This window comes from Pseudorasbora parva, chromosome 2 (assembly GCF_024679245.1).
Source record: "Pseudorasbora parva isolate DD20220531a chromosome 2, ASM2467924v1, whole genome shotgun sequence".
Lineage (NCBI taxonomy): Eukaryota > Metazoa > Chordata > Actinopteri > Cypriniformes > Gobionidae > Pseudorasbora > Pseudorasbora parva.
In genome coordinates, this window is record NC_090173.1 from 53,213,614 (window position 1) to 53,274,254 (window position 60,641).

A 60,641-nucleotide genomic window follows, 5' to 3' on the forward strand; every position below is an offset into this window, starting at 1 on the left:
GTGGTGGTGTGGGTAAGTTTAAGGGTAATGTTAGGGTCAGGTGTGGTGGTGTGGGTCAGTTTAAGGGTAAAGTTAGGGTCAGGTGTGGTGGTGTGGGTCAGTTTAAGGGTAAAGTTAGGGTCAGGTGTGGTGGTGTGTGTCAGTTTAAGGGTAAAGTTAGGGTCAGGTGTGGTGGTGTGGGTCAGTTTAAGGGTAAAGTTAGGGACAGGTGTGGTGGTGTGGGTCAGTTTAAGGGTAAAGTTAGAGTCAGGTGTGGTGGTGTGGGTCAGTTTAAGGGTAAAGTTAGGGACAGGTGTGGTGGTGTGGGTCAGTTTAAGGGTAAAGTTAGAGTCAGGTGTGGTGGTGTGGGTCAGTCTAAGGGTAAAGTTAGGGTCAGGTGTGGTGGTGTGGGTCAGTTTAAGGGTAAAGTTAGGGTCAGGTGTGGTGGTGTGGGTCAGTTTAAGGGTAAAGTTAGAGGCAGGTGTGGTGGTGTGGGTCAGTTTAAGGGTAAAGTTAGGGTAAGGTGTGGTGGTGTGGGTCAGTCTAAGGGTAAAGTTAGGGTCAGGTGTGGTGGTGTGGGTCAGTTTAAGGGTAAAGTTAGGGTCAGGTGTGGTGGTATGGGTCAGTTTAAGGGTAAAGTTAGGGTCAGGTGTGGTGGTGTGGGTCAGTTTAAGGGTAAAGTTAGAGACAGGTGTGGTGGTGGTGTGGGTCAGTCTAAGGGTAAAGTTAGGGACAGGTGTCGTGGTGTGGGTCAGTTTAAGGGTAAAGTTAGGGTCAGGTGAGGTGGTGTGGGTCAGTTTAAGGGTAAAGTTAGGGTCAGGTGTGGTGGTGTGGGTCAGTTTAAGGGTAGAGTTAGGGACAGGTGTGGTGGTGTGGGTCAGTTTAAGGGTAAAGTTAGAGACAGGTGTGGTGGTGTGGGTCAGTTTAAGGGTAAAGTTAGAGTCAGGTGTGGTGGTGTGGGTCAGTTTAAGGGTAGAGTTAGGGTCAGGTGAGGTGGTGTGGGTCAGTTTAAGGGTAAAGTTAGGGTCAGGTGTGGTGGTGTGGGTCAGTTTAAGGGTAGAGTTAGGGACAGGTGTGTTGGTGTGGGTCAGTTTAAGGGTAAAGTTAGAGACAGGTGTGGTGGTGTGGGTCAGTTTAAGGGTAAAGTTAGAGTCAGGTGTGGTGGTGTGGGTCAGTTTAAGGGTAAAGTTAGGGTCAGGTGTGGTAGTGTGGGTCAGTTTAAGGGTAAAGTTAGGGTCAGGTGTGGTAGTGTGGGTCAGTTTAAGGGTAAAGTTAGGGACAGGTGTTGTGGTGTGGGTCAGTTTAAGGGTTAAGTTAGGGACAGGTGTGGTGGTGTGGGTCAGTTTAAGGGTAAAGTTAGGGTCAGGTGTGGTGGTGTGGGTCAGTTTAAGGGTAAAGTTAGGGTCAGGTGTGGTGGTGTGGGTCAGTGTAAGGGTAAAGTTAGAGTCAGGTGTGGTGGTTTGGGTCAGTTTAAGGGTAAAGTTAGGGTCAGGTGTGGTGGTGTGGGTCAGTTTAAGGGTAAAGTTAGGGTCAGGTGTGGTGGTGTGGGTCAGTTTAAGGGTAATGTTAGGGTCAGGTGTGGTGGTGTGGGTCAGTTTAAGGGTAAAGTTAGGGTCAGGTGTGGTGTTGGTCAGTTTAAGGGTAAAGTTAGGGTCAGGTGTGGTGGTGTGTGTCAGTTTAAGGGTAAAGTTAGGGTCAGGTGTGGTGGTGTGGGTCAGTTTAAGGGTAAAGTTAGGGTCAGGTGTGGTGGTATGGGTCAGTTTAAGGGTAAAGTTAGGGTCAGGTGTGGTGGTGTGGGTCAGTTTAAGGGTAAAGTTAGAGACAGGTGTGGTGGTGTGGGTCAGTCTAAGGGTAAAGTTAGGGTCAGGTGTGGTGGTGTGGGTCAGTCTAAGGGTAAAGTTAGGGTCAGGTGTGGTGGTGTGGGTCAGTTTAAGGGTAAAGTTAGGGTCAGGTGTGGTGGTGTGGGTCAGTTTAAGGGTAAAGTTAGGGTCAGGTGTGGTGGTATGGGTCAGTTTAAGGGTAAAGTTAGGGTCAGGTGTGGTGGTGTGGGTCAGTTTAAGGGTAAAGTTAGAGACAGGTGTGGTGGTGTGGGTCAGTCTAAGGGTAAAGTTAGGGTCAGGTGTGGTGGTGTGGGTCAGTCTAAGGGTAAAGTTAGGGTCAGGTGTGGTGGTGTGGGTCAGTTTAAGGGTTTGGTGTAAGGGAAGTGCCAACTGTGTAAGTACAAATGTAACTACAGAAATTAATTACAGACATGAAGGCAATTTTAAAAATGTAAGTACAAAGTAAAAACATGTATGTACACGATAAGTGCATTGTATCAAATGATTAATTACAATGTTAGTACATAGTAGTTAAGGCCACCTAATATAAAGTGGGTCCCTTTGTTTTAGTGTCCTTGTTACGTTACATGTACTTACTATAGTAATAACAGTAAATGATTTATAATTACATGCAACTAACCCTCATCCTAATCCTATATTACTCTGTACTTAATTATATAATCACACTGTAACTATGACACCTTATCAAAGTGTAAGCCTTTATTTTACGTGTGTTGATGTTTATGTTAAGGAGTGCAATACCTGTTGGTACAACACAGCAATAATTGTAATTTTAACTTTTTTTTCATGTAGACACCCTTAAAGGGATAATTCACCCAAAAAATGAAAATTAGCCCATGATTTTCTCCCCCTCAAGCCATCCCAGGTGTGTATGACATTCTTCTTTCAGGCGAATACAATCAGAGTTATATTAAAAAATGTCCTGGCTCTTCCAGGCTTTATAATAAAGCTTCCCAGCCCAAAAGTACATCCATCCATTATAAAAGTGCTCCACATGACTCCAGGGGTTAATAAAGGCCTTCAGAAGCGAATCGATGGGTTTGTGTAAGAGAAATATCCACGTTATAAAGTGAAATATGTAGCTTCTGCCGTCCGTATTTAACCTGCTGTTGAGTTGGGTGAAACCATCCCTTAATGGCATAATTGTGCAGTTAGTCAAGTTTGAGAGTCGAGTTTGTTCTTGTGTTCTAATGGAAGTTCTTTTGTGTGTCGTTTTACCAAAGCAGTTCCATGGTAACCATATTTACTGTTGCTGCTGTAAAACCATAATATTAATGATAATAAATTAAAAATTTAATAAATTATAAAAGATTGCCATCGTGAAAAGTGAAGCCACCGCACCGCCATGTTGGTATTTCCTCACATTCTACTGAATCAACAGGAAATCATTTAAACGGTTCACTGTAAAAAATGATTTTATGGCAAAGTAAATAAAACTGAAAAAGTATGCATATTGAACAAAATGTTTTGATAGAGATTAAGATGCTATCTTAAACATTTAAACGTGAGTGAAGCATTAGCTACATGTTTCTGTGTGTGCTTATTTTTAATTTCTTGTCAATAAATGACCCTTAACTGCACATTGTCACAGTATTATTTGGTCACATTATAAAAACAACATTTAATTTAATTTAAAATAACCAGCACTCAATTAAACAAGTAAACTGTATTAAAAGGATCAGTGATTTAAATTAATATAAAATATGGTCATAACAGCACTGTATAAACAAGTAAAATACATTAAATAGAGTCAATAGATTTACCTAAGTATATTAACTACATCCAATTTGTAAGTAAAAATTACTCAACAAAATTTAACAGGCCAAGTTATATGTACTTGTGCACTTTGTACATTTTACTCAGCTTAGTTAAGTAAATTTACTTAATTTCCTTAGGTGTTAAATTTACTTGAAAAAATTTTGTGCAAAAACTTGCGGGAAAAAAATCGAGTAAATTCTACTTATTGTTTTTTTCTTCTAAGAGTGCATCATCAGCCCTTCCCAGGTCCGTATCAAAGCGTGCGTCTCAATCCGCTCTAGTTCAGTAGTCAGGGCACTGATCAGGACATAAATCAATGGGCTGACTCCCTGATCAGTGCCCTGACTACTGAACTAGAGCGGATTGAGACGCACCCATTATAATAGTTTTCTTAAACTGTACAGGGCTGCGTTTCCAGATACCGAACGAACTTCGCTCTTTACAGCGTTTTCTAAGAGCGATATTACGAACGTTCGTGTTGCTTTCACATGCGTTTCAGAAACACGCACGAGCGCACGCAGCTCTACTGAAGAGTCGCTGTCCGTTTGTCAAGAGCTGAAAAGTTGTAGCACACGCTTGTATTTCTAAATCTTTAGCCTAATTATCATTTGCTACGAGGTCAAAACATCTATATAAGCACATCATTTCCATTAAACAAGCAATAAAAATAAAAATAAAAACAAGAAAAAATATTCTAAAGAGGAAACTGATGTTATTTTGCAGGTAGAGCTAAACAAACATCATTTTGTAACAAGTTGTACTCTTTAGGATAAACCCAATGAGATGAATAATCTCGTTTTCAAGGGGGTCCTAAGATTTTCTGTAGGTTTAATGGCAGTCATACAAATAAAGAAAAACAAAACAAATCTGGGAGGATATTGCTGTAAAATGAACTATAAGCAGGGACATTAAAATCACTTTGCGAGCCTCAGGGGAACCACAGAGGTCAACAATGAATAAAACAGGTGCATGATGGGCCAAAGGACTCCCCTTCTTTCACTGGAAGAAGAAAAGCCACTGTCAATACCTCAGATGGGATTTGTGGTGGTATTGACCTCCACGGAGGAATAGGAATGCCTGAACCTAAACCAGGTCCATCATGCTCACAGGAGCAATCAGGTTCACCTCCCATTGGCAGACACCTACCATTACGTTATAGGCCTTTCTGGAGTAAAGGCTAGAGATCTGGAAAATGCTGAAGAAATAGGGAAGTATTTTAGGCATACATTTTATGCTGTTTTGTCCTGAGATGCCTTTAGCGTAAGCTACCTAAAAAATATCCTTATTTTATAGGACATTCAAAATGCGAGTATCCACAGCACCAACATTTTGAACTTGGACCACTTTATGTGTGTGTGGGAAGCTTTTCAATTTGGGTCGGCCAAATCCAGGCGGAAATAGTAAATGGAGTAATTTAGTGTAAATACATTACTTTGTCTAAAACAAAGTTTCCTACAAAGTGCCAAAGTGATGCATATCTCCAGAAAGTTGGAAATGGTAGCACTTCCAGCTTTCAAATGGTCCCACATATGAGGTCATCGCTCCTCCACAGACATTTCAAACTGAAAGTATATACATGACGATGTGATTCTGGACCCTGTACGGGGTCCGTGGAGTTGAAGTGGTCATATGAGCTGATCTGCTGTGTCCAGAGATGTTCGTTTTTCTTCCAGATCCACTCTTGAGCCCCTTCTGAACACAAAGGTTTTAGATATCAAAATAGCAACATGGGGTGACAGAAACAATAACAATGTCATCCGGATTTACACGACCATTTTCTCACAAAGATCCTCATGTTTTTTTCCCATGTTGAGTTCAAACTTTTTGCATTGAATGTATAAACCATATACATATTTCACATGTCATGTAAAGATTAAGAATGTATTATGCCTAACTACCTAACTTGACCTGACTTACTCCATGTAAAAAAAAGGAAAAAATATGTTTTCTTAATGAAAAGGGGAAAATACATTTAATGAGATGTTATCCTCCTCAACACGTGTACCTCCACCCAAAGTGTCGTCCGTATCGCACAAAGGGAGGCATTGTTTCTTACTGCTCGCTATTGAACTCCAAGACCCAATAAGGACTCAGGAACCAGTACTGCACATTCAGAATGTAAAGTTATTTCACACTCTTATATAATGTGTGTGTATTAGTATATTATCCATGCATTGGATTTGGTTTCATATTGTGCTTCAATAAAGTAATGTAGTAGCCTGTACCATGTGAATTTTATTCAGAATAGCATCTTTATTTAAAACAAGTGCAAAATGCTATTTTATTCACTGTCACACATTTCAGTTTAATCTTTTGGTATAGTTCTGTGACAACCAGCATCAAAATGTTATTTTAATAAAACTCTTAAAACCCAGGACCATTTTTGGGACATTTGGCCTACCCAAATTAAAACGCGTCACACACACACACACACACACACACGCACACGCACACGCACACACACAGTGGTCTAAAGTTGGAAACCCTTTGAAGTTTCAGAAAACACTGCTAAAAGTCATAAACATCTGAGCTCTAAACCCCCCCTACCCCCCCCCCCCCCCAAAAAAAAATTAGGCGCTTTCAAAATGCATTTGACGGGTTGATTTACAGCGATACGGACAGTGTCCTCTTCATATCTAAAAATGGCGATTGGGAACCACCACTAGGCCCCTTTCTTGGCGACCTCACTAATGAACTTGATTCTGAGACTATATAGTTGATTTATGTTCAGCCGCTCCAAAAGCGTATGGTTATCGAACGGCTAATGCTAAGACATGTATGAAAGCCAAAGGCATCATGCTAAATTCTGATAACTATGAAGCTATCAAAATAGACTCATTGATTGAACTTGTGGATCACCATGTGATGGGGGACGGTACCGGTCGCCACATTCTGGCACACACCGACAACACAGTGAGAAATAAAAGACATTTCACACTTCACAACAAGACCGTTGTTCAAAAGTTCCAGATAGTGTTTACTAAAAGAGTGCTTCTCCCTGATTATAGCACAACGTTTTTGGTCGGGGGTACGAGACACAAATGGGTTTGATTTCAGACGCCATCATCCTTTCAGCTGTCTGATATCCGGGCCAACGAACTCTGGAAAATGTTTTTTTATTTAATTTGTTGAATGTTGATTTCTAAAAATATTGCTAATATTGTATTGATTTATTCCTCATGGCAGCCATTGTATGATGAATTGTTGTATAATGATATTAAATTTGTTGAAGGTATACCCCAGACACTGGAGGATTGTAATTTGTTCCCTCCTGATAAGTTTACTAGTGATTGATGATTTCACGCAGGAAGCATCCAACAGCAAGATCATCGAGAAACTTCTCACTGTTTATGTGCATCATAAAAATGTAAGAGTATTTTACATAATCCAAAATCAGTTTTCTCAGGGTAACTCCAGCAGGACCATAAGCTTAAATGCACACTATTTGATATAGTTTAAAAACCCCAGAGACAGAACACAGATTAAAGTGTTAGGGAGGCAGATGTCTCCTGGAAACGCAGCTTTTTTTACTGAATGTTCCACTGATGCGACGAGTACAGCTTTCGGATATCTTATGGCTGATTTTAAAGCAAGAACCCCCGAGCAGTATCGTCTCAGAACAGATTTATTATCTCAACACCCTGTTGTGGACCTCCAGAAAAGAAAACACTGAGAAAATAAAATGTCTGCAAGACTTCTCTCTCTTTTAAAGCTGCTATTAAAAGCAACACCCAAACAAAGACGTGTTAGGCAGCTCCAGATGAGTTGGTTTTAACCCTGTGTGAAGTATAGCGCTAAACACACTCCATGGGAATATCCCGCTCACACAACAACAATATCAGAAACTGAAGAGAAGAAAAACTGCGGATAAAAAGATTGGTGCCAGGAAAAAGAGACAGTTGATAAATCAACAGGGTGGTTTTCTACTCCCGCTTTTAAGTGTTGCAATTCCTTTTCTAACCGGATTGATTCCAGCGAAATAATCTGGGTTATGGAGCATGCAGAGAGGATGATCCTCGTCCCCCAACATCAGCTAGAGAAGATAAAAGCTGATACACCACGGGAAACTATTCAACAACATGTGGGAAATAATCTAGATATGACATTAAGAAATATTTGACCTCCATCCGCATGAAAAGGCCAAGATGTACACCGCTGTTCTGCGAAGGTTTTTAACAATTTGTAGAAAACGGGACGGCGAGACCAACACGTTAACATTAACACTCCCTCCGCATGTTCAACCTGATAAAGAAGAAGAAGCATCAGTCTCCAGGAAGAGTGCCAAAGATCAAATAGATGTTGTTGCGGACGACATTTTGAAGAATATTCCACAAGATGTCTAAAATGAAAGATGTTACCTCATGGTCTGAGACGGGGGAGTTTGTTTTTAAAGGCCGTTTTATCCCTGGTTCACACATGATGGATTTCATTAAAAGTGTTACGACACCACAAAAGATGGTTGATGAACGGAGACCTACAGGATGGGCCGAGTTTCTGCAGGCATTGGCCACTTTAAACCTTATTACCTTATATTGCGACTTACACCGCATTCAACAGTTCCGAATCACTATGTTAGACACGCGATAAACTCTTTCAAAGACAAAGCATCGCCATCATTCGGCTCATCGGAAAAAAGTCAAAAACAGAGAGTGCAGCTAAACAGACCGACATCAGCCTCTAGTTATTCAAAAGACACGCTTTTCAAATCACCCTCACTTGACCGTAGTCAGCGGCGGAGTTTTTAATCACATGTGTGTGTATGCGCTGTGTTTTCATGTTCCACATTGTTATTAACTGTGTTTCTCCACTGTTTGTGTACCAATAAATAAACGAGTCAAAAGAATAATCATCTGTTTCTTGATTTGTTTATTGAAATATCAATCATACAACATCAACATTTTGCCTGTTGAACTCATTTGAATGCATTTTCATTACAAGGTGATTGTTTGAGTTTTTCCACAAATACCGACACATTTTGATCATTTTTTCTAAAATCGTCACAATACTGGTTCATCACATATTTATAATCACGAGCCTTTGTCATGTGGTCGAGGAAGAACAGGCGATGCTGGCCGCATGTGTCTGACGATAAATCTTGCTCTTGCTTTACTGACGTCTTTCTGCGTTTGAAACTCTGATTGGGCGATTCCATGTGACATGATCCAGATTTCGCTCGGTTGTCCTCTATCTTTTAACACACGTTAGATGTTCATTCGTGTTTATTTCGCTGTAACTGGCGGAAGAGAAGATCAGTTCACGGCCGCTTCTCTTCAGCTGAGCCAGAGCGATCTCACGCCACAGCCACAAAACGGCAATTATGTTTTTGACTTTCGTCATAAAATGGACGTCATTTGAAATCGGAGACTTTTTTATATCAATAGTAGGCCTAACAAAGCACAAAGCGATTTAATGGATGTGAGGCGCGCTGCAATGATCCATTTATTCATCAACTGAAAACAGGAGGACTAGTCTTTTCATTTAAGAATAGATATCGCTTGTACAAATATTTTTCCCCAGCTCTAAATTATAGTGTCATTTATAGTGACGCTGACGAGTGTCAACAATGCTCAATGACTGAACAAAACTTTGCTAAGCACTTGACGTCACGTGATAATCCGCTACTTGCACTGAGCGTTGTGACGTACTTCCGACTTGAAGTCTTACGGCTCACTCGTTTCCGGTTTGGTCGCCATTCTTTGTGTTTCTTTAAAAATGTTCAAAAAAGAGGGTACTTTTCGATTTCAGAAACAGCAAAAGAAATACCACGAACACTGCTGTGTTCCGCTATGTACAGCTTCATCAAAATTCAACGGAACTATACGTTTTCATAGCTTTCCTGCCGATATCGAGCTTAGAAAGCGATGGCTAGTGACCATACGCCGAGACGATTTTTCTGCTTCCAGTCGCTCTAAGGTTTGTAGCAAACATTTTACTAAAGATCAGATCATTGAAGTAGGAACTCGGAAAAGGTTAGTAACCGGTGCAGTGCCAGTGCTCTTTGCTTGGAATGAATACACAATTCAGGCACCGCGGCCGAGTGTGTGGGAGAGGAGAGAGAGACCTGTGGAGGTGCTATCCGCTGAGCCCATTCCTGTTGATGTAACTATGGATCACGATTACTGTAACATTCCCGAGGCATCGTCATTAGACATGGCGTGTGCTAAAATAGAAGAACTGTCCCAAAAAGTGGAGGAGCTGAATAAACAGCTACATGAGGAACGTCTTCAGCGTGATTTCGGATTGGAACGATTTGCCAGCTCAGATGAGGACATTCGATTTTACACAAGGTAAGCCTGAGGTTTGGTAAAACGCCATATATGGTTATAAAATTAGCTCAATATACGTTGTTTGTATATACTCACGCATGTTGTTGCCTAACATGTTAGTGTACGTAAAAGAAATGTGTCAACAGTGATGTTTATGATTTTAAACACCACTTCTGGTGGTTAACAGGTTCCCCAGCTACCGTCACCTGATGTCCTTTTGGTGGCTAATCGAGCCATCCATCCACAAAATCATTCTTGTTTCCAGGTCCAAAGCTGCTGCTAGGAAACTTGAAGAGATTACACATGCACGACCATCAGTGGTAGATGACTCACTTAAACACATACACACACACAACAAGAGTAACTGGACATTTACAGTTAGGTGAAACGCCTACAATGCAGTATGAATTTTACTGTGCTGGCTGGGTGAATACAAAACGTACCTTTCACGCATGTTTCCCTTTCCAGAGACAGCTGCTGCAGCCAATTGAGGAGTTTTTTCTTTTCCTCATCTACCTGTCAGTTGGTTTGAAGGAGAGAGACCTAGCACACCGTTTCCATGTGCACCCGTCCACAGTGAGCAGAATCATTTCAACATGGACAAACTACCTCTATTCACTGTTGGGATCAGTGTGTGTGTGGATTTCAGCAGCTGAAGTCCACACACACACATTACAAATGTCACTGCACAATGAAAGGCCTCATTGGTATAGCTCCCCATGGTGCAGTGACATTCGTCTCTCAGCTTTATGCCAGGTCAATAAGTGACAAGGAGTGTCGAGTTATCTGGGAATTTTACATCAGTATTTGCTTCTAACTCGACAAAAGCATCAGCCAATCACAGGGGACACAGGGAACAACTCCAAATCACTTTTCAGCTCTTGTATTTGGTCATTTTGTCAGGTCAGACAGTAATTTTACAATTTGGCTCAATGATTCGATAAGGTTGATAACCTTAAAGAAAAAAAAACAAAGAAAGAAAAGAAAAGAATACATAATTACTTAAGATTATATTCTTAAATGTGAACAAATGCAATGCAAATACAGACTTTTCCACATACAACTGTCTCTAAATGTGTTAATTTACATGTTTGAGCTTACTTTCATATTTATTAAAGCATACCATTATCATTCTGCATGAACTATTTAAGTAAACCAGTGGTAGGTCACTATTTCAGATTTTCTGAATACACAAGGTTGCATTTTTTATAAACACATAATAAACTGTGCATCACACACTTAAATAATAACCACAGCATCAAATAACTAACTAATCTTCTCTATATTGTGCATTATAATAGTCAAATAGCACAGATTTAAGTGACAATCAGTCCTTCATATAATCAAAGATAGATATTTTCATAGCATCAGTGTCCCTGAGATGACCGATCTCTGATGCGTTTCCCGTCTTGTATTACTCACGGCAGTCTTTTAAATGTTCTGCATTCATCAATGCATGTGCAGAAGTTGCATGTGCCTTTAATCCGCGTCGTTAGCTCACTGCGGCGATCGCATTTTCTGCTTTCTCTGCACTCTAATTCTGCGTGCGCGCGCGCGTGCATCTGCCATGTGAGTTCCACTTTCTTCCGCCTTCACTCGTCATTATCCGCCGCTCGTCGTCACTTTCCGCTACTCCGTCAGTAGATTTGAATTTAGCTCCTCCGTTTTGCTGATTTTCTTTGACAGTGCAGACATCTCAGACACAAATTTGCTTTTTAGCTTCACAAGGAGATCTTTAAACAGTGCGGAATAGCCAAAATGGCAATTATGGTAGACAAGGGCTTCCTGATTAGTGAGTGTGTCAAGTGCAAAGTGTACTGTCCACCATTCATGTCTAAGGTAAAGCAGATGCCAGCACATCAGGTGAAAGAAACACAAGCCATAGCGCGACTGCGAGTGCATGTGGAACGTGTCATCAGGAGAATCAAGCAAAACAAGCTGTCTGATAGTGTCATCACACTTTCACACACTGGTAACATAAGTCAACTTTTTACAGTTGCATGCCTTTTGTCCAATAATCAAAACAAGGCATTAGTTAAGACATGGGTCAAATAAGGCAATCTTTCTATCATCTTAGGTAGCTCTTTTCATTTTCTATCCTAGGTGTTGTTCCAAATTCTTATTGCTTTCTTTAATTGTTTTTTGTTTTTTGACAATTTTCAGTAAAATTACAACTATAAATGTATATCTAAAAAAAAAAAAATAGGCATAATCAAACACGATTTATAATACCTTTGTACATTTATGTTTCCAGAAACATTGTGTAATTGTCCATATGAGGAAAGAACACATTAGATATGTTCATCAATATTTTTCTGTCAGTGCTGTTTTACTGATTTTTTCTTTTCACATTCAATTTATAACTGTTTCATTGACAAGTATTTGTGCATATATGTATAAAAGTAAAAATAATCAACCTTCTCTCTAATAACTTTGTGCATGGGGGTGTCACTGTGTATACGCTGGACAAAATAATCCTCCTGGGCCACAGCATGAAGTCACACCACTGCATTCCTGAGACCAGTAGATGTCCCTGCACCTGCCAATAGTATGCGTGGCTTTTTTTTAGAGCGAGCAACCCGTGGTCCATTTGCAGATATTTGCAGTCAACAATGTTTTTGACATTAGGGCATTTCATTTCAACAAGCCCAAATTGAGGATATTCAGTGGGATCAAACACTACACCATCAGGGGACGCACCAAGCCAGGGAGCATCAGGATGGATGATTAGACCACAGGGTGAGTAGTTAACATTTGTCAACTTGCTGTATTCCACTGTCACCTCTGACTCCATTTCAGCACCTCTTCTCATTTCTGCTGTCTGCCGCCGGCTTCCCCTGATGATGCGCTCTGTGAGGGACTCAGCAGAGCTCAGGCCTCTGACATGGCACACCTCCCCAAACCTGGAGGCTGTTACTCTTGGTTTCCGAAGCTGATGCCAGTCAGGGCAAGAGCTTTGGTCACGTGTTGCCTCTTCAATTTTCTGAGCCATATCTAATGGTGTTTTTAAACTTTGAAGGTGTAAAAGCTCCTCCTCAGTGCAAACAAACATACATTTAGATGGGGAAAGACAATATCCTTCCAGAGGCAAAGGTGGACTGGGTGGAGCGTCATGTAGTTTAATGTACCGTGATGTTACGACAGGCTGCTGGAACGACAATATACTTCCTTCCTGAACCATTCCAAATGCACTTTCTACAAGTGGCTTTCCAGGTGACATGTTCATAGTTGTAACAAGTGGCTTGTCCTCAAGTGTGAACTCTGCATATGCCTCCACAACTCTGAACACGCACGGATCTGGAAAACTCCCACCATCCCTCTGTAGAGTCCACTTCTGTAAAAAGATGTTTAGCATGAAAATGATCGTTGCTAATGTTTCTCTGTTTTGTAATTCCCCTAAATAGCATTTCTATATTTTGGTAAAACTTTTAAGTAAGGTTTCATTAGTTCATGTATTTACTAACATTACCTAACCGTGACTCTGGTTGATTTTAAATGCTTATGAATGCTTTAGAAGCATATTAGTCTTTGCAAAAAATGTCCAACATATTTCTATAAATGTTGTTAACATCCTTGTCCACATTCAGTTTAACTTACCTTACTCCAGCTTGTGCTGTACGGTTTGGTACAGGTTTTGTGATGACCATGGCATTGATGGGTCCTGGCTTCACTCCCTGACAGACAAATTCATCTTAGAAGGAATAAAGCTGAAACTAACCATACTGTCCACTTTAACAATTCAGAGCAGTGCTGTTCTCTCTCCCTTAAAGGGCAAGTACAACACTATAATGTGTTTTATATATATTATATACACACACTATATATATATATATGGCCAAAGGAAATGTAATGTTGACTTACCATTGTTCTTGGTTTATGCCAGGACTGCTCAGTTTCAGTGCAGCTAAGCACAGCGGGTACAACAGACATATTGAGCTGGGAATAATGAGCTGTCTGATAAAGTCAGGCAACAGTACGGTTGCTCAAAGCAGTGCCTGCCACACATGTGCACTTGCTTTGTGTTAGCACCACAGGTGACGCATCCCTAAGTCCAACCTAAAAAATACAAATACAATCATTAACCAACACAGATTAGTCTTCCTGACAAAAGAGTCAAAGTTAGCACCATGTTAATGTTAGTAGAACAATAAACAAGATGGCTTTGCAGGTGCAGATCACACTGTAACACTCGGGTTTATGGAATAAAATAACGTTTAAACTCATCCAGATGGACTATATTCAGATTCCTCTGCAAAACCTCCTTGCTATATTTAATAGTTTAACAACAGGGAACGCGTTTGAACACGTTTGAACGCATATGAACAGATCTGAACAGCTGAACTTGGTTAACCCTAAGTCTCTAGCATACTATTAAACTGTGTGGGGCCTCGTTCTTCTTCATTGACCTGTAACACAAGGCTCTAACGCTGACTTCCCCTGACAGCCTGTCTTTATTTGATACTGGATAACAAAAACACAACGCTAGCTGAAAAATTAGCGCATTTCTGTTCGTTAACAGTTAGCTAACAGTAATAGCATTGCCAGTTGTGTAATATAAGATATATTCTTACCTTCGTAGCTGTGTATATATGAGGCTGCATACAATTTCAAACCTTTCTCCAGCTTACTTGATGGGGCTGTGGTTGATTTCTTGCAAATACGACGCACATCATTAACACTGATCTTCGGGAGATCCTGGAGACAGCGAGTGTAGAACGTCGCCAGAGCTAAACCAGAAATGACTGAGCCGTCATGAGAAGAATGCGGAAGTTGTTATGCAAGTAGCGTATTGGGTTACATTCAAAAGCAGACTTTATCGATACGCGCATCGCCAGGAGTTTATGACGATGTATCGGTGTATCGATATTCTGAGCACAGCCCTAGTGTGTGTGTGTGTGTGTGTGTGTCCTCATCCAAGCTCAAACCCTGAGTCTTCCACTGATGAACTCCAGTGTGTGGCACACTCAGACACACACCAGTGTTGGGGGACACCGCGGTTAGAAAAGAGCGTCCGTACTGAATACAGGACATTTACACCACAGCTGAAGATGTTTATTAAAACACTGACAATCGTGTTCCATTGAACATCACAGTACTTCTAACCATTGTCAATATGAAAACACAGGTCGATTCAGACTCACCTCACAAGCAGAGACGTTTGGAGCGGCTCTGGAGGATTGACACGCTGATCTCCATTCGGTCTCTGCTAAAGGGAACACAGGGAGATTCAGTGCTTGGCTTTCCTCAAGTCATAAAACCACATATAGGCATAACATACTCAACTCACATCCCTGACTGACAAAATGATACTCAAAATATCCATCAAGACACAAAATCATCATCTAAAATCATCCTGGTGCGGGACACCAACTTCTCCAATCCTCTCTTTCTCAGAAGAGCTGCCACATTGACCTCTGACACAGAGCACCTAAAAAAAGAAGAGCGATATGCAAAGATGAACAGACATCAACTGCTACAGTGTCCATTGACCTCAGAGACACCCTCACTCAAACCTTTAAGTTTATGACACTCAGAATGATGTAGACAGGGGAACACAATGTTAAATGATGACTATCCGTACCGACAAAGATTTTCACACTGCACCTGCAGTAGAATTCCAACTAGAATGTACAATTCCTGAAGAAATGCTGAGTGGTGCTTGCCATGGCAAAACTCGGGGCCCGGTTGCTATGTTGTGTTAACTGGTTTCTCACCCCAAACAAAAGAGCCCCCCCTCATGTCTGTACGATGTTCTGCTGCTGAGAAATGGCTTATTCATGTGTTTGTGTGGTTGCTAGGATACTCTAAATGGTTGGTAAGTAGATGCTTAAGTATTCTCAGTCATTGCTAGGCAGTTGCTAAGGTATTCTGGGTGGTTGCTAGGTGGTTGCTAGAGTATTTTGGGCGGTTGCTAGAGTATTTTGGGTGGCTGCTAGGTGGTTGCTAGAGTGTTTTAAGTGGTTGCTAGGGATTGCTCGGTGGTTCCTAGGGTATCTTGGGTGTTTGCTAGCATGTTGCTAGGAGGTTGCTAGGGTATCCTGGGTGGTTGCTAGGGCATTGCTAGATGGTTGCTAAGGTATTCTGGGTGGTTTCTAGGCAGTTGCTAGGTTTTTTTGGGTGGTTGCTATGTGGTTGCTAAGGTATTCTGGATGGTTGCCAGTGTGTTTCTAGGCAGTTGCTAAGGTATTCTGGGTGGTTGCTAGGCGGTTGCTAGAGTATTTGGGGCGGTTGCTAGGGTATCCTGGTTGTTTGCTAGGCGTTTGCTAGAGTATTTTGGGTGGTTGCTAGAGTGTTTTAAGTGGTTGCTAGCGGGTTGCTAGGTGGTTACTAGGGTATCCTGGGTGGTTGCTAGGGTGTTGTAAGGTGGTTGCTAGGGTATCCTGGGTGGTTGTTAGGGCGTTGCTGGGCAGTTGCTAGGGTGTTCTAGGTGGTTGCTAAGGTATTCTGGGTAGTTGCTAGGGTGTTGCTAGGCGGTTGCTATGGTATTATGGGTGGTTGCTAGGTGGTTGCTAAGGTATTCTGGGTGGTTGCTAGAGTGTTTTAATTGGTTGTTAGGGTGTTGCTAGGGTATCCTAGGTGATTGCTAGGGTATTCTGGGTGGTTGCTAGGGTGTTGCTAGGGTATCCTGGGTGGTTGCTAGGGCGTTGCTAGGCAGTTGCTAGGGTGTTCTACTTACTTAAAATGTTGGGTTAAAAATAACCCAACACGTAACCCAACTGTGGGTTGGTATAGCACCTTCCCAACGTTGGGTTATTTTAACCCAATGGATTGGGTTAAAAAGCAGTTGGGTTAAAAGTAACCCAACAGTTAAATTAATAATTAAAATACACTTTGTTTTTGAATACATACTGGAGAATAAAGTACTAAATAGTGAGTTAAGAGAGTCAAGTATTTTTTAGTGCACACAATGTGCATAAATACAATAAAATACAAATATTAAGTGTATTAAGTGTAAAAATACAAATATTAAATTGAACATACTCAGAACACAGTACATCAATTCAAACCTTACAAATAAGAGCACAGAGTACACAAATTACAATACACCAATTCAAAAACACAAATTCAGAATCATAAATGTGCATACAATACACCAATTCAAAAACACAGGTGTGCACATGCAATACACAACTGTAATCGATTCAGAAATAAATATCCTTATTAAAAAGGCTCCATTGAACGCAATGTGTTATAAACACCTTAATGTCTGTCGGCTACTGGACCTACTGATGATCGGGAAGGCTGAACACAAAGTTTTTAAGGAGGTGCAGGCAATGTATTGAAGGAACTCCTCCAGGAACATTATAGACGGCATGCTGCAAAAACTCCCAAATGGGAGCAGAGGGCTTTGGGTAGTTCATGTCATAGATGTAAAACATTTTGAAGCATACGTCTAGTGCTTTGCAAAGGTTTCTGATACTATTCAATGTAAATTTGATACTTTCCAAGCTTCATGTGTTATTTTTTCAGGAGATTTTAATGAATGCTTGGATAATTTGAATGATAGATATCCTCCTCGTTCTTCTCAACGTGACGCACAATCTAATCTGACATCTCTGTGTGCCAGTTTATCGCTTAGCGATACTTGGCGATTCTACAACCCCGGGAGTTTAGAATACACATGGTCTAACAAGAACAAATCTTTACAATCTAGAATTGACTTGTTTCTAATTTCTTCTTCTGCTTTACAATATGTTAAGGAAATTGTTCATTCTTATGCACCTTTAACTGACCATAAGCTTATTTCTTTAACGCTTACAGGCACACAAGGGAACGCTAGTCTCAGAGGGGACTGGAAATGTAATAATAATCTTCTTAATGATGAGTATTTTAATAACTGTGTTAAAAAAATTGCCATTGATATTTTGGGAGGTTTAAATGAAGGATTTAAAAATAAGTGGGAATTTTTCAAATATAACATTAGAAAGATCGCTGTTAAACGTAGCAAAGAAATTAAAAAAAAAAATAGCAGACGAAAAGAGTTAGAATTACTGGATAAATTGGGGAAATTAGAACAGAAGCAAATCCTCTCAAAGGAGGAAGAAGCTGAATTGGTTATAATTCAATCCCATCTTGACCAAATCTATTTAGACTTAGCTAAAGCTGCTTTTATCCGCTCCAGGGCAAAATGGCTTGACGAGGGTGAAAAAAATACAAGTTATTTTTTTGCTCTCGAGAAAAGAAATTTGAAAAGAAATGCTTTAACAGCATTAAATATCAATGATAATCTTTGTTCAGATCCCAAAACAATCTCTGACTTTGTTTTTTCATTTTATAAAGAACTATATCATTCTAAATTTGATCTATATAATTGTGAAGAGTTCATTCAAACAGTTATTCAAAATATCCCTACTATTGATAAAGAATTTCACGAGTTCTGTGATTCCGATATAACAACTTCCGAGATTAAAGAGGCCCTTCTTGGAATGAAAAAAGGAAAAGCACCAGGTACAGATGGGTTGACAGTAGAATTTGATTTACATTTCTGGGAACTGATTGAAGCTCCTCTTTATAATGTGTATAATGAATGTATTAGTAGTGGTCAAATGTCTACTACTATGAAACAAGGTATCATCTGGTTAATCGCTAAACCTGATAAAGACCCACATTTCATAGAAAATTGGAGACCGATCTCTCTAATAACTATTGATTATAAATTCATTACTTTAGTATTTGCTAATAGATTACGGAAAGGTTTAAATCAAATTATTAGTGAATATCAATCAGGCTTTCTAAAAGGTCGACATATAACTAATAATATTAGACTTGTGCTTGACCTGCTAGATTATGCTGAGCATGTTGATGAAGGTGCAGTCATTTTCTTTCTGGACTTTTATAAAGCGTTCCATACAACTGAACACACATTTTTGTTTAAAACTATGACGCTTTTTGGTTTTGGAAATCATTTTTTAGTTAAAATGTTTTACAATGATACGAATAGCTCTGTAATACTTAATACTTCCACCTCTAAAAGATTCAACATTAATCGAGGAGTTCGTCAAGGTTGCCCTATTTCCCCCTTTTTATTTTTATTGGTTGTCGAATTATTATCCATTGCTATCGTTAATAATGAACTAATTCAAGGTCTCAACATTTTTGGTAAAGAAATGAAGATATCCCAACTGGCTGATGACACAACCTTATTTTTAAAAAATGTATCTTTTGTTCCTAATGCTGTCTCCTTCATCAATAATTTCTCTAAGGCTTCTGGTTTAACTTTAAATTGATCCAAATGTGAAATCCTTCCTTTACACAGCTTAAATGATAAATGTATCAATGAAATTCCAGTGAAACCCTCAGTTAAATACCTAGGAATTCATGTAAGAAAGGATGTTATAGAAAGACAAAGCTTAAACTTCTCCTCTAGATTAAAAAAGACCAAAGCGTTGTTAAACTGTTGGTTACAACGTGATCTCTCTGTTTATGGTCGTGTCCTGTTATCTAAAGCAGAAGGATTATCTCCATTTGTCTATCCCTCTCTATCTTTATATGTTAAAGATTCTTATTGTAAAGATATCAATCATTTGTTTTACTCTTTTATTTGGAAAAACAAATCCCAAAAACTTAAGAAAAGGGTTCTTACTAATAAAAAAGCTGAAGGGGGGCTGGAGATACTTTACTTTGAAGATGTTAATAGAACTTTTAAAGTCAATTGGCTTAAAAGATGCTTGATTCATTAACTCCCTTTGGAACCTCATTCCACAGAGTATCTTTAACCAAATTGGTGGTCTAGAATTTGTGCTAACTTGTGACTATAATATCCCTAAACTCCCTTTCAAATTGTCCAAATATCACCAGCAAGTACTTTTAGCCTGGAAAATGTGCTACTCACACAAATTTTCCCCTCACACTTCCTTTATTTGGAATAATGCCAATATACTAGTTGCCAATAAATCCTTATTTTTAAGGAACTGGTTTAACAGGGATGTTAATCTTCTTATAAATATGTTTGATCGTTGTGGAAATATTTTAACTTATGAACAATTCACTCAAACCCATAGTTTCCCTGTGCATTTTAAGGAATTTAATTTGGTTGTCTGTGCTATTCCCCCTACTCTGGTTCAGCGTGTTACAAGTCATATTCAATATAATTCAACAATAATGACAAACCCTAAATTAATATTAAACGGAGTTGAATTGGTTGATAAAAAATGCAACAACAAACATATTGGCACTATTTTTCAAAAACAAAATAAAATAGTACCTAGAGGAACATTTTTTTGGTACTCCATTATTGATAATATTAATTGGAAGACAGCTTGGTTAATACCCTTTAAATATTGTATTAATAATAAAACTAAAGAAACACATTTTAAAATTTTGCATCCCATCTACCCTGTTAAATCTTTAATTTCAAGATATGTTGATATTGATGATTTATGCTCTTTTTGTAAAAGTGAGAGAGAGCTGTTGACACACTTGTTTTTCGATTGTAAAATTATCCAAAGTTTCTGGAGGAAATTGGCAGATTCTATCTTTAATTTAGTGAAGATGAACTATTATTTTACATTGAAGGATATTATTGTATATTATGAAAACAATGTTAACAAAGATCTTGAATACATTGTTAATTTATTTATACTGCTGGCAAAGTTACATATTCATAAACAAAAATATTTAAATTCATCCGCAAACTTTAAGGTGTTTATAGTGGAATTAGACTCATTTATATCATCTTTGAAATTGTTAAAAAATAATAAGTCATTAACATGTTTAAAATATTATGAGGAAATTATTGGATCCCCTGCTACGAATTAATGCTTCACACTTTTGTGATATACTGTATGTCTATGCTATGTTTGTTATGTGTTCCTTACTCAAATTAAAAAAATAAATAATTAAAAACCTCTAGTGCTTGAAGGAAGGTCTCTTCTTCAACTGCCTCCCCGTTGAAAATGAGGAAAACTTGCGCGGAGTTCTCTTTGTCCCCGAGCACCAAGATGTGTGGATCCTGGCGGCTCTCACTATTCAAGTATTGCACCAGATTAGTTCCAACCTTAAAAGAATAAATCAACTTTAGTTGGCGTACATTGTAACAAACTTTCCATGGATTATACCTTGACAATCGTTGCATCTATTCATTTTTTTTATTAATAATAATATAAATGATTATTATGCCTATTATTAGACTATTAACAGCGATAGATTTACTAGCAGATCTTCATCTGCAAATAAAAATAACATTTAAATTGTTCAAGCCAAAAAAAATTGTCATACATTTTTATTTTAATAACTTATAAACGTTAAATATACATTGAAATGATATGTTAAAACTAGTGTAGAAATAGAAAATGTCAGTTATATTATTACATTTGTATTGCCATTTTGCTCCAGATATTGCACAGTTGGTTTAGAAAATGTCAATTTAAATGCAGAATTTAGTTGTCAAACTGAAGATAGGTACCCATAACCTTCCAGAGGAGAAGGTGATGTCATGGGAAAAGCAAATAAAAACGCATCAATAAACACATCTCAAAGTGAAGTCAAAGATTTCATAATGTTTCATCTGTAAAGTCATGTTTTTTTGTGTGTTTTTAATGTGTCCAATAGTGTTGATGTGTGTGTATATGCGATGTTGTTAGCCAATTATAACAGTGGGTGTTTACCTTTAAAAGAGCCAACATTATAAATTAACCTAAAAAAAGAAAGAATTAAAACCAAAAGCTGATGTTGCAGTGTTGCTTTTACTTCCAGGTTTAATGTCAGTGAAGCTGCGCTTCATTTCAGCAGAAGTTGGACGGACCATTTTCCCATCTGTGCAGTACGGTGATGAAGGCAAGACAGCCGGAAGGGTTTTAATGGCAACTTCAGCACACACATCTTCAACCACAAGTGGACAGACAATGCAAGTCAGAAAAAAAGATAAGCCCACAGTTTTCACACACACACAAAAGTGGATCAAATCAAGTATCAGTCTATGTTTGTGATATGGAACTATAATCTGGTCAACAGACCTGAAACTACCTGTGCAGTTACTGAAAATTCAGAACATCAGTTAACCAATACTGATAAACATGTGGTATATTACATGTCATTTTAATAGGATGCCCTACCATTTGGCAGTGTTTCCAGCCATTCTAGAAGGACATCAGCAGCCTTGGCTTCTCTTTTAGCAAAAAGTAAAATCCGGTCAGTGAACACAGGAGCCCAAAACTCATAAAGGCGCTCTGCATTGTCAGGAAATAAAACTCCAAAGTCCTGGGATATCTAAACAAAAACATTAAATGTATATATTGTTTCAAGATTGCAAATAACAATAGAATGAATAGGCATTTTACTTTTCAAAATGTATGTCGTTCCCTTGCGATATTACTGCGAACCAAACAACATGCAGTTTACACGGCGTGATTGAACAAAGGCTTCAGAGTCTGAGAAAAAGGAATCTTCCCCGTAACATCTTGTCTTATTACGCTTAAGATGAACAATGCAGTTCTGTATCGATGCGAACCAAAGTTACATTAGTAACTGAGTACGGTTCTACTATACGCCAAGACAACCTTCAGTAAATTCCCTATAATGCACATCATTATACTCACCATGCCAGGAAAGTCATGAAGTCTGGGATATTCTCTGTTTATTTCCTCAACAGTTTTTGTACCAGAGGCTCGAATCCATGCAGCTCGATGAGGCGCTGTACGTTTGATGAACTCCTCAACTTGGCTATGAGGGCTTCTGTTATTCTTTAGCCACTCAATCATTGTGTGAACTTCAGTCAAAGATGACTCAGACTCTTCTGCAGATAAAACAAAACATCGAGGGGAAAAATCTTAAAAACCTGTGTGACAAACTCTCTCAGCATTTCCCAAAGCTGGTTCTCGCAGAGCCCTAGCATTGCACTTTTCTCTAGCATTTGATCTCTCTCTCTAATCAAAAACAACTGATTTAAATGATCAGCTTTTAAGTAGCGACTCCAATACTGAAAGCGGATGTCAGATGAGGAAGGCTTTAAATGTGCACTGGTGAAAATATTCCAGGACCAGAGTTAAGAACCACCGCTGTAGTTTCATAGGCACACATCAATAAAAATGAATAGTTCAAAAAAATGTTTGAATGGCCATCGGGCAGTCCATTTTGTTGAGCTCTGTACTGACTACGTGTAAAAATCTCTTTCACTTGACCCTTCAATAATGCAGTTCTGTAAAATCATGACCCATCCCTAGCTCTAACCTGGCAGTGGAAAACTTGGTCGGGATGTGGAATTCAGGAATATCTGCGTATGGCTGTGCCGTCTCTGACTGTGTGGGGCTCGAACACGTTTCCTCACATTGCGGAGTCTTTCTTCCAGGTAACCTGTTGCAGGATGACGATAACGGCCAGGTGTATACCATGACTCCTGCAGCAAAGAAATATAAAGAAATGAGTGGGGTCCGATACTCTTTATCAGCTCTTGATATCTTCATATCAGTATTAGCACAACTTACATATCCATGTCCCTCATTGTTCTTCAGGCAGGGAAACTGGGCAGTTAGTGCCAAAGCCATCTCCTTTTGGGTCTCAGCCGATGGGCTTTACGAATAAACAATTTAAATCATTCAAATAGACTAGTTTATTTATTAAAATGCTTTTGTCAAGTGATTTTACTTGTACTCACTTTTCCCCAAATCTTTCCATCAAATAAGAAACTAAGAACCGCACCATCTGACGTCGCTCCTTGAGGCTCAGGTGTTTGTCTCGGTCTAAAGATGATATTACTGAAGATCCTCCAGATTTTCGGAGTATTTCTCGTATATCCTGTGAAAAGCAGACTGCATAAACTAAAACAATCCATTCAATTCATTCTTAAAAAACATTAAAAACAATAATTGGCTAAAATTGAAGTTAAATTGCATCAAAAGACATGCTATTCCAAAGGTTGTGTTGCTTGTTGTCCTCATCTGGCAGCTTTCCACTATTGTCTGAGTTGGGGTTGGTGGATTGTTCCTTATAGGTGACTGACTGTGACATGACTGCTGGTTAACAGGGCTATGGCCCAGAGACTGTTTTAAAAAACAAATAGAGGTAAATATCAGACTGGATCAGCAATCACCCTCAATGAAAACTACCTGTACCTGTATTGAAGATTCTTTGGAGATTCTCTCAGATATGCAGAATTGGTCTCTTTCTAAACCCTTTCTAATTCTCATGTGTATTTTTTTCTACCCTACCCATTGTGTCTAAGGTGTGAGAACTATGTACTAAGGAGTATATTCACAAGCACATTCTGTGCTACTTCAATCTGTATGAAAGGAAACCTAAAGAGGAACTCAATATATAAGTTTTGTAAAAATAAAATAAATAAATAAAAAATACTAATCCCATCATCTATAGTGCATGGAACACTTAAAAAAGGCGATACCGTAGTGGAATATAGTAATGGTCATTATCACAGTCAAATGACTCGACTGCATGTAATGGGTGAAAATCATACAGTTCACTGACACTGACTGCTTCCAAAACTTGGTCAGGAACAACAACATACGCAAAGTAGTGACGACTGAAACAAACTGTTGTCCATCTCTGAACTATTAGTTTCACTTTGTCATCAAGAGTGACAATTTTCTTGATACAACCAAACTGAGGATCTCCATCTGTAGTGCAGGACATGAAAACAGTCATCCCTGGCCTATATACTGTGCCATTAACCTTGATCCATAAGGGGATATAAACCTCACTGGAAAGGGGAAAATCTTCCAAGCTACCAGTAATATCCTGAACACCCTCGACTGACTGAAGGACAGACTTTTGACCTGAACCAATCTCAGTTTCGTTCTTGAACAACCTGCCTGTCAACAGCTGAAAACACAGCATCATTTGATGCCTGTATGCCATGGTCTTTGTAACATTCCTCAAATGGTCCTTATTTCCTGTTTACTAATCAGGGCATTGGGGTCTGTGTGACCCCAAAATTGAAAGCATAATTGTAGAAAATATATACATTTTCAATAATATAAATAATATATCTTTTTTTGTTTTGTTTACTCCTCATCTATGAATTAATGCTGTGTTTTGGGAGATTTGAATGACTTTTGTACCTATTTACCTCAATAATCCATAACTACATCATTACCTGGCATGTGTAATATCATTTTTTTTAATGAAAAAATCACTTAAATTATTATCCAAATTTAATTTAAATTGTTTAAGGATATTGATCTAGGTATTAGGTGTAGAATTCTGCCATCTGGTGGTTGGATTTCAAACTATGTATATTCATTTTAAAGCAATAACTGGTTTTGACCAGCAGAGGGCCATTGAAAGCCATTCATTTCACTGGATGTGGCCAACTGCTCCTAAATGCCTAATAAATCACACAAAACTCGGAGTCAGTTTGTAATAATAATTAACTTTAGAATGTAGACAAAATTAAATAATTATTGTGAATAAATATTAATAAAAATATAATAATATCCAGAAATGCACAGAAGTTGATTGGGATTGCAGTCCTCAGACTCTGAGTCTCTCTAGACTCAAAGTCTTCTAGGTTTTCATCAGAATCCAGCACATAGTCCAGGGTCTTAAGAAGAGTGTACCTCTTTGCCATTTTGCCAGAACAGAATGATCCATGTTCAGGACACCAAACACACTCTGTTATATCTTTTGCATGGAAACAACTTCTTTGTTTTCAAAACACAAATGCAGCTCTTACGTCTCAACATAAACTTTCTCAAAGTGGAAAAGGTTGGTCGTCTATCATCTCTGTTTGATCTCTCTCCTGCTCTCTCTAAGTGTGTGTGTGTGTGTGTGTGTGTGTGTATGTGCACAAGAGAGAGTGTGTACGTGCATGTGTCTGTATGTGTGTGTGTGTGTGTGTGTGTGTGTGTGTGTGTGTGTGTGTGTGTGTGTGTGTGTACATGTGTCTGTGTGTGTGTGTGTGTGTGTGTCTGTGTGTGTGTGTGTGTGTGTGTGTGTGTGTGTGTGTGTGTGTGTGTGTGTGTGTGTGTGTGTGTGTGTGTGTGAGTGAGTGAGTGTGTGTGTGTATGTGTGTGCGCACATTAGGTCTTACCCCGTTTTATCTTTTTTTCAGCATTTGTGGCTGATTTCATTTACCAAATTATATACAAATTCTCGCTGTGGAAGTCCTACAAGTGTGTTTTGTGTGTGTGTGTTTTTTCAAATTGTCAAATTGTGTGTGGCCGATTTGTAGATTGTACACACAAATATACAGAAAATTTTTGTATTTTTGTCGATTTCCCATTCATTTCCTATGGTCGGCCATGGTTCTGTGTGTTTACATATCTAATGCTAAAAAAGTCACAAAGTTTCATATCATTCCGATGAAGCTGGGATTTTTAAAAATTTAAAACTTTTATTTCTGATTTTGGTCAGAAATGACCGAAGAGCACCAGAGAGTTAAAGACATTTCAAAAAAGTTTTGAATCTCTCTGTCATTCAGCCACACAGACATCAATAATCAGTGTATGAATCTCAGCAATGGTGGCCATCAAAAAGCTTTTGCAGTGCATTCTGGGTGCACCAATCAAAACTCACCCATGGCTCCCAGCATGCATTGCAGCATGAATAAATTATAAGATGAACTGAATTAGTGATTTCTTTCTATTCCCACCATTTTATTTTATTTTTGCTGTTTTATGCAGTAGTATATTCCTGCACAACCGGAGGCTGCAGTTTCAGGACCGAAATTCTAGGACCCTCGTTTTTTGTGACAGCGCCACCTACAGAACTGGATGATACAGCGGTGTGCTGCAGTTTCAGGACCTCAGTTCTATGACCCAGGTGGTTTAGTTAGTAGCCTACATAGATATTTCATCTCAGGAGTATATTTTATGTGATTTTTTAAATTCAAAATGCATCAGAGGTTAACTACAAAGTGTGTCATACCTGCTTTGATGCACAATTTAAAATTTAAACAAATTAATTTACACAAAATATAAATGAAAAATGTATATCAATCTTTAAAAAAAAATTGAGTACCTTAAATCTTAATTTCTTGAATTATCCTCTATATTGATTAACCTCCTTAAGTTTAACTAATTCGTTCATTATCAGGTAAAATAAAGATGAAATCAGTATATGCAGTCACTAAATTACAGTCAGATATTTTAAAGGTTGTAGAGAGGCAAGACAAGACTCAAGAATGATTGAAGAATATATATTTATGTCATTTTTGCAATAACAACAGCACCAAAAAGACATCTTTTTTCATCATTGCTGCACAGACGGAATGGATATATAACATGGAAGTTATTATCAGGGCCTCAAGATGGGTGGTGGGGGGTGAGCGAACTAAGAACGGGATCCGTCTTCCACCCATCCGAGCATACATGGATGACATGACCATTCTGACCACTACTGCAGCATGCACCAGGCGGCTACTTGGAAAACTGCAGGAGAACATCAAGTGGGCCCGGATGAAAATCAAACCGAAAAAAGTCACGAAGCATCTCAATAGTTAAGGGACAGCTTAAAAACGTGAAGTTCTGCATTGGTGACGACCCAATACCAACAGTGTCTGAACAACCTGTCAAAAGCCTGGGCAGGTGGTACAATGCAAGCCTAAGGGACAAAGATCAAGTGAAGCAACTAAGGCAGGACATTACCAACAGTCTGGAAAAAATCAACAGCACTTTACTGCCAGGGAAGCTTAAGCTCTGGTGCCTGCAATTTGGACTTCTCCCTCGGGCAATGTGGCCACTCACTATTTACGAGCTCCCAATACTGTGGAGAAGATGGAGCGAACAATGACTTCATACGTAAAGAAATGGATTGGCGTCACACGCTGTCTGACTAACATCAGCCTCTATGGCAGAGGGGTCCTTGAATTGCCTATCACAAGCCTTACCGAAGAGTACAAGTGCGCTAAAGTAAGACTTCAGATGACTTTGAAGGACTCCAAAGACCAGACCATCAGTAATGCTGTTCCATCCCTGGTAACTGGACGGAAATGGACGCCATCCAACGCGGTGCAGCAAGCTACATCAGCCCTGAGGCACAGTGACATTGTAGGGCACGTCCAGTTGGGAAGATGAGGCTTTGGCCTTACAGCAAGTAAGCCAACTTGGCATAAGGCCTCAACATCAGAGAGGAGGAAAATGGTGGTCGAGGAGGTGCGCCGTCAAGAGGAGGTGCAAAGAAGTGCAAAGATCGTCTCTCTTGCTAAACAGGGACAATGTATAAGGTGGGAAGGCCTGGAGAGGAGAAAGCTCAGCTGGAGGGAGCTCTGGGAGATGGAGGCAAGCAATATCAGCTTCATCATCAGAGCTACCTATGATGTGCTCCCATCACCAAAAAACCTCTGCCAATGGTATGGCGAGGACCCAACCTGTCCCCTTTGCCCAACTCCAGCAACTCTCAAACACATCCTGAGCGGTTGTAAGACCAGCCTCACACAAGGTTGTTACACCTGGAGACACAACCAGGTCCTGAAAAGTCTGGCAGCAGCTCTTGAGAGCAAGAGAAATACCAACAACTCCTTGCCCCTGAGAGCAGCCAATTCCATCACGGCCCAAACCTTCATCCGAGAGGGACAGAAAAAGCCCAACCATCCCCCTACCAAACCAGAAGCTGGAGAGCTAGCCATGGCCCGGGATTGGAAGATGCTAGTTGATATTGGCCAGCAACTAATCTTCCCACCTGAGATAGCAGTCACCACCCTTAGGCCAGACTTGGTACTCTGGTCCCCTTCATTGAAGTCAGTGTACATCATTGAGCTCACGGTCCCATGGGAGAACTTAGTAGAAGAGGCCTATGAGCGCAAGAAACTGCGATATATAGAACTGGCAGCAGACGTCCAACAACGAGGATGGAAAGCAAAAGTCTATCCGGTTGAAGTGGGATGCAGAGGTTTCATGGCTTCTTCCACCATTAGAATGCTGAAAGACCTTGGCATCCATGGACAGACTCTGCGGCAGACAATTAGATCAGTCTCTGAAGTGGTCGAAAGAAGCAGCCAGTGGATATGGATTAAGCGGAAAGACCCTTGCTGGGCTCAAAGAGCAACAACATGACCCACTCACTGATCCCCCCACCCTACACCCCACATGAGAACCCAGGTCACAACCCCAGGTCAGCTCTGGGTTTTTTTTTTTTTTTTTTTTTTTCTTCTTTTTTTTCTTTTGGGCAAGGGACACAAGCTCAGGTTTGATCACCCTGTAGCTGGCCACCTTTGATGAGGGTGCATAGTGTTGAATGGCTGAAACACCCCCTGATTCAAGGGTACACTACTGATGATGTGTCCCCCCCGAAAGGAAGAAAGGAAAAAAGAAGGAAGAGAAAAGAGGAGGAGAAGAATTTAAAAAACCTTTTCCCACTTTTGAGATACAACTCTCATGCCACTCTCAACATCGAGGCAAACCTCATGTGCATACTATCCATTGGCACAATGGACAGTTAAACATCACGTCCCGTGTTTTATGATTCTGTCTAAGTCCAAACTCCAAATTGGTAAGTATATAAGAGCAATATCCACCAATTGAGACCATGGTGCTATACAGTTGAAGATACATAAAGCATAAGGCAACTATTGTAAACATTTCCTATATACCTTACTTAGCTAAATGGATGACGACTGACAGTCATTATACTAATCTGGTGAACATGGTGATTTTGATAAATGAGCCATGACACAAAATTAACTGTAGATAAATTGTAACTGAAAAATTAATAAAAAACTGCACAATTTATAAAAACCAGCAACTGTTACAGAGATGAATACAAATATATATTGTTATAATACCCTTCTATTTTGAAGCACTCCATCAGAAGAAGACACCACCACTTTCTAATGAAAGCCATGTCCATCTGAAAGATGTGTGACATTGACAGATACTATATTAGCATATACATGGCAAAAAAAAAACAAAAAACAGTAAAAACAAAAAAACAAAAAAACACTGAGACTTTATCCTGCAGTCATTTCCACAGTGATGGCGTGGCAATCCCTAAAAGCAAAAAAAAAAAAGGTAACATACATGTCAAAAGCCATTGCCATCTCAGTTACATTATGAAATTTACATGGAATATAATAATATTTGTTTGGAGAGGCTAAATATGCATTTATTAATCACTGCAATATTATGCCCAGTCTTTTGAGTATAGCTCCAAGGATATAAAAAACATTTGTGCAAGATTCATACAGAAATTAAAATAAAAAAAATAAAGGATTAATTTTAATCGTTTTAATCCTTCACAGCAAAAATATATCAGTACAGGCTATAAAAACGTAGCCAAAGTATAAATGGCTGAACTTGTCAAACATTATGCATCATTTAGACAGACTAATAGTGCAACCAGGCAGTCAGCGCAGTTATAATATTTTATTCTTAACTATGGTAAAACAATGAGTGTTCAGCAAGTTTGCCCTCTAATACAGTAGCTACAGGTAATCGTACACACCCTTAACAACATGCTTTTGTCATCTTTTTAAGTTTAATTAATGTGCTGGCAGCTGGCTAGATGTATTATAGTCATTAAAAATCAAAAAGGATTTAATAAATCTCAGCCACGCCACGATCAAGAACATCAAAATAGTTAATAAAACTAGCACACAAATTCCTAATTCGTCTGAATTAATTATTAATTCATAGTTAGCAGCTCTCACTTTGGCTCTTTTGTTTCGTTTAAACGTTATAATATAAAACTTGATTGAATATCGGTACTCACAGTCTGATCAGTGTCCATCGTCCATCTTAAATTAGTGTTTTGGTGATTCGGTGGTGGGTGGTGCTGTCACAAAAAACTAGGGTCCTAGAACTGCGGTCTTAGAACTGGGGTCCTGAAACTGCAGCCTCCGGTTGTGCAGGAATACCCTTCTCGTTTTATGTGACTTTTTAGTAGCTTGTTTTGTGATGTTCAGAGTTGATCTGTGTATCTGAGATGCTGTTTGTCACCATTGTTGAGATTCATACACTGATTATTGATGTCTGTGAGTGTCTAATGCAACAAAGTAGTTTGTAATCTTTTTTGTGCAGAATTTCATCCTATTATCTACACAGAGCTGTTGTAATTAATAATGTAAAATCAACACATGCCCCATATAGTTAGACATTTTTCTCAGAATGATATTAGTTGATCCAGTCACTAAATGATGATTATGTTAATAATGTTAATCAAAACATCATCAACACCTGAACAGATGTTCTCTGTTTTTTTTTTTTTTTTTTTTTTTTTTGCCAAAATGTGTGTTCCAAACACACAGTTAAAGCAGTCAGAAAAAATAACTAATGGTAAAAAGCCAAGGGCCAAGAGCCCTACTAAAGCAAACACTGATCTCCATAATGGTGACTTAAAATGGTGACTCTGTCCTTCAGTGATTCTGCTTGTTATCATCAGGTGTCTTCACTAATGGCCAATCATCACTTAATTAATCTCTTAATTATCTCATTATCTTTAACACTTCTCCAGAGTTACTTAACACTTAACACTCTTGAGTGTGGAGCCAAATAAACTCTGAGGAGAGCTGTGTAGGTCCGGTACTACGGTGCTTTCGAGTGTGCCTTTCCAGCTCTAGTAGCTGCTTTTCTTTGGTATGTCTTCAACATCTGGGGGTGAAAGGGAAATACTGAGGCTTGCAAGAAAACGGGATAGGTGTGATACCTCCTTGGAGAAGGAAGGAAGCTGAGGCATTAAGATGGCAAAGACTGTGTTGGAGTATAAGATTGTTTACAAATTAAAAGACCAAATAGGTGAAGGGTTTAGGGGTATGAATCCACTTAAGATAGCTGAGTCTTTAAAGAGTATTAGTGAACGTTTTAGAGAGCAGGTTGTCCTAAATGGTGCATTGTTGGTGTTTTGCACTGGTGGTGAGCAGCTTGCAAAAGCTAAAAAAATAAATAAAATCTGTGGAAAAAAAGTTGACGTTACAGTTGCAGAACAGCATGGGGAGGTGGTGAAGGGAGTCATTTATGGAGTTTGAAGCTAGGAACACACCAAGACGACGCCGATCAACTAGTGGCGACGAAAGCAAACTGCTGAGTCGGCTCACGTTGGCTCACGTCGGCAGCGTCTTGGGTCCAAAGCGGTCCAAAGTTGCCCTGACATATGGCGCTCGCTTTGTGTCATTTCTTTCCTAACCACGCTTAAAGGCGTGTTAACGTGCGTGTGACATGCGTGTGGAGAACGTCTGCCCGTCTGAACGTCTGCCCGTCTACACGTCTGCCCCTCCAATGCCCGATAATTAAGCTATTATTAAAAAAGATTAAGCAATTTAGATGAAGTAGTAATTATTAAATTACATTAAGTAAAAGCACATTCATAGCTATAACATTATAGTAATGAATTGTTCCAATTCTTTCAAAAACACAAATATATATAGTTAATAATACCCACACAACTCCTGTCAGACTAGTGCAAGTGTTTTCTACTGGTGTGCTGTTTGGAACTATATTTTCATTGACTATTGTGAGAAATCATGCCTGTCCTTAACAGTTTATCTGCAGGCATTCTGGTTTTCTAATGATTTATTTTTTATAAGCTAAAAATGCACATAGTAAACAAATATTTACAGATTTGTTTTACTTGGTATTTTCCCTTAACTTTTGTCTCAATTGGCAGTTAAGTTTCATTATATATATATATATATATATATATATATATATATATATATATATATATATATATATATATATATATATATATATATATATATATATATATATATATATATATATATATATATATATATATATATATATATATAAATGTATTATACAATTCTGTCATTATTGGAATTCTTGTAAGAACAGATTGACATTAATAGAAGTCAAATAAACCGCAGCTTTTTGACTGTCTCAGTTTGGGTAAATCCACTTGTGGTTCATTTATTCCCCCCCCCCCCCCCCCCCCCTATATAAAAGTATAGAATATAATAGTTTAGGCCTATTTATAATAGTGTTACAACCATAACGCACCCCATCTGCGAAACTGGGATTTAAACAGCGGCTCATGTTTTCTGCTGGTTAGATCAGCATTAAAGAACGATCTCAACTATTAAATAACAGATATAAGATTACAATAATATCAGATGTCTTATTTTTAAATAAACACAAAAAGTTGAAAAAATAACTTAAATTTACTATGGTCTATGGTTAAAAAAAAATGTTCAGTAATATCTTCCAGATTTTTAAACTTTGGATTTAAACAATATTTTCTCTATATAATATTAATATGGCAACTAGTAAACACACTAAGTTTAATCATCCTAGTATGTATGGAAAGGGTTAAACCATGCGTGTTACATCTAACCCCACATAAGGTTGTGCCCAGCACCCCCCATTGTATAAAACTCTGACTACAGCTATGGAATAACAGTCATGTTTACAATACTTCAATAATGATTAACCAATATCAGGGGTGGGACCCATTTTCAGCCCGGGAGCCCAAGAACACAAATGTAAAAGAAGCAAACAATACACACTATAAATAAGATTTTATAAACAAAACAAAAACACAACAACAACATTGGGTGGGCCAGGCTGGTAATGATCAGCCAGGCTTTTTTAAGGCTACCCCAAAAACTGGTGAGTGAATAATTGCAGAGGTCATGAATTTACAAAAATGTTCATATTCATGCCCAATGGGCAACTTCAATGTAATCACGTTGACACATTTACTAAATACATTAGCACATACTTGCCCTGAATGTCCTTTTTGTTTTTCTCAGTCACTTTGGTACATTTCTTGAATCATCCTTAAGATTTGCAAACCAGTAAAGGCATTTCTTAAAATAATTTATTCAAGCAGCAGCAATAAATGGATTACCCTCAAAATCCTTCTCAAAGTGAGGGCAGTGATTGTGTGTGTGTGTGTGTGTGTGTGTGTGTGTGTGTGTGTGTGTGTGTGTGTGTGTGTGTGTGTGTGTGTGTGTGTGTGTGTGTGTGTGTGTGTGTGTGTGTGTGTGTGTGTTACATTGTCTTTATAAAGTATATTTACTGTATCATCTAAAATACAAATGGACTACTGCAATACAGTAAGTATACAGTACAGTACAGAAAGCTGTCTGATTATACCCGTTTTGTCTACAAACGTTTTAATTATTAAAGACACTGTTGTTCTCCCAACATTTGGCTATATAACTTTTGACACACCTCAGTTGTTTAAGGTCATGGTTGAGAACATAATCTGGAATAGTGTCCCTTATTTCAACATGTCCACAATCTCCACCTCTTCTACTGTTCTGCCTACCCTTCTACCACACATCCTTACTCTTCTTCTTCCCAGCTGTTGGCCTGTTTGTTTCATTTGTTGTTCTTCCATTATTTTCATGTGTAACACACTCTGTCTATTTATGCTTGCCAAATGAAGCTTCATGAGATGCACTCTGATCTACTTCAAAGAACTGGCTGATCATTGGTTGATTTAATGCTTTGCATTGCCCTTCATTAGAGAAATTCAAAATGTATGGCCGAGAAAAGCTTGCTATCATCAAAACATTAAAATATAGCATGTCATGGGAACCAACAACTTCACATCTTCACATACAATTAGGCTATATTAAAAAGGTTTATAATGATTCACTTCTGGGTAATAGAATATATATAAATTATATTACCCAGAACTGAATCATTCTTTTCATTATATATATATATATATATATATATATATATATATATATATATATATATATATATATATATATATATATATATATATATATATATATACAGGGAGTGCAGAATTATTAGGCAAATGAGTATTTTGACCACATCATCCTCGTTATGCATGTTGTCTTACTCCAAGCTGTATAGGCTGGAAAGCCTACTACTAATTAAGCATATTAGGTGATGTGCATCTCTGTAATGAGAAGGGGTGTGGTCTAATGACATCAACACCCTATATCAGGTGTGCATAATTATTAGGCAACTTCCTTTCCTTTGGCAAAATGGGTCAAAAGAAGGACTTGACAGGCTCAGAAAAGTCAAAAATAGTGAGATATATTGCAGAGGGATGCAGCAGTCTTAAAATAGCCAAGCTTCTGAAGCGTGATCATCGAACAATCAAGCGTTTCATTCAAAATAGTCAACAGGGTCGCAAGAAGCGTGTGGAAAAACCAAGGCGCAAAATAACTGCCCGTGAACTGAGAAAAGTCAAGCGTGCAGCTGCCAAGATGCCACTTGCCACCAGTTTGGCCATATTTCAGAGCTGCAACATCACTGGAGTGCCCAAAAGCACAAGGTGTGCAATACTCAGAGACATGGCCAAGGTAAGAAAGGCAGAAAGTCGACCACCACTGAACAAGACACACAAGCTGAAACGTCAAGACTGGGCCAAGAAATATCTCAAGACTGATTTTTCTAAGGTTTTATGGACTGATGAAATGAGAGTGAGTCTTGATGGGCCAGATGGATGGGCCCGTGGCTGGATTGGTAAAGGGCAGAGAGCTCCAGTCCGACTCAGACGCCAGCAAGGTGGAGGTGGAGTACTGGTTTGGGCTGGTATCATCAAAGATGAGCTTGTGGGGCCTTTTCGGGTTGAGGATGGAGTCAAGCTCAACTCCCAGTCCTACTGCCAGTTTCTGGAAGACACCTTCTTCAAGCAGTGGTACAGGAAGAAGTCTGCATCCTTCAAGAAAAACATGATTTTCATGCAGGACAATGCTCCATCACACGCGTCCAAGTACTCCACAGCGTGGCTGGCAAGAAAGGGTATAAAAGAAGAAAATCTAATGATATGGCCTCCTTGTTCACCTGATCTGAACCCCATTGAGAACCTGTGGTCCATCATCAAATGTGCGATTTACAAGGAGGGAAAACAGTCCACCTCTCTGAACAGTGTCTGGGAGGCTGTGGTTGCTGCTGCACGCAATGTTGATGGTGAACAGATCAAAACACTGACAGAATCCATGGATGGCAGGCTTTTGAGTGTCCTTGTAAAGAGAGGTGGCTATATTGGTCACTGATTTGTTTTTGTTTGGTTTTTGAGTGTCAGAAATGTATATTTGTGAATGTTGAGGTGTTATATTGGTTTCACTGGTAAAAATAAATAATTGAAATGGGTATAAATTTGTTTTTTGTTAAGTTGCCTAATAATTATGCACAGTAATAGTCACCTGCACACACAGATATCCCCCTAAAATAGCTAAAACTAAAACTTCCAAAAATATTCAGCTTTGATATTAATGAGTTTTTTGTGTTCATTGAGAACATGGTTGTTGTTCAATAATAAAATTAATCCTCAAATATACAACTTGCCTAATAATTCTGCACTCCCTGTGTATATATATATATATATAATGAAAATTAACTGCCAATTGAGACAAAAATTTGAGGAAAAATACCAAGTAAAACACAAATTTGTAAATATTTATATATTTTTTTATGTTTCCGTAATAAGCAGTTTTAGCTTAGAAAAAAGAAATCATTAGAAAACCAGAAGAATGCCTGCAGATAAACTGTTAAGGACAGGCATGATTTCTCACAATAGTCAATGAAAATATAGTTCCAAACAGCACACCAGTAGAAAACACTTGCACTAGTCTGACAGGAGTTGTGTGGGTATTATTACATATATATTTGTTTTTGAAAGAATAGGTTGAACATTTTCCAGTAATCTTAATAGTACAGTTCATTGCTGCCATCTATTGGAGGTTTTCATTTCGGCAACCCGGTTCAAATGAGCTTTCAAGAAGTGCACGATTTTTGAAAAGAAATTCAGAATATACTCAAGTAATGCATCTACTCTACTATGATTCTTTTTATTTATTATTGTATATAGGCTATGCTAAACCCATGTTAGTTTTTACTGTTGTGATGTTAGTTTTTATATTTATTATTATTATAATTTTTTTTTATTAAATCACAAACCAAATAGTATTTTCTTGATATTCTTCAAGGAAAGATATGCTTATGCACTATATGTTAAATAGCAATTAATGTGCTTATCGGGCATTAGACGTGCAGACGTTCAGACGTACAGACGTTCTCCACACGTTCAGACGTCCAGACGTTCTCCACACGTTCAGACGTTTTTTTTTTTTTTTTTTTTTTTTTTTATTAATGCAAAAGAGAGATGACATGTCTATAATATACAAGTTTGTAACAATGCACAATAATACAAAGGATGCATCAACAATATGTCCAATGTCATCAGAAAATAAAGGCAAGAAAGAATAAAGTAAAGAGAAGAAAGATAATAGAACAAGAACATTAGAAAATGAGGGTAAGATATTTATACATCAGTTAGGGTATGCAGATTAAAGTCATTACATATAGAGGTCGTTTTACTTGCTTTCTTATTTAAAGAGGATGATATAGTGCTAAGATATATGTTAAATTCTTTCAAAAAGACACAAAAAATTGGCTTGTTGTTAGTGAATTTACATTTGTGGATATAGAATTTACAAAGAATAAACATTAAATTTATAACAAAGACAGCGTTGTTTTTACTAGGGTCGCAGCCATAATGACCAAAAATAATGTCTTTAAAAGTTATGGATATGCCTTGCTGGATATTATCATTAATAAAGGCCTCAATATTTTTCCAAAGTTGTTTGACATAGTAGCATGACCAAAATAAATGATAAACAGTTTCTATATGGACTTGACAAAATGAACATCTTATATCAATATCTGTTTTAAATTTCCTCATGAAATGTTTAACAGGGTAAAATTTATTTATTATTTTGAAAGACACTTCTTTTACTTTATTGGTCAGAAAGTATTTTTGTTGCAAGGACCAAATCTTTTTCCAATTTAAATTTATAAATAAATTATTCCAATAAGAGATTGAGGGAGATACAGAGATGATATTTTCAAGAAAAAGGGATCTAACCTTATAATTTCTATCCCTCTTTCTAGAAAAACATATTGTACCTATAGGGGTTTCTGTTGGTTGAGGAATAGTAATATTAAGAGTAGAATGACTGCTGTTTTTTAAGAGCATGCTAATTCCTGATGGTATTGCTCCCATAACTATAGCAAATTCTTTGGGGGTAACTGGCAAATTATATTCACAAAGAAATTCAGTATAGGTCATTAATAAGCCTTAATTATTAAATAATTGATTTACTAAAAACAGACCATTTTTGAACCACTGGTCCAAAAAAAGCATTCTATTTTTATATAAAATATTTTGATTGTTCCAAATAAAACATTTATGGGGGGTAAAATTGTGTTTATATATTAAAGCCCATGCCAAAAGTACCTGCTGGTGGAAATTTGAGAGTTTGATAGGAATTTTTGAAATACTGTAATTGCACATCAACAGAAAATGAATACCTCCAATATATGAAAAAGCTTGTTGTGGAAAAATATACCAAATGGAATGTTGATTTTTCAAATACCGATGAAGCCAATTTATTTTAAAGGTATAATTTAAGGAACTGAAATCTATAAGATTTAAGCCACCTTTATTATAGGTGTTCAGTATCACAGATCTTTTCAAATAATGTGTTTTGTTTTTCCAAACAAAATCTGTTAGGACTCTATCGATCATATTACCAGTAGGTTTATCAACATAGAGAGACTGGGCAGCATAAGATAGACGAGATAGCCCCTCGGCTTTAGTAAGCAAAACTCTTCCTTTAAGAGAGAGAGCTCTTTGAAGCCAACAATTAAATTTTTTCTTTGTTTTTGCAATAATTGAATTAAAATTAGTAGCACATCTGTTTTTATCTTTAGTTATTTCTATACCAAGGTATTTAATCGTGCTTTTAACAGCTATCCCACAGATTGATGAAGCACTACAACTTTTAATGGGAAGTAGTTCACATTTATTAATATTTAGACTTAGCCCAGAGGCTTTAGAAAATGTTTGAAGGGTGTTTAGGGCTATTAAAATTTGAGATGAATCTTCTAAAAATAATGCTGTGTCATCAGCTAATTGACTAATAATTAATTCTGTATTTCCAATTGTGATGCCTTTTAAATTACTCATTCTAATATGCATATTTAAAAATTGTACTGCAATTAAAAACAAATAAGGAGACACTGGGCATCCCTGTCTAACTCCACGATCTAAAGAAAACCTGGGAGAGGTACCGTTGCTTAATTTAATTGAACTATTCCCATTTACATATAACACTTCAACCATTTTACAAAATGAATCACCAAAGCCAATTTTTTTAAGTGCTTGAAATAAAAAATTATGTTCTAAAGTATCAAATGCTTTATAATAATCCAAAAAAAAGATGAAGCTATTATTATTAATCATATCAGAGTAATCTAAAATGTCTAATATTAATCTTATATTATTAGATATGTGTCTATTTTGCATAAAGCCAGATTGAGTTTCATCAATAATATAATGTAATACTCCTTTTAATCTTTTGGCCAATACTAAGGCAATAATTTTGTAATCATTGTTTAATAACGTTATTGGACGCCAATTATCTATTAAAGACAGGTTTTTATTTGGTTTTGGGATTAAGGTGATCAACCCTTGACATAAAGTCGGTGGAAGGAAAGATTTATTTATGCTTTCCTTGTAAACATTCAACAAAAAAGGGGTTATACTTTTACTAAATGCATGATAAAATTCGGATGTTAAACCATCTGTACCAGGGGATTTGTTTGTTTTTAAAGACTTAATTGCATCATCGATTTCTCTTAAAGTAATAGGGGTTTCACAAAAAGCTTGATCAGATTCACTTAATTGATTTATAGAAGAAAATGATTCAAAAAAGTCATGAGCATGTTGTTTGTTAAATTTAGAAGTATATAAATCGTTGTAGAATTTGGCACAAAAATTGGCAATGACTTTCTGGTCTTCACAAAGAGTTCCATCAATCATAAGCTTTTCAATCTGGTTATATCTAATTTGTTGTCTTTCCAATCTAAAAAAGTAGGAGGAGTTTTGCTCACCTTTCTCCATCCATTTTTTCCGTGATCTAACAAATGCTCCCTCAGCTTTTTGTTTATAAAACTCATCTAATGCATTTTGATGATTAGAAAGTTCAACCTTTTCAGCATCCGATAAAACTGTTTTAGATAGAAGATTTGAGATTTTGCATATTATAATATTCTCATCCTTTTTTTTCTTTTTAACCAATTGGCTACTAAAAGCACGTAGATATTTACCAATTTCGTATTTTGCTAATTCCCAATTACAGCAAAAACTGTTTTCCTTATTTGCTTTTTCCCAGTAATATACAATTATAAAATGTACTTTTTCCTTTACTTCCTTATAATTAAGCAAGGAGATATTCATTTTCCAATATGAGGTAGTTCTATGTAAATTAGTAGTATCTGAAAAAGGAATGCATATTGAGATGCATTTGTGATCGGAGAGAGGCGATGGAATAATATTAGAGGATACATTATTTAAATCTCTAGAGATAAGCCACATATCAATACGAGACTGGTGTGAAAGAGAATTATTACTCCAAGTAAATATTTTTTGAGAAGGATGAGTATCTCGCCAGCAATCAACTAAAGAAAAACGTTGCATAAACATCTTTAAGTACAAATTTGAATTATCAGGAGACTTTGGGGGCCATCTGTCTAAGATGTTATCTAACGTCACATTAAAATCTCCTCCAAAAACTAAAAAGGAATTGGGGTATTTAGTTAACAATTTCAACACAAGTTCTTCCACTTGATCAAAAAGTTTTTCGTTTTTTTGTTGTTGATTAAACCCATAAATATTAACAATAACATATCTAACATTTGAAATTTCCATTACAAGACAGATATAATGTCCACTTGGGTCATAATCAGAGCAAAGAATCTTCCCATTAAAACGGTTTCTAAGAATACAAACGCCAGCTGAATTACTTGTTCCATGAGCCATCCATAAATCTGATCCCCACTGAGATCTCCAAAAATTATAATCCTCTTTGGTTGAGTGACATTCTTGCAGCAAGCAAAAATCTGAATTAAATTGTTTAAGATATAGAAAAACCGCTTTCCTTTTAGTCAGGTTTCTTAACCCTCTAGTGTTAAAAGAAATTAAAGATAGAGACATAAAACGAGAAAAGAAGTCTATTATAAAGGTAGATTAAACAAGTCTCAGAAAATGTGTAATAACAAATATACACAGAACGATGAGAACAGCAAACTCTGTGCCAATGCAAATAATGTTGTTCAATCTCAAGGGCAGGCTATAAAAAAATAAAAATAAAAAGAGTAATTGTAGTAATCCCACATTTAGTAGGCCTAGTATATGCATAATAATCGAGGTAGTCTTCAAAGTCTTCCTTGGTTTTATCTGTGAGCAACGAGTTGTTTTTTCCTCTTCTTTTTTCTCCCTTCTTCTTCAGAAGAGATTTTTTTAGATTAGATTGAACTCAAAAGATAAAAGAACTAAATAAATAAAGTCCGTTGAAGAGAAGATAATAAGAAAATAAAATAAATTCTCAGTTAAACAAACTGTTAGCTCACGCTCTCAGTAGGCTATATCACGAAAGGAGATTCGAATATCCAAATCAGGTAACGTTACATAAAGTTTCACGCTGGAGGGTATATTTCGACTCCTTCAACAAAGGCCCTACCACCAATAAAGTAAGCGCGTTTATTGTCTTGTCTTGCTTTTTCCACTGCTGGCCATAGTTTGTTTCTCCTCTCTTTATCTGCTGGGGACAAATCCTCGGATATTTTCAGTTTATTTTCCCTGAGAAAAGCCGACTCCTTTGCTGCACGCCACACGGCGTCGCGGTAGAAACGGGAGGTAAACTGGAAAATAATCCCTCTGTTTTTGTTCGGTTGTTTGCGACCAAGTCGGTGTACAGAGTCAATGGCGCTTGAAAGTTTGTCCTTGTCTTCTGGTAGGAGTTGCTGACACACCTGGATGACCGATTCCCGAACATTTTCTCTGTCCTTATCTGGGATGCCATAAATGCGTAAGTTCCAACGTCGCGAATAGCTCTCCAGATGTGCCAGTCTTCTCTCATGTTCAGTGGTAGCCTGCTCCACTTTACCCACCTTGGACTCTACCGCTCCGTACTTGATTTTCAGACTGTTAACTTCCTCACTCATGAATTCGATAGCTTCCTTGACACTTGTGATTTGTTTGGTATTTTCATGTATTACCTCCTTCATGCTGGTAATCGCGCGTGTATTCTCTCCTATCATGTTTTCCAGAGAATCAGACCGAGTATTTATTAATTGCGAGAGTCCACCGAGTTGCGAGAGAACATCAGCAATGTCATAACTTACGGTCTTCCGTTGTTTGGTAGCAGGAGATTTGCATGGAGTGTCTGGCAGAGCAGGAAATTCCTCCTCGCATAACATGAAATCATCAAAATCAGGATTTATCTTGCTGTAGTCATGAAGATTGTCTTTTACAAGACTTCCGGAAGCTTGGTCTTTGCCAGTTTTAATGGCAGTGTTGACGTTTACCTGAGGAGCGCTCTTGCTTTTCCTTTTTTCGGATTTGCCCATTGTGTCACTCTCTTATAAAACAGTATTTGTTAACTAACTGATATTATGAATTGAAAGAGAGTGGCAGAATCTTTTTTTAATTGCACTATAAACCAATAATACTATTTGAGTTCGCGGAGCTCATCAATTCACATGTTGCTAGAGCGCCATCTTGAACCGCCCCCCCACGTTCAGACGTAATCCACACGTTAACTTCTAACGTGACGCCACCGTGACGTCTGCATAGATCAACAGCTACACGTTACTGACGTGTCTACGTCAGGTAATATTTGCGTGTACGTCTCCATATAAAACAAATGGAGACGTACACGCACGTATACACGTGTGTTATCTGTCGTGCTTTTCAGTCTCGTCGCCGAATGGAACATTCCGAGCGCCATAATCAATCATCAATGAAAGACCAATTACCAAAATGTCTGACGACCCTAATGACCTCGAAGCCTTGACCCCTAACCATCTGTTGCTGATGAGGAAACAAGTAAGCTTACCCCCAGGTGTGTTCAAGAAAGATGACATCTATGCAAGGCGTAGATGGAAACAAATCCAATACCTGGCAGATCTTTTCTGGCATCGGTGGACGCTGGAATACTTACCTCTCCTGCAGGAACGTCAGAGATGGTCCAGGTTGAAGAGAAATTTTGAGATTGGAGACATTGTCCTGATTGTGGATTCCAATGCACCTCGGAATTACTGGATGATAGGCTGCATCATCAACACAATGCCTGACTCTAAAGGATGTGTTCGCAGTGTGTGTGTTCAGACGAAGAGCAGCACGTTGAATCGACCCATCTCCAAAATATGTCTTCTACAGGAAGCAATCTGACTTTAGTTGGAATGGAAGTTCAAGTTGTGACTCCAAAGATTCTTACTTTGAAGGTTTATGGCTCTAGTTAATTTTGAGTGGTAATTGATATAGTTTGCCTGCCTATACAATTAGGGGCCGGGCATATAAGAGCCATTGTTTGAATAATTAAATTTAATATTAAAGTTAGAAATGCATGAATACGATTAAGGTTTAGATTTTAAAGTGTTTGGATTTATATGTATATTTGTTATACTCCCCTATGTTTATTCTGTAATGGTTTGCTCCGTTTTATTATTGGACTGCTTCAGCGCCTTTGGTTTAGCCCTTTGTAAGAACGAAAGAAAGACGGAGCTACACAGTTTTTTGACCGGAGTTTTATTTCTGTTTATTGTACAAGAACATTCAGTAAACATTGATATTTGAACGAAGACCCGAGTCAATTCTTTGCCCGAGGAAAACACAGATTATTGCTACTACAGTATTTATTGTGCGATGTATATGCCGAAATGTTTTATGTGAATATGATATCATGTTATGTGCACGTACTCCAAACAACTAAACCTATGGTGTGAAAATGCAAATCATATGCATGTGCCTTATAAACCACACAATAAATACAATTTGTGCGTGTTATATGCATGTATCCACATTCTACACCACTAAACCCAAGCGTGTTATATGCAAGCGTCCCACTAGTGATGCGTATCATATGGACATAAAAAATATTTTTGCCATTTAAACGATTTACAGTTTTTGTTATATATGCATTTCATGAGAACGAGTTGGTAAAAATAGGGCTACAAGCAGGAAGAAGATACAAAAAATTGCAAAGCAGAGTATGAATAGCTGATCAATTTTAAGCTTCTATGATGAACATGTTTTCATTCATCAATGACAGAAAAATATTAAATTTGTTTTAAGATTAAAAATGTACTTCTCCCTGAGAACTATGTTTTGAACAATGTGTTTTCTATTTTTTGCTGTATTGTTTACTGACTGCCTGATAGTGTTTATCATTTTGATCACTTTGTTTATGATTTGAGAGCAGCGTTTGATTTTGAACACAGGTAAAAACTGTTTTGAGGCGAAGGTTTCATTTTGCACGAGGAGTCAGAGGTTTTGTGAATAGTGCTTGAAGAGGAGGTTTTGTGTTTACAGTATTTCACAATTGCTAAAACACATTTCTTGAAACCTTCACCCACATTCTTAAAACTTTCAACACAAAACCCAGTCTTTAAACTACATTCACAAAACCCCTGACTCTCCTGGCGAAATCAAACACTTGCCTCAAAACCATTTGATCTGAGCTCGAAATCAAACAATGCTTTCAAAACATAAACACAGCCGCTCAATATATAAAAATATCAGCATTCATTAGACACTACATAAAAAAATGGAGAACACAGCGTCCAGAGCTTGTAGTTACAGATAATAATTTTTTTTTTATTGCATATAGAAAGTAACTTTGCCATAAATAAAAGTAAATAATTCACAACTCAGTACAGCAAACATATTGCATACTGTATTGAATTTCTGTATTTTCAGCACAAACATGAAGTAAGCCCAAAGAACAAAGACAATTCTAAATGAAAAGCGTATTACACAAAATATTGTGCAATTGCAAAATCAAAGTCAATCAGAGCCTCTCGCTGTTGGGAGAACAAAGGAGTCCTTCCACCCTCATTTGGTAGTCTTGCAATTCTACAAAAGAGAAAATGCTTTTACAAATGTATACAGAAACAAGAGTAATGGACGTCTCATTCATATGTAAAATGTATTGTAAATCTTCTTTTTTCTCTCTTTTTTCCCCACTCCTCTTTTTATTAACAAACTGATGTACTATATCTAATGTATACAGAAACAATAGTAATGGACGTCTCATTCATATGTAAAATGTATTGTAAATCTTCTTTTTTCTCTCTTTTTTCCCCACTCCTCTTTTTATTAACAAACTGATGTACTATATCTAATTTATACAGTAAACTTTCAGTCGCACAAATCAGAAAAACAATAAATGTACCTGTTCTCTTCTCTGAATGTCCTGATGGTGGCCACAGAGAATCTGGACAAATTGGGTTGTTCTCTTTGTCCTGCTTTCCTCATTGTTACTCCATTACCAAGAGCATGGTCTATCACAGTTGCCGGAATTTGATCTGAAATTACTATTCTTGGTCTTCCTCTCCGTTGTCCTTGTACTCTTCCTCCTCTTCCACAAACTCTTCCTCCTCTGCCTCTCACGTTGTTTCCATCCATTGTGGTATCAACACTCAACGTATCTGGGCCACCTGGACTCTGAAATGGCTTATATTCTAGAGAACTGATTTGATAACATCATTAGAAAGAAGTGTGAACAATTTTGACTTGTTGTGTTTAAACGATGACAGCTCTGTTGTAGTTGTGTTTAACGTTTGCTACATGTATGTGCCATTTTGCAACACCTGTGCAAAGTGCAAAATGTGTTTGAGTAAGTAAGAATGTGAGTTAGTTTTGCAAAAAAGAGTGGATGAGACTGTCCCCCAGGTCTGATGTCAAATGCCAAAGCCTATAATGGACACTAAATCCACACTATCTCTAATACACATCAGAGCAATATTTGAAGCGTATACCATCATTCATCATGTTTTGAAACTCCTAACTTGACCACTTAGACCGAATACAGGATTCTAAATACTTCATGTAAGTACATACACCAGGCTCAGGTGTTGGTATTGGGACAGGCAATATTTTAGCACATCCCGTTCTGATGATATCTGGTTAAACTTGAGTAAGTCACCTGAACTGAGGTTGTTCATTTGCACAGCGTCTGCATAAAACAGGATGTAGATTACAGCGTAGATTGTGTAGAGTTATTGGCCATAACCTCTTTTAGCTTGGGGTGTAGGAGAATTTATTTTGTTGTCTGTTTGAGAACACAAAAAGGGTAATGAGTGGGAAAGTGGGTATAATTCTTAGTTTTAAATTAAGATGATGACACTGACTGCTAGTCACAATGGTGGAAATGTAATAAGAATGCAGTGCAAAAATAATGACACCATTTACAAACCGATTGCAAATGTTTCGATTGTTATAAATTATACTGTAGAAATCATGAAAATACCATTAAATATAAAGTGTCTGCATAATTTGTGTTGTTGTATTAATTTGTACGGCTTGTTTTGTGTTTTTAAGAGGGCTTGGCTAATCCGGCCAATGGGAGACAATTATCGTTCACTCTCCATTTTCCATTTATACACACATTTGTCACTAAAACTGAACCTAAACTATAAAACTAACCTGAGATCAGTTTACTCTAACTTAGGGCTTGGCGATATGGCCCAAAAAAATTATCACGATATAATTTTCCATATCAGTCGATATTGATAAATATCACGATAAATGTAAAATCTTTATTTCTTCACAGTTTAAAGGCATATTTTTGCTCCTGAGTGAAAGATGTAGAAAACAGACAGTTAGCTGTGGTTTTAAACTATCCTGTATTGTCAAAACATGACAAACACTTCCCAAACAGGTCAACAATTTATTAAAACTAAGGTAGATTTGTTTATTAAAATTTTAATTGTGATCAGCATTTTTTTACTCTACACTGTATATCAATAATATCATTACTTATTGTGTAAGTAAAACATTAAAAACGCAAACGGGCAAAAAAAAGGTCCACTGTGCATCTCTCTCTCTCTCTCTCTCTCTCTCTCTCTCTCTCTCTCTCTCTCTCTCTCTCTCTCTCTCTCTCTCTCTCTCACCGACACACACTCGCGCGCGCACACACACACACACCTCACCGACAGTGGGCTGGTCTTGTGCGAACTAACTTGTCAGTGATATCTTTGTCCGCCGAGCTGGTCGTGGGCTCTGAGTTTTCTTCACTATCACTCATTTTTCTCGCTCCACTTGACTCCGATCCTCCAAGCCTGTCAGCCACTGACTGTAAACCACAGCGCGTGCAGCACCCAGAAGCCCGGTCTGCAATACGCATGCGCAGCATTACGCATAGCGCGTAAGCATTATATCGAGAATTTATCGAACTGTTGTTATCGTTTGTTATTGTTATGTGTATATCGTGATAATTATCGTTATCGTTTTATCGCCCAGCCCTACTCTAACTCTATATTAGCTACTGGTTCATGAGTTCACCAGGTCAAACGTAGACCATATGTTTCAAAACAGTATGAGGTTATGAAGCATTGTTTTGCTGCAATCAAATGGTAATTTGATATGAGCTCTGAACCATTGATTCAAACAAACCATTGGTAAACGTTTCAAAGCTTCATAAAGCAGTGCTTCAAACGTGTCCATCAGCACACAGAGCTGTAGACTCACCTGTGTTAGAGTCCCGACGTGTCTTGCTCACACTCCCTTACATTCCAATCTGTGCTCTGCTTTCCTATAAATTAAAACATTAAAATGTTGCTCAGTTAAAACAGTGAAATTATTTCATAAAAATTAGCAAATAATGTGCTAGAAATGATTAGGTGATGCATTCATATTTATAAACATGCAAAAATTGACAAAGCTTGAAAGTATGATCCATGTGTTTAAAAAATGCATTAGTGGCTCAACATGATGATCTTCTACATATGAGACCAGAGTTTACATCTCACTAATGAGTTTATGTTTAGTTGTCATTAAATCAAATGAAGTACATCAAATACCTCCACTTTACGTGAAAGCCAAGGTGGTGTTAGTGGCTAAACACATGGCCTCTGCAGATACCTCAGTTGGTATAGTCTACAATGTGCCGCAAGCACTAGCAGACACTGGGAAAAGTCATAAAGCGGCACAAGTGGCTAAACATGTTAGTTGGAAACAAGGTTTGTGCTGAAGACATGAGTTCAAATCCTGTTCTTGTTGATTTTTTTCATTCATTCAAACAAAGCTTTCAATAAATTCCCTTCCACACTGCCTTTTCAACAAAACAGACTCAGCGGCTCAGTAGATAAATTACGGGCTTTAATAAAGGTGACCGGAGTTCAAATCCCACTGTTGCTTATGTTAAATTGTTGCCATAATATCAAACAAAGTGGCCCAAACACTAGCTCTCAATGTGAAAGCCACAGTGGCGCAAGTGGCTACACTGTGCTGGAGACATGGGTTCAAACCACACCTCAAACTGTGTTTTATTGTAAAATCACTGATGTGAAAAGTGAAATATAAGTTCCTTCACATGTCTTGGCAAGAGATCTGTGGCTCACAGGTAAGAGCGCTGCCTCATGGGTTCTGAGGTTGCTGGTTCGATCCCAGCCAGATCTCTGCGATACGGGTGCATGGTGTATGTGTGAAGGGGCGGGTATGATTCGGGTCCCTCGCTGAACACCGCGACAATGTCCAGCAGTGGTTATACTTCTTGACACAATGAAAATAATAATAATTCTTTATAAAATTTTGGCCCGTCGTCCCTTCCCAACCCGTTTAGGTTCCCATCATTTGCTTTTCAAATGAGTAACCCTCCAAAAAGAAAAGGATGGTAACCTACATGTTCAGCGCCACACATTCACACATTATATACATTACCTGTCCATCAGCAGAAGTCCATCATTAGAGTGAATGTCTGTCCACAGCTCTGCTTCTGATGACTGTACGCTCCAAACACATCCCGTATTCTGTAGGGGAAGAACAAAAACAACCTGTAATACATATAGTATATCTAAAACATCACAATTTAAAAGTTCATCTAAATCACTGGTGAATATAAAGTACTGATTTTGCAAATGAGCAGCCTGTAAACAAAGTCTGTGATTAACCTTAATGGGATATATGGTTAGCATTCATATTTGGTTGCCAAATAACATGTCACTTTTACTTTAACAGTATATTAATATTTATATAGTGTTCACAAAATTCTTTTTTTCTTCTGGAAAACAGTTCATTTTGTCCTATCAAATGCTCTCTAGCAAATCACAACCTCCTGATGGATATTTAAATTAGGGTCGAGCCCATCAATAACATACCAGTAGGCCTACTATCAAGTAAAATAACAAATAAAAAGCATCAGCATGATTATTGACAAGGTATTGAGCATTATTCGTGAAACATAAGCAGAACAAATTTTGGTGTAAACATTTACAATAATTATATGCAATTTATACTGCACCTCAGTATTGTAGTACATTAACAGGATGCAATAATAACATAGAGAGTGAAATTATTAAAGGTCCCATGGCATGGATTTTTTATTTTATTTTATAATGTTTCCTGAGGTGTACTTATATTGTAAGTATGTTTTTTTTACATCGAACAAAATCATAATTTAGAAATAAAAGGCATTTTTTTGTATTCTAATATTAGCCGCTAAAGGGGCGTGTCTGTGAGGCTTCAGTCAAAACACCCACAGCTGTGATTGGCTGACATCTTTGCATTTGAACCGAGATTATGTGGCGGAGCGGGCGTGGTTTAGTCAGGGGCGAGCAGCAGGAGCTGCAGCACTGGCAGCCCAGAGAGACTCTCGGAGAGCTGGAGATAGATTGCTGAGAAAGTGTTATTGTATTGTTGAGTTGTTGAGAGCACACGTTTGTTTTGTTTGTATCTGAGCGCTCTCAATAAACACGAGTGAACTTTGCAACGTTAAAATTAGGGATGCTCATTTCGGTTAATTTTCCTAACCGACAACCGATGCTCATTAATCGATTATTAACCTTTAACTGATAAGATTATAATATTGAATTGGCCATAAATAAAATACAATTGACGAGTGTCTTTGACCTGTTAAAAATGCTTTTTTCACGTGTTTATTTTACTGCGCAAACAACAGAACATACAGAACAGCTCAACAACAGAACCTATTGAGGAAATCCCTGATGTAAAGCTAACTGTAAACAGAAGATAGAAACGCTTTAGGCTTGTTTGACTTCACCCAGCGATGCGCAGACCAATCGGCCGCAGACTTGAAGCAGTAGCCTGACAAGCCAGAGCCACATCAAGATGTTTGGTCTGGAAACTCACCATTGACGGCTCAATCCGAGGGGCGGATAAACGGTTGTCTTTCAAACTCCCTCTGCACGCGATAGGATAGCGCTACACCAACCAGAGCAACTAAGGTAAAGCAGAGCTCGTGTACAGATTAAACATTCGCCAAATCCTATTTTAAATTGTATTTTTTATTTTTAAATCAGATGTCTAAACAAACACATGGGGCATATAAAACATAACACTTTTTTAGTATCTGGTGATCTTTATGCGTTATCTTACCTTTTGTGTACAGTTCAGAGAGAGCCCATCATCCATAAGTGCGAGATTCAGCACTACAGGTATGAAGGTAAAAAACACAACACCGTTTTAGGTACAAGAAATTCATGATCCTACATAAACCTTAAAGAAGCCTACAGCTGAATACTTTAAGATAAGCTGCGCATCGCTGGGTCAAGTTGAACAAGCCTAAAGCGTTCCTATCTTCTGTTTACAGTTAGCTTTACATCAATCAATCAATCAATCAACTTTATTTATATCGCGCTTTTACAATCACGATTGTGTCAAAGCAGCTTCACAGTGTCAAACAGGACAATATTGCGACAAAATTAGATTTGGCTGTACAGTCGTACTGGAGAAAACAGTGATGTTATCAGCTTATTTTAATTTATCATATAGCGACAATGTTGGCAGATCAGTGTTATAGTTTATAGAATTAAATAAGACCTAATTCATACATTTTATTTGTATAATAAGTTGAATAACTTTAATCATATTTTTAGTGTCCCAAACTGAGCAAGCCAAGCCAAAGGCGACAGTGGCAAGGAACCAAAACTCCATCAGGGCATGATGGAGAAAAATAAACCTTGGGAGAAACCAGACTCAGTCGGGGTGCCAGTTCTCCTCTGGCCTATTAACACACCGTGTAAGATTATTATTCTGGCAACCTTACAGGTCGGAAATCATATTAGATCGGAATATTCAAAATTTTAGGGTCTCACGAAAGAGACAGATTTATTTGGAAATAAATGATGGGATGGGGCGTCGATTACACAAGAGTATGAATACATGAAAGATCGGAATTATTGCGCCGAAGACGGGTTTTGAGCATGTCGTGCCAGTGAGGCAAATTCGGAGGAGACACCATTTGACACGGCTCAGCAGACACTCCAGGATGAGCTGGTCATGTCCAGGCAGGTCCACCATCCGATCCGGACAGGGCCCAGATCCGGGATAAACCTCGGGATAAACAGAGAGACTAACATTAGCGTAGATGCCACTCTTTTTATGATGTAACGAGTACATCAGGTGTTATGGGAAGTGTTCCCGGTTCCGGCTGACCTAGTTAATGCAGCCTAACAATCAGTCAATTGAATTGAATAATGAAAGTTAAAAATGTTCTATGTGTATGCCATAGTAAAGAGATGTGTTTTTAGTCTAGATTTAAACTGACAGAGTGTGTCTGCTTCCCGAACAATGCTAGGAAGACTATTCCACAATTTAGGAGCTAAATAGGAAAAGGATCGACCGCCTGCAGTTGATTTAGATATTCTAGGTATTATCAACTGGCCAGAGTTTTGAGACCGCAATAGACGTGATGGAGTATAATGCGTTAAGAGCTTGCTTAAGTACCGGGGAGCTAAACTATTTAGTGCTTTGTAAGTAATAAGCAAGATTTTAAAATGTATGCGATGTTTAATAGTAGGCCAGTTGATAGACATAGACATCAGGGATGTCATTACTTCTTTCAGGCAAATGTGATGTTTTCCGCTCGAGGGTGCCCTCTGGCCTTCATGATGATTTAAAAGTTTAGGTAATAAATGAGAAGAAAAATAATAATTAATTAAAAAACTTAATAAACTTAAAAAATAATACATTTATAAGACAATCCATGTTTTCTTCAGTGTACAGGAGTTTTTCCCCACAGTGGTTGCACAAGAGGTTCATATTTCATATTAAAGACTTGATATTGATAAAAATTGATATCACAGATAGCTGATATAACATTTCTTAGCAGTAATAATAATCATAATAATTATTATTAGTCATATTAATATATAAACAAAAAATATACACACTTTTCATTTGTGTAAAAAAATGTTTTTAATAATAATTGCATCTTAAATCATAATTTTAACCAGAATAATTGCAATTATATATTTTCCCCAAATCATGCATATATATATATATATATATATATATATATATATATATATATATATATATATATATATATATATATATATATATATATATATATATATATATATATATATATATATATATATATATATAAACACACTGTAAAAAAAATTCAACAGACTACGTTCGACTGAAAGAATATGGTGAACAATGTGGCGTATAATAATTAGCGGGAAACAGCCGACCTAAAAAAAAAATTCCTGAAATCATTGTAATATGCAAATCAACGTGACACACCTCGTACTTTGGAAACGCGCGACGCGACGCACCAAAACTGGAACGACCAATGAGCAAAGCGGTGTAGTTGCGTCGCGTTATAAGATGTGTACTGTACAGTTCGCGTCTTATGACAATGATGAAAATTGTTGTTACTGTTCTTTTTCACGCATTTAATAAATCAAAACTAATGCTCACAACGTTGTATTTTATAACAGTAAAACATTTTTTAATGGAGATACGATGTTATATTGTGTTATGTTTATCAAAATAAAACACTTGCATCTTAGTTTTATGTTAGTTTTCATTATTATCATGAATTGAACGCTTTGAATATCAGAGACAAGATATAGCATAGACCAATAAGCATACAAATATTCCAAAATAATGAGTGTCTGCACGAAAAAAGAAAGTTGAGAAAACGATCAAATGCATATGTAAACAACTTAAAAATCATTTTAATTTTTAATAAAAAAATCATTTTTATTTTATAAATAGGCATACAACACTGTAGTGTTTTGTATAAATGTTAACGTTGTCAATAAACATTTATTTGTATGTTGTTGCGTCTGTAACAGTCCTATCTGTGCTTCTGTTCTTAAAGATAGGCTACTTATTTGGTAACTACCCACATAGCAACATTGTGTCGGCCCAGATCTGGCCCTCATCTGGCACATGTGGAATACGGATCTGGCCCACATGCTGCGATGAATGACGGCCCTTGAGTGGCCCACTCCTGTTTGCCAGATCTGGGCCACAAGCAGGCCATAACAATGCCACATGTCAGCCAAGAGCAAAGAAATAAACCAGAACTAGACCTTATCTGAGTCACAAAATCGGTGTATAATAAATGTGGAGTCATTTCAGCATTAATAACCCTTTTAACAAGCAGAATAACTGAAGGAAAGTAGAGGACAGACAAAGAGAGGAGCAGAAACACAAGAACTACAACTGACTTCAGCCACAGCTTTAGATTTTTGTGTTTCATTTGAAGTCACCATAATGGTGATCAGTGTTTCCATTAGTTGGGCTCTTTACTCTTATTATACATTTGTCTGTTTTTGGCTGCTGGGAAAGTGTGTTTGTAAATCAGCAGCAGTAAAAGAACTTTAAACAAACTGACATATGATGATGATGATGATGATGATGATGATGATGATGATGATGATGCATTGTTTTAATCGAGTAAACTTACTCAATTTCTTCAGTGTGTGTTAAATATTAATAATCTTTTTAATAATAATAATAATTAACTAATAATTTTAATTAAGTAATATTTGTGGTTCTTGAAACAGATCGGTTTAATTCTCCATTCTCAAATATTTTGAAATAAATTTCACTAATGTATTAAATATATTTAAAATAAATAATTGGTTATTTGAATACTAAATTATTTAAGTAAAAAAAACTTAAATATAACTATAAATATTTGATAAGATTAACTGGATTTTTTGTCAATTATTTTGGTATGTTTAACTAAAATCATCAAGTAAATGATATTGAGAGATTTTATTAAGTTAATAAAGTTAATTATTACTGTGATATTTACTAAGCCACTGAATTATTTTTTAGAGTGTATGCCTTGATTTCATTCACCAAAGATAAGGTTATCATGTGTGATAGATATGATGAATCCTAGAAGGAGCCGATTAATAACATAACCTAAACCAGTTTAAGGCCCTGTCCACACGAAGCCAGCGCTTTCCCAATCCGATCTTTTTTTTTCCCCCTCATTTCAAGAAATATCTGCGTCCACACGAGATTACAAAAACGGACTAAAAACGATGTAGTTTGCATGCCAGGCCAGTGTGTGGCGCTGTAATTCTGCCACAGAAATACACTAAAAACGGAGAAGAAGAGTTGTGGCTAGCAGGGGTATAGCAGTGGTCGGAGGTGAGGCAAAATCTCACAATAAAATAACAATAAATACATTTGCTACTTAACAGATGTGTTTTATTAATGCCTACACCTACCCCAACCCAAAACATACCCTTACAATAATGCAGATACGTCATTAAATGACGCGATATTGATGTGCGCATGCCTGTAGTTGTATCCCTTACCTCTTTACCGTGCTGGACGTAGTGTGATGACATCACCGTTTCAGAAAATATACGGATTCGCCGTACACACGAAGATGGAAGATTGTCGTTTTCAGGTTTATCCACTTTGGGACCCGGTTTCAAAAAATATCGGATGCATGCTTCTAAAACGCCGGATCCGTGTGGACGAAACGCTGATACGGTACAAAATGTATACGTATACAGCTAAACGCGTCTCCGTGTGGATGGGGCCTAAGTCTGTCTGTATGCTACAGTACTTAAAAAGGAGAGTATAAACAGCCATTGACCCACATATACACATACAATGCATCCAGTTGGACAATGCGTCCAGATAATAAGCCTCACTTTAAATGAATGTCATTGAATTAAATGACAAAATATTACACTACTAAAGCATTTATTTGAGCAAAAAAAAACATCAGTCAAAACAATTAACAAAATGTTATTGAATTAGGTTTTAAAGATACAATTTTGTTGTCTAATGTAACGCGTGTCCAAATTTTTAGGGCAATAGTGCACTCACCACCTATAGGCCTGCATGGCAAGGGCCCTATCACACACCCGGAGCAATGTGACGCCAGATGCGACGCAAGTGTTTTTTGCTCATTTCAGCCCGACAGTTATCATTATCACATCCAAATAGCAAAGTTAACTAGCAGTGTTATAACATCCTAGCAACATGTTAAATCATCTTAAAACATGCTAATTAATGCTAACAACATGCTAGTAACATGTTAAATCATGCTAGCAGCATGTTAATTCATGTTAATGTTAAAACATATTAGCAAAATGTTAAATAATGCTAGCAAAATGCTAATTCATGCTTCAAACATGTTAGCAAAATGCTAATTCAGGTTGACAACATGCTTAAAACAAGTTAGAAACATTTGAATTCATGTTACAACATGTTAACGAAATGCTACATCATGCTAGCATCATGTTAATACATGGTAACGTTAAGTAGTTAGCAACTTGTTAAATCACTCTAGCTTTATGTTAAATCATACTAACAGCATGCCAAAACATGGTAATCATGTTAGCAGCATATGCCAGTACATGCTAGCAATGTGCTAAAATATGCCAGCAACATGGTAAGTCATGCTAGCAACATGTACATTTGGTAATTCATGCTAGCAGCAATAAAATGAATGCTACCAATGTTAAAGCTTGCTATCATCATACTAATTCATGGTAACAACATGCTAAAATGTGTTAACATCCCAGCCAACATTGCCATCTGTGCCCCATGTGGGTTTTTGATGGGCTGTCACTTGGGCCCTGCATGGGCAACCCAAGTGGGGCCCGTATAATTTTGTCCATCGGCTCCACATGGGCCCCATGTGTGTTAGCCCATAGGGGCACATGATGGGTTCATAATGGGCTCTAAGTGGGGCCCATTTGTGTGTTCATTATAGGGGCCAACATGGGTCCCATATGGGTTCTAATAAATGGGGCCAATGTGGGCCACATACAGAACCCTTATGGGGCCTAAATGGGTTGATGACGGTCTCTTGATGGGCTCATACTGGGCCCATATGGGTAACCCGGGTAGCACCCGTTTGGGGCCTACATGGGTCTGCCCATATGGGTTGATGACGGGATCCAGATGGGTGTTATGTAGGGCTCTTATGGGCCACAATGGGAATATAGATGGGCTAGCATATTTTCTGTTTGGGTTATCTTATAGTAAACCCCTAAATACAAACATTACATGTAGTCCACTAACTACACTAAAATGTTGAAAGTATTCAATGAACAGAAACCAGTAGTTCATGCTTTAGTTTATTGTGCAAGGTTTATTTGGAATAATTTGAAAATGACTATATTTACAACAGTATAACACCAAAGTATCAAAAGTACAGTCTAAAATCATGTATTTCACAAACAAATCAAAGAAAAACAGTGCAGCTCCTCCCTCCTCTGTCAGTCGTCGCTCTCCAAACAGCCCTTTGAAAAAGACCAAACAAATGAATCAACCATTGTTCCACCTTTTGGTACCCCACGTCGGACGAAAACAGATGGCGAAGAAACGACACTGTTAACTACTAAATAATTCAGAATTAAAGGTGAAGAATTAAGTGTGAAACCTTCAGAAACCCTTTAGTCTCCAGCAGCACAATTTTCCAGAACTGAAACCTACCTGGAGTCTCCAGAAGTGAAGGTGTCAGGATCTCAGAGACTTCAGTGAGCTAAAGAATCCTAAAACAAAATCACCCCCACTTAATAAGAATCACAAGCAGATGTGTTGTAAAATACTTGGTTATGATTATGGTTACAAACCTGTCTTGGAGTATCCCCAGCCCTGCAGATGTTGTATGTCTCCCTATATCTGACACACACATTTCAGGTTTTTCAGTCTGATGAGCTCATGAGTTGAGTCAGGTGTGATAGAGGAGGGAGATCTTAGATCATTAATTATAAAGTGAAGATCGTGGTGTAACCTACTAAGACTGAGTATTACCAAATCCTTCTGAAGGCATTGCAAATTATTTGTAACAGTATTCTAAAGTGTTACTATATTTGGTATCTTTTGTGCATTTGTTATTTGAATTAGCACTAAATAAAAAAGGGAAAAAAGCACAGACAGCTGAGTGAGGAGATGGAGAAAGCTCCTCAGATCTCAGTGCTCAGTGGAAACTAGTTGTTCTGTGACAACATAAACATTTATTAAAGATCTATTTAAACTTAAACATTTGAGAATGGAAATATTTCCCTCAATGTGTACACTTTTAGAATAAAAGCTAAAATGGTCCCTGTATGGCACTGTTCTGTGATCACAGAATAAACTTTTATTGCCTTTTTTCTCTGTATCCACAGCCTCTTGATGCCTGTTTCCACTAAATGGCAGAATATTTGGTCAAATTGCAATTGTGCTGGCCTTTTTAGATTTTGATTAGACTGAAGTCACATTGTGTTTAAGTGTCAAAATAACAATACAAATTATTTCAAGGGTGATATTTGTGTGCTATCTATCCAATCAACCTTTGGAATTGACTGTGTTTGCACTTGTCTCGACTGTGAATGAGTTAGACCACTGAGTTGTCCATTTTCAACCCATGTACTCATTTCCCATTAGTGAACCATCTAGGTCCCACATCGGGAACCCAGCTGGGTTTGTGGGAAGAACTACATTTATTAATATACAAAAAAATCTCAAAGTGCTACAGACTTAAAACAATCAACAACATTTTTTTTTAAATTAAAATGGAAAAATTAAGAAGTTATATATAAACTTATGAAATACTTAAAATGCAATAAATGTAATCAGTTGCTAGGGTTAGGCTGTTACCCATAATTGTACAAAAACAAAACCAACTGCAAACAATAAAACTTTACAATTGTAAATATAGCCCAAATGTGGCCCACGTGGGACCCTCAAATAAACAATAATGGGACAACCTAACTGGGCCCCACAACTTTATCCAAGATGGGGCCGACATTCTGCCCATCAAGCTGCCCACACTGAGCCCATGCCCAGATGACGCCCATGTAGCCCAGCTAAACCCCATGTGGGGCCCACAGGGACATGTTGGCTGGGATCTTACTAATTCATGTTAAATCATGCTAGCAACATGAAAAAAAAACATGTTATTAATGCACTACAGCATGCTAGCAATGTGGTAAATCATGCAAGAAATGTGACTTCAATTGACTTCATATGACTTCAGTTTCAACAATTCAATTTAAACTTAAAGCTTGTCAGGGTTTTTTCAAACTTTCTTTTTCAAGTTAACTTCAACATTTGTTTACCAACTCTTTCAATCTAGTTTTTACCTGCTGTACCACAGCAGTGGATTTGAACGTTAACAGACTTGTTTATTTACAGATGCCATAAAACTCATACATCTTACACCACTCGGATATAAAGCTAACCTTGGACTTGCCCCACCGGCTGCGTTTAAACTAGCACACTGACGGGAACCAAGCACAGACATGGCACAGATAGCCAGTCGCAACTGGAGCGTACTGGCACAGTTACACACTGAGACTGCAGGTATGTGTGCTGAGATAAGGAGCAGTGGCACTCGCCCGGCCGTTACAGCAGTGCTGGCTTTAACCCAGCTCAGGTATGCTGGGAATGTAGCGAAGAGTAACAGAATAAAGACAGGCAAGCCTGTAGATTTGAGCTGAGGCTTCACTGAAGGCCATTGGTGGAGGATTTGGGACGTTGTTGAGGTGCATTTCGATTTTTGTCTGCTAAATAACTCCATGAAGGCATATGTGTTTACATAAACCAAACATGTAAGTTAGGTTATGTAAGCTGTTATGCAGCCGGTGCAGATTCTCAAGAGTGGCTGCAGCAGGATGCACGAGCTCTGATGACGACACAGCTGATCCATGATTGGCCGGATTCACCGCATGACAGCGATCATGTGTGTTTTGTGTTTATTCTGAAACCTTATGTTACACTAATGCTCACAAATCATTAATTTATAACAGTAAAACCTCTTTTCATTTGGTCGCAATGTTATATTGTGATGTTTATTCAACTAAAACTGATAAAAACCGTTGACAACACTTCATTAATAGTTTAGGTTTATATGTTATACTTTAATCTTGTCCAAATAGACGCTTTATTAAGCAGTACATAAAGTATTGAATGAAAATGTCATTTGAAACATCTGTGTATTTGAGAAATATTGCATTTATTTAACTTCAGCTGTAATAGAGTTTGCAAACACAGCGCAAGTGTCACTGCGGGAAGCAGAAAGATCGCATTCATTCAGCCGCAGCCGATGTCGAACACACCTTTTGATTAAACATGATGACAATAAACCAAACACGACTGCAGCAAAATATGGTGTGTTTGAGTTCTTCAAGAGGTCTAGGGTATTTTCGTAATAAATAAAGTATATCATAATGCAGTGCTGATTGACATAAACTTCATCACCGTATAGAATACTATAAAATAACGCATCGTCTGCCTCCCTCTGTGATGAGAAGCCACATCAGCTCACACACACTCGACTGACGACATGAAGTGAGTTTTTAAACGTTGTCTTTTGTTGAACAGGTTTATGAACGCTTCACTAGTTTGTGCAGATGTTCGACTCCTGTTGATTTTTCAAAAGCACGTAATAAGCGACTCAAACTCGCAGTCTTTCAGACAGAGCAGCGTTTACTCCTGATCACAGAGCTGCTCTTCGCTATACTGGGCATTTATTTATTTAGTTCAAATTGCAGCCTTTAGCTGTAAGCTTTCATAATCACACATTACCCAAATCGTGATTGCGGTTCGATTTCGATAAACCGTGCAGCTCTAATATATATATATATTAGGGGTTGCACCGACTAGACTAATCGACTAGTCGACCTTAATGCTCTGTCAGGATGCTTTAAGCTTGACGTCGACTTGTCGCTGACATATAGAGGGCGCAAAAGGATAAGCAATTCCTGACACGCAGGCTGTGTTTTTAACAGTTAAAAATGACAAATAAATGCATACTCCGTGAGCTCTCCACAAGACACGTTTGATTACCATCTGGATGTTCAAAATTGATCGGGAGAATGCACGCTTATTGTATACGTTACTCTGCGTTCACACCTCCGGCGGCGAGAGCGGCAAGCTGGCCGGAAGTCATTCATTTTCAATGGGAGCCGGGCGGCGAGCTCCGGCGAGAGCGGCGCGGCTCGTCTTGGACGATTTGGGCGTCGAGGAGAGTTGAAATCAGCTCAACTTTATGGTAATGAGCTATGACGTGGTTCGGCGGCAACCAGTCAGAATGTAGAAGTGCTCCGCTTGAGAGAAATCCAGATAACGCAGGCCTGTAAACTTTGGTTCCGACCACATTAGTTCCCAAGCAAATTGTAGGAGAGGTTGATCATTGCTGTGCGGGTTTCCCTATCATTTATGACAAGATCATTCATAGTGATGTGTAATTTGTTAAGAAGTCGTGCAACACTATTTTACAGGTGCTAGAACGCTCGTTGTTCAATTAATCGTATGCAATTAATTCTTACTTTTACATTTAAACAATTTCATCAAGTTAATTTATACCCTACTTGTGGTTAGTATATCCATCAACATGCTTGTTTGATTTGCGGCCTCTTTAAATACAGTTTAAAAAAAGAATAAACATTCGATCTACGTCAGAGCGGCAGCACAGAGCTTTCTACAGCGTCGTTGGCAGGGCGGCAAGAGCGAATTTTGACGCTCTCGCCGGCGGCGGTGTGAACGCACGGTTAGACAGCTGCCGCATGCCGTACTCGTGTTGAAATTGAAAACTAAAGCTGTGGCGTCTCGATCGCCCCCAGGAGGTTGGTCCCAATACAGCTCATAATGTCGTCCCGATTGACAGCTAATCGAGGCTTTTCCACATGTTCATGAGACGCCCCCTTCCGCCAATTTGGTCAAGCAAATC

General features: G+C 37.9%; 1 protein-coding gene and 1 long non-coding RNA gene across 3 annotated transcripts; both read right to left on the reverse strand.

Annotated features, from left to right (window-relative positions):
• Positions 1 to 14,735: 14,735 nt before the first annotated feature.
• LOC137046898 (uncharacterized) lies at positions 14,736 to 23,733 on the reverse strand. The gene is made up of 8 exons (XM_067424358.1): positions 23,682 to 23,733; positions 23,436 to 23,575; positions 23,266 to 23,350; positions 23,012 to 23,177; positions 22,381 to 22,577; positions 21,898 to 22,051; positions 15,132 to 15,272; positions 14,736 to 15,050 (listed from the first exon to the last, which is right to left on the reverse strand). Exons 2-7 carry the CDS (start codon positions 23,480 to 23,482, stop codon positions 15,235 to 15,237), a joined length of 687 nt encoding a protein of 228 aa, XP_067280459.1. The 5' UTR covers positions 23,483 to 23,575; positions 23,682 to 23,733; the 3' UTR covers positions 14,736 to 15,050; positions 15,132 to 15,234.
• Positions 23,734 to 43,450: 19,717 nt separating this feature from the next.
• Positions 43,451 to 48,495, reverse strand: LOC137046967 (uncharacterized). Of its 2 annotated transcripts, none has more exons than XR_010899128.1 (4): positions 48,407 to 48,495; positions 47,216 to 47,279; positions 44,919 to 45,797; positions 43,451 to 44,599 (listed from the first exon to the last, which is right to left on the reverse strand). It is a non-coding gene; the product is annotated as an uncharacterized lncRNA (long non-coding RNA). The 2 variants fall into 2 exon arrangements; XR_010899130.1 differs by lacking the exon at positions 48,407 to 48,495 and adding an exon at positions 47,548 to 47,797.
• Between the last annotated feature and the right edge of the window lie 12,146 nt (positions 48,496 to 60,641).

What these genes read in the sequence shown, in the direction of transcription:
- LOC137046898 (XM_067424358.1), bottom strand. Translation starts at nt 23,482, where the DNA reads ATGGTGCGGTTCTTAGTTTCTTATTTGATGGAAAGATTTGGGGAAAA. An exon ending in ATGGAAAGATTTGGGGAAAA is followed by an intron (nt 23,351 to 23,435) that starts GTGAGTACAAGT and finishes TTATTCGTAAAG; the next exon opens with CCCATCGGCTGAGACCCAAA. An exon ending in ACAATGAGGGACATGGATAT is followed by an intron (nt 23,178 to 23,265) that starts GTAAGTTGTGCT and finishes TCTTTGCTGCAG; the next exon opens with GAGTCATGGTATACACCTGG.